This window comes from Nerophis lumbriciformis, linkage group LG20 (genome assembly GCF_033978685.3).
Source record: "Nerophis lumbriciformis linkage group LG20, RoL_Nlum_v2.1, whole genome shotgun sequence".
NCBI lineage: Eukaryota > Metazoa > Chordata > Actinopteri > Syngnathiformes > Syngnathidae > Nerophis > Nerophis lumbriciformis.
In genome coordinates, this window is record NC_084567.2 from 25,821,467 (window position 1) to 25,892,554 (window position 71,088).

At 39.5% G+C, this 71,088-nt stretch overlaps 1 protein-coding gene across 3 annotated transcripts; it reads left to right on the plus strand.

Moving 5' to 3' along the window:
* The first annotated feature begins 2,080 nt into the window (after positions 1-2,080).
* On the plus strand, positions 2,081-58,806 carry ythdc2 (YTH domain containing 2). Of its 3 annotated transcripts, none has more exons than XM_061980689.2 (32): positions 2,081-2,170; positions 2,476-2,546; positions 9,913-10,078; positions 10,152-10,242; positions 11,187-11,377; positions 14,708-14,910; positions 17,341-17,507; positions 20,157-20,259; positions 20,381-20,543; positions 22,101-22,205; positions 22,292-22,446; positions 23,505-23,640; positions 24,293-24,419; positions 24,492-24,557; positions 25,865-26,043; positions 26,292-26,388; positions 29,727-29,814; positions 29,995-30,075; positions 30,168-30,250; positions 31,043-31,148; positions 33,551-33,664; positions 33,726-33,998; positions 34,206-34,332; positions 36,460-36,665; positions 42,947-43,130; positions 47,149-47,240; positions 48,136-48,255; positions 50,102-50,250; positions 55,364-55,472; positions 55,630-55,836; positions 55,900-56,082; positions 58,208-58,806. In XM_061980689.2, exons 3-32 carry the CDS (start codon positions 9,919-9,921, stop codon positions 58,274-58,276), a joined length of 4,134 nt encoding a protein of 1,377 aa, XP_061836673.2. In that variant the 5' UTR covers positions 2,081-2,170; positions 2,476-2,546; positions 9,913-9,918; the 3' UTR covers positions 58,277-58,806. The 3 variants fall into 3 exon arrangements, with proteins under 3 accessions (XP_061836673.2, XP_061836675.2, XP_061836674.2); XM_061980691.2 differs by having other exon boundaries at positions 55,367-55,472; XM_061980690.2 differs by having other exon boundaries at positions 2,090-2,165.
* Positions 58,807-71,088: the final 12,282 nt, after the last annotated feature.

Sequence of the window (71,088 nt, forward strand, 5' to 3'; positions counted from 1 at the left end):
CACAAACAAATAAAACTATTTCAACAGAGTTTAGCGAGGGACGGGGGGCCAACTTCACACAGGTTATAGGGCAGATCTGGGCAAATTAAGGCCCGGGGGCCGCATGCAACCCGTTATCCCGCCCGTTGGGGCGGTATAGCTCGGTTGGTAGAGCGGCCGTGCCAGCAACTTGAGGGTTCGAGGTTTGATCCCCACTTCCGCCATCCTAGTCACTGCCGTTGTGTCCTTGGGCAAGACACTTTACCCAGTGCCACCCACACTGGTTTAAATGTAACTTAGATATTGGGTTTCACTATGTAAAGTGCTTTGAGTCACTAGAGAAAAAGCGCTTTGTAAATATAATTCACTTCAATTCACTTAAGCTTTTCAATCTGGCCCACCGGACATTCCCCCAATTTTTTTTAGATCTTTAAGATGGAAACTGTACCTGCCATTATAATGTGCAGTGATGTTTTTAAATGAGCGTAAGTCTTGAACTATACAAAGTATTTCAATGGTTGGAATCTGCACTTTTGCATGATATACTAGTTACTATGGTAATCTAATTCACAGCAGCTCAGACGAGGCATCAAGCAGTGTGGGTGGGGAGTGTTTCTACAGAATGTTTCCAGAGCGGCCAGCCTGATATGCGGGTGTCAGGGACAGACGCGGAAGCAGCAGATTTTTACAACACAGTTCTAAAGCTTAGTGATATATCAGATTGTAGGCGGGTTTATTTTTACCCTTCGGGTTCATATTTTGCTGTGTTGTATTTTGTTGCGTTTCGCTTGATTGTAAAATATGTCGATCGAGAGGGGGTGTGACGTTCATATGTTGTCAGTATTCAGTGTTTTATCGTTCATAGTTAATATTGTAAATCCCACATTCTTTATTTTCATGTACATTCTGGGTCTCTCATTCAGTAAAACAATTTAAAATCCCAATCTGTTTTTTTAAGGCGGTCTGTCATAACGTTTTTAGCATTCAATCAGACATTATTGTGAAGTTTTGTATTAGTGTTCCTAAAAATAGGTCCCAAGCACAGCTTACATATATATATATATATATACATACAGTATATATATATATATATATATATATATATAGGCAGCACGGTGAAACAGGGGTTATTGCATGTGCCTCAAGGTCCTGAGTAGTCTGAGTTCAATCCCGGGCTCGGGATCTTTCTGTGTGGAGTTTGCATGTTCGCCCCATGACTGCGTGGGTTCCCTCCGCGTACTCCGGCTTCTTCCAACCTCCAAAGACATGCACCTGGGGATAGGTTGATTGGCAACACTAAATTGGCCCTAGTGTGTGAATATGAGTGTGAATGTTGTCTGTCTATCTGTGTTGGCCCTGCGATGAGGTGGCGACTTGTCCAGGGTGTACCCCGCCTTCCGCCCGAATGCAGCTGAGATAGGCTCCAGCACCCCCTGTGACCCCGAAAGGGACAAGCGGTAGAAAATGGATGGACCCCTAAAAGGGACAAGCGGTAGAAAATTGATGGATGGATATATATATATATATATATATATATATATATATATATATATATATATATATATATATATATATATATATATATATATATATACATAAATAGATGGATAGATAAATAGATGGATAGATAGATATATCGACCCCCAAACACATTTTTTTCTCTAAATTTTGCCCCCCCGAGTTAAAATAATTGCCCAGGTCTGTTATAGGGACTGCCTGTATATTTGTTATTGTTGACAAAAGAAGAAACCTGAAACTGTTTCTATTACTACTTATACTCTTTTGGATTGTTTCAATATAAATATTTGCCCCGCGACCCCAAAGGGAATAAGCGGTAGGAAATGGATGGATGGATTATATTTCATAATTTAGATAATTGATAACTAAATACATACTTTCACACGTAATTAATGATATTAAATCTTTTTTTTTTTAAAACATTTATTTCATGATGAATGAATACTTTTTTGTGAAGTTTTTTTAATTTTTTTTTTTTTACACACAATGAATGTACAGTATTCGACCTAATATTTATTTGACCCCCAAAAATCCTCCTGACACTAACATAACCTCCAAGCCAGCAGGGGGCAATAATATACCTCACAGTCAACACCGCCATTATTACGAAGAAGAAGTAGAGGACGAAGAAGAAGTGAAGGAAAAGGCGAAAGGAGAAGAAATTAAATGTCAGGTGATGTTTTAGTAGCGTTGTAAATGTTTATACCTTGTACGAAACACACTGTTAAATGAATGTGGATTAAGCTGTATATACTAGCGAGTTAGCTAAGTTGACTGTGTTCTTAGTGTTGACGGTAAAATGTGTAGAGACTATTAATAAAACTACAATTGAAGCTAATGCCTCTCGTCGTCAATTATTCCCGCTAATGTATGAGTTAAACTTCGTCTATAAAGCATATTACTCAAATAAACAGAGTGGACACTAGAATGTTAAATCACAAACTCCACAAGTATAATGTGTTTTCTTGTCGTTTTTAGATGGTGTGTTGGCTAATGGCACTTTGACGTTCATTTGGAAAATTACTGCAGGAGAACTCTATTAAAAACAGGTAAGACGACACACAGGTAATACAATCTATTTTAAGAATGGTGTATTTCTTATTGTAACCCTTTGAAGTAAGGCTGGGCGATATGGCATTTTATTAATAAGGCGATATTTTTAGGCCATGTCACGATACACGATATATATCTTGATATTTTGCCTTAGCCTTGAATGAACACTTGATGCATATAATCACAGCAGTATAATGATTCTATGTGTCTACATTAAAACATTCTTGTTCATACTGCATTAATATATGCTCATTTTAAACGTTCATGCAGAGAGGGAAACCACAACTAAGTCAATTTACCCAAACTGTATTTATTAAACAGTTATTAAGCAGTGGCACAAACATTCATGTCATTTCAAAACAGAAAGTGCAAGATTGTCAAGAGACATTTTTAAAACAAGCTATAAGTGCACTTTTGTGCATGATGTCACTAAGATGACATCAAAACAACACTAAATTAAAGTGCACTTTTTGTACAGAATGCCACTACAATATTTTTAAAACAAATAAAGTGCACTTTTGGGCATGATGTCACACAAGATATTTTAATAACTGTCAAATAAAAATGAGCTTCATAATAGGAAATCAAATAGTGTATGTCTTTCGCTATGTGGTAGGTTCCTGCGAACGTTATCTCCTTCTGTTGTTGACTATTTGTTTCATACGGTGTTGATGTGGAAATGGTGGCTTGGGCATTTTGTTGGTGTGGCATCGAACGGAGATGTTGACATGCAGAGTTTCAAGCACTCTTCATTCTCTAGCGCAGTGGTTCTCAAATGGGGGTATGTGTACCCCTGGGGGTACTTGAAGGTATGCCAAGGGGTACATGAGATTGTTTTAAAAAGTCTGTCAAAAAGAACTGTGAAAAGAAATGCAACAATGCAATATTCAGATTTTTTGTGGACATGTTCCATAAATATTGATGTTAAAGATTTATTTTTTTGTGAAGAAATGTTTAGAATTAAGTTCATGAATCCATATGGATCTCTATTACAATCCCCAAAGAGGGCACTTTAAGTTGATGATTACTTCTATGTGTAGAAATCTTTATTTATAATTGAATCACTTGTTTATTTTTCAACAAGTTTTTAGGTATTTTTATATCTTTTTTTCCAAATAGTTCAAGAAAGACCACAACAAATGAGCAATATTTTGCACTGTTATACAATTTAATACATCAGAAACTGATGACATAGTGCTGTATTTTACTTCATTATCTCTTTTTTTCAACCAAAAATGCTTTGCTCTGATTAGGGGATACTTGAATTAAAAAAATGTTCACAGGGGGTACATCACTGAAAAAAAGTTGAGAACTACTGCTCTATCGGGTGACTTTTCAAATTATGCTACAAATTAGCAGTAATGCTTTTGCCCCACACTTGACAAATTACGGTTGTCTGTTCCGCCAGACGATGGACCCCGTGCTGTTTTTCTTGGGAAATAATTCTTCCTTCATTTGTTACCAGATTTGCACCCTCTTTCTCTCGTATTACCACTCGCATCACAGCTAACGTTACCCATGCCGCTACCTCTCTGCTCTGCGAGGGCGTATACGTACAGTATGTGTGGCGTATGTAAGAAGGTGCGCTTGTTTTATCTCTCTGAGAAGGAGAGACAAGAAAGAGAGTGAGAAACACCTGTAGTGTAATGCCCGCAGCTAAAAGCAACTGCGTGAGAACGTATACTCCAATATCACGATATAGTCATTTTCTGTATCGCAGAGACAAACCCGCGATATATCGAGTAAATCGATATATCGCCCAGCCCTAATTCTATGTGTACATTAAAACGTTCTTGTTCATACTGCATTAATATATGCTCATTTTAAACTTTCATGCAAGGAGGGAAATCACAACTAAGTCAATTGACCAAAACTGTATTTATTAAACAGTTATTAAGCAGTGGCACAAACATTCATGTCATTTCAAAACAGAAAGTGCAAGATTGTCAGATCCATTTTTTAAACAAGCTACGAGTGCACTTTTGTGCATGATGTCACTAAGATGACATATCAAAACAACACTAAATTAAAGTGCACTTTTTGTACAGAACACCACTACAATATTTTTAAAACAAATAGTGCACTTTTGTGCATGATGTCACACAAGATATTTCAAAAACTGTCAAATAAAAATTAGCTGCATAATAGGAAATCAAATTGTGTATGTCCTTAGCCAATTTTAATTATGCAAATGATTAATCACCTGTGATTAATTATGATTAATCAAAATTTCAAAATGTGTATCATTTTGGTTCTCTTACAAAGAGAGATTGATCTATATTCAGAGGAATATATTACCAAAGACAAAGCTGTCTACATCAGAAAGTAAACTGATGTCACATAAACCGGACATGAAGCAAAGTGAACATTTATTTATTTATCAACAAAAAAACTTTTTAAACTTTTAGAAATTCAAATGGAAAAAAATAAACATTTAAACACTCAAATAAAAATATGGCTCTTAAGTAGGGCTGGGTGATATATTATATTTGTCTCTGTGCAATATGGAAAATGACTATATCGTGATATTCGAGTATACGTTCTCACGCAGTTGCTTTTAGCTGCGGGCATTACACTACAGGCATTTCTCACTCTTTTTTGTCCCTCTTTCTCACAGAGACACAAAAAACAAGCGCACCTTCTTACATACGTCACATACTGTCGCGTCATACGCCCTCGCGGAGAAAAGAGGTAGCAGCATGGGTAAAATTAGCTGTGGTGCGAGTGGTAATACGAGAGAAAGAAGGTGCAAATCTGGTAACAAAGAAGGAATAATTAATTCTTAAGAAAAACAGCACGGGGTCCATCGTCTGGCGGTGGTTTGGCTTCAAGCGGGAAGATGTCGAACAATTATGCGGCAAAAGCGTTACTGCTAATTTGTAGCATCATATGAAAAGTCACCCGCTAGAGAATGAAGAGTGCTTGAAACTCCGCATGTCAACATCTCCGGCCGGTGCCACATCCAACAAAATGCCGAAGCAACCATTTCCAGATCAACACTGTATGAAAAAAACGTCTACAACAGAAGGAGATAACGTCCGCAGTAACCTACTAGTGGGGGCCCTTAGGGAGATTTTAGGGTGTGTTCGTTCACTTTTGTCTAAAATCGCCAAATTTGACACAGGTGTAGCTCAGGGCATACTTAAATGATTTGGCTAGGGCGCCCGCGCCGGTGACCTTTGGGGTCGCCACAGCGGCTGATCCAATATGGCCACCACCTGAACACGCTTTTGCCTCTACATTTGAACCAGATGAGCTACAAATCCAAACTGGGTGTCTATTTCATGTTTTTTGACAATTAGAAATATGATGGAAAAATCATCTTTATGATTGGTGTGTCTGGACACCTAATTAGCATATTTCCAAGATGGCGGCTATATAAAAAGTAGGTGTACCTTAACTTTTGATACTTTTGGCAAACTATTTTAGGTTTTTGAGCATCAGGAACATACTGGAATGATCAGATTTATGATCATTTATTTATTAGAGCACTTTAATTTCCATATTAACAACATAGCCCTTATCAACCAAAATGTATTGCACATATATTTCAACACAGATAGAATGTATCAATCAATCAATCAATGTTTATTTATATAGCCCTAAATCACAAGTGTCTCAAAGGGCTACACAAGCCACAACGACATCCTCGGTACAGAGCCCACATAAGGGCAAGGAAAACTCACCCCAGTGGGACGTCAATGTGAATGACTATGAGAAACCTTGGAGAGGACCGCATATGTGGGCTACAGATATATTTCATTGTAACATTAGTAAAAGTAGAGAAAGTCAGTGTTACCCCCCCCCGTAATTTAGGGTTCTGTTTCAATAGAAACAGAAACCTAAAAGTAGAGAAAGTCAGTGTCCCCCCCCCTGTAATATAGCTTTCTGTTTCAACAGAAACAGAAACCTAAAAGTAGAGAAAGTCAGTGTCCCCCCCCCCTGTAATATAGCTTTCTGTTTCAACAGAAACAGAAACGTATCTTACAGAGAAGGCTCCGACACTATTATCCACACAGTGTGATGATAGTTTGGTCCCTCGACAGGCTACTGTTGTCTCCTGACTTCTCCTGATGTGACAATCATACAGAAGAGCTTATCTATGTACAGTCATTCTACTGCCTAATCTAACACTGTGAAATTCATCAACTTTATTTTCATGTAATGCATTTTTCAGTGTAGCTATTATCAAACAATATGGCCTCCACATCATCTGATAGTAATGGTAGCAGCAGCAGCATCAATTGGGACTTATGTTGTCTCTACCAATTACAGTCTGATGACCCCTTACAAACACCCAAAAGTGAAGGACTTTTGTCGCTAGAAAAGGATCTCAAAGATTTCATTGAAATTGCGAATGCTATACCTTCATGTATAAATGTCACAATTGATCAATTGAATGATGGTTCAGGTACCGCATCAACACTTGTATTAAATAAGGCCAAATACCACAAACGCTGCAGAAGCTACTGTAGTAGTTCTCGTGTTAAAAGGGCTCGAAAGCATGAGGATCATGCTGTCCCCTCCTGATTAAGTCCTAAAAACGGCGTGGGACGGCGTGGCGAAGTTGGTAGAGTGGCCGTGCCAGCAATCGGAGGGTTGCTGGTTACTGGGGTTCAATCCCCACCTTCTACCATCCTAGTCACTTGGGCAAGACACTTCACCCCTTGCTCCTGATGGCTGCTGTTTAGCGCCTTGCATGGCAGCTCCCGCGTGAATGTGTGAATGTGTGTGTGAATGGATGAATGTGGAAATACTGTCAAAGCGCTTTGAGTACCTTGAAGGTAGAAAAGCGCTATACAAGTATAACCCATTTATCATTTACCGGTATCATTTAAAAAGCTCAGATCAAGTCATCCCCAAACTAGTGGTATTCATTGTGTGATATGTGAAGGGGAGGATACGAAAGATCTGCACAAGGCATTAACAAATAATGTTGATTCCAAAATGAAAAGCTGGGCAGAATCTAGTAAAGATTTTAAGCTTCTTGGGAGATTAGTTACTCAAGCATCTGATGTGCACGCAGCAGATGTGTACTATCATACCAAATGTTATCTGAACTTGAGATATGCAGCACAAGTTGCACAACATAAAACATCTTCCAGCATATCAGAAGAAGAAGCGTCTACAGTGAATCCAGGGAAACCTTGGCCCCTCTGACTATAGCGCAAATTGTTGCCCTAGTTGAGGATTCAGATTGCTCCTTCACAATTTCAAATTTAAGGCAACTCTATAGAACCCTTACAAATGAACATGGGCATGTCTGTTATAGTGAACCTCACACAACAAGATTCAAAACACATCTCCTCTCTTTTCTGCCTGACTGCAGTGAACACCAGAAAGGGAGGGAGTACGTACATTGCAAGCAAGCAAAAAGTGGCAGACAGTGTAGCTAGAGGCCATGATTCCAACCAGATTGATCAAGATGAGGCACTTTTGTTGACAAGGGCTGCCTTGGTTTTACACAAGTATTGTTTACAACCAGGACACAAATTTGATGGCACCTTACCTTCCAACTGTCTTACGGTATCTGTTCCTGAACCTTTAAGAGTATTCAATGACATTGTCCTTCAAGGACCAGGACTCCTCAAAGCCATGCACCAACAATGAGGGTCCAGCACACTAACCTGGATGCGCACACTTGGTGCAGCTTTTGTCAAGTAATTGGGGAACAAAAACAACAACAACCCACCCCCCCCCAAAAAAATAAAAACAATTAAAATAATAAATAAATAAATAAAAAAGGGAGAGAAGAAGACAGCCTCCACGTGGCCTCCCCCGCAAGTAGCCAAAGAGTAGTTGCCCTTTAAGCGAAACCAATGTCTTCAAAATGTCACAACCCCCCCCGACATTTCATATAAACATTAGAAAGGAATCATGCATGTTGCATCAGGTTATACTCATAACAATGCCCAAGTTACGTCCAATGTCTTCAGAATAGCAAAGCGCCACATGGAAATATGCAAATTAGGGGTCTAGACACACCCAAAAATAAAAATGAGCATTCAACACATTCCTAATTGTCAAAACACATGAAATAGATACCAAGTTTACATTTGTAGCTTAAATGTTAGAAACAAAAGCTATTACAAGTGGCAGCCATATTTGATTGGCCGCTGTGGCGACCCCAAAGGTCACCGGCGCGGGTGCCCTAGCTAAATCATTTAAGTATGCCCTGAGCTACACCTGTGCCAAATTTGGCGCTTTTAGACAAAAGTGAACGAAAATATACCTTCGCTATGTCTTCACTATACCACATAGCGAAGGACATACACTATTTGATTTCCTATTATGCAGCTCATTTTTATTTGACAGTTATTGAAATATCTTGAGTGACATCATGCACAAAAGTGCACTTTATTTGTTTTAAACTATTGTAGTGGCGTTCTGTACAAAAAGTGCACTTTAATTTAGTGTTGTTTTGATATGTCATCTTAGTGATATCATGCACAAAAGTGCACTAATATCTTGTTTTAAAATGTTTCTGACAATTTTGCACTTTCTGTTTTGAAATGACATGAATGTTTGTGCCACTGCTTAATAACTGTTTAATAAATACAGTTTTGGTCAATTGACTTAGTTGTGATTTCCCTCTCTGCATGAAAGTTTAAAATCAGCATATATTATTGCAGTATGAACAAGAATGTTTTAATGTAGACACATAGAATCATCATACTGCTGTGATTATATGCATCAAGTGTTAATTCAAGGCCAAGGCAAAATATCGAGATGTGTATCGTGACATGGCTTAAAAATATCGAGATATTAATAAAAGGCCATATCGCCCAGCCCTACTCTTAAGAATACAGAACAATATTTAATGTATCTTCTGCCAAGAAAGTATATTGTGTGTCAATTTATTAAATATGTTTTTAAATAATATGTTATGAGCACATAGATAAATACCACAATAATAATAATGATAACCTTGAAAATTTTGGTCACAATAAGTGTGATATGAACTTTTCATATTGTTAAATCCCTAACTGAGAGGTTATAGAACACTGCTGTTCTTTTTTTAATATATAGTTTCTTCTTGGCAGCTGATACTGCAAATTGAATTTTGTGCAAAAAGATGTTGAAGCACTGTGGTCTTAAATACTTGATACTTTGAAACACTCTTAAATAAAGTAGTGAATTTAAAAATACATGCCTTTGGTTTCCTAAATTTTTATTGTGGTATCAAGAGTCGTGGAAAGGTATAGGTCTCAGAATCAACCAGTGCATTGTGACAACCCTAGTGTAACTGTAGAGGAGTGCATTTCATTCGACTATGCTATGCATGATTGTGTTTGGGGAAACTAATATTTTGTGAACACAAGAACCATGTTGTGCGTGCACTAATTTGATGTTGTGTTGCAGTGCACCATGCCAAATTCTCGTGCAGCCCCACAACACCCGGGCAAGAGCTCGGAAAAACCTCAGCGTTCCTCCATCTCGAGTCGCTTCAAAGAAATTCACATCAGTGAAGAAGTCAAAATATCCATCAACCTCTCCCTGGAGAGGTTTCGTTACAGTGAGCAGAAAGGTATACATCAGGGATCGCGTTTGTACATAAAACAGGTGTGTGGTCAAATGTATTATTTTCTGTGAACCGACAGAGATGCAGTTTCCCTCCTCGCTTTCTTCAACTGAGAGGGCTTTCATTCATCGTAAAGCACAGAATCTGGGTTACATTTCAAAAAGCAAAGGGTAAGTAAGCTTCACCCTTACTTTAAGTGTTAAGCTTTAAAGCTTACTGTGTGCTAATGAAGTCAAAAAGGCGAACAGACATACGGACATGTGCACAGTGCTGAGTTCCTTTGACTTTCCCATTGTCGCGTTTGCAACCGAGTCTAATGACTGCATCACATGAGCCCTATTTACATGGGCTCAGAGAAGTCAACAGGTGTCGTCAAACATAATCACTCACATGATGTTAAGAGGCCATGAAGCTAATTTGATTTGATTGTAATTGTTCTACATCACCAAAATTGATAATGTATGTTGCTGTATGTATACTTTTGACCCAGCAGATTTGGTCACATTTTCGGTAGATCCATAATAAATTCATAAAAGAACCAAACTTCATGAATGTTTTTTGTGACAAGCAACTTTGTGCTCCAATCACTCTATCACAAAAAAAATAAGAGTTGTAGAAATTATTGGAAACTCAAGACAGCCATGACATTATGTCCTTCACAAGTGTATGTAAACTTTTGACCAGGGCTGTACATGCACAAACAAGCTGACAGTATGTTGCAATTTCACAATAGCATGTGTGAACTACCCACAATAGCAGCAGCAATGCAATACTTTAACAGTGAGATGTTAGCCGGTAGCTTCTTAACAACACAGCACCAATGATATTCTTAAAACACCATTAAACATTACACAAATACAGTAATGTCTATTAATAGTCTAAATGAGTCTTCTACAATCATCAGAATACTCACAATGTAAAAGACTAGAGCACCGATTGAACGTAGCAGAGAGAAAACAATTTACCACACATTAACAAAAGTCAAAAAGGAAGCGGAAGTGATACTGTCAAAGAAATGCTTCAAAATAAAAGTCTCTGGAAAATGTATATAAACATGGAGAATTCTTAACAAGGTCGCTACACCATATATATAATCATTTATATTTTCTTTCAGGAAAGGATTAAATCGCTTCCTCACCATCAGGAAAAAGAATACTCAAGATGGTCGTCGGTCTACAATGCCCCTGACTCTCTCCCACAATGCTTTACATGCCATCCACAGTCTGATTCAGAGGTTTCCTGTTACCAATAAAGAGTATGAAGATTTGCAGGCCAGCCACAAAAGCAAGCTGGCAGCACAGTCTGGTGAGTTTCACTCATCACGCGGTCAGACAAGAGATTGACGTCTCTCATTTGTTGTCTCTCTCTTATTTGACGGGTAAATCAATTCTCTAGGAGTCAAGGCAATGCATGTGTCTATGTGGCCTGAGGGCATCCAAAATATTTGTTTGTTTTTTGATGATGAGGGATTTCCACTCAGCACTGACTTCTTGATACCAATACCAATACTTCCTGTCGCAGTAAAAATAAGACACATAGACTGTGGTGGTGTACATAAATCATCAGGAAGTCACCTACACAGGCTCGCACAATGGATGCTTTCATGGAGCAGAACAAGGGTCTTGTCCCTCAGAGGTCCTGGTCCATCCTTAGGATCTGTCTTTGAGTTAGATCACCTCGACTTGGTCATTTGATAAGTAGCTCGTCTGTTGAAGAAGTGTGTGAACCCCTGATTTAGACCAATGTACCTCCTCATTTTGCATGTGTCTGAGCAAACACGCAAACCTCCTAAGCATTCCTTGGACCACACTTGAGCAACATTTTTTATTTATTTAGCCTTTGTTTAACCAGGTAAAATCCCATTGAGATCAAAGATCTCTTTTCCAAGGGAGACCTGGCCAAAAGGGCAGCAGCAAGGTTACATTAAAAACAGTAAACAACACAAAACATCAAATTTACAACATTAAAACGTGCTCACATAACACATGTGCACACAGACAAGGTAGACTGCAATCCTTTCACAGAAGCTTTAAACTCATTTAATGTAACAAGGGTTTGAAGTTGAAGATTTGATTGTAGGTTATTCCAAGCCTTCGGTGCTGAAAACCTAAATGTTTTCTTGCCCAGTTCAGTTCTTACTTTGGGGACAACAAATTGCAGAACATTCATTGAACGAAGATTGTGACTTCCTTGTTTATTTGTTAAAAGACAAGATAGATAAGATGGAGTGATACCCAGAATGGTTTTGTAGATCAGACACCTGTCCCAAAGTTGGCATGATTACAAGTTTAATAGCTTATTGTTGAGGTTTTTTTGGGGGGGCCCCCCAAAACCCCTCAGCCTCGGGGCCCCCATGAGGTTAAGGCGACATTAGCCGCAGCGGTGCACAATTGTAATACACTTTTCCACTAATTGTGGCAGTAACAACATTCTCAAACCAACTTTCTGGAGCTCAAGTCATAGAAAAGTTTCTAAAGTGCAAAAAGTATGACTAAAATGCTGAAGCTGTTTTTTCCTTTGTATTTTAATTTTATTGACAGGTTAGGTAAACATATTCATTGATGATTTAGTTGATTTATTTTAGCACAACGTAATTGTATGTAAATGTATTTTTCGTCAGTTATTTATGAGTCCCTTCTTATGCAGTATTTGGTTATTTATTTTTCTAATCAGCCTGACAGAAGCCTAAGGTTTATGTGTTAAATGAATAATATTTTTGATTAATACATGGTTTCATATTATTTGACAATGTTGTAAACTGTAAGTAAGATAGATATAATTATAGATTATGATTCAAATCAAAAGTAATATAATTAAGTCAGTGTTAATATTTGAGTGAGCTGGGGCCCCTCTGTAGTGGAAAAGCAGGGTCTGAGGTCAAAAAGATTTAGAACCCCTGCCCTAAAACATTCAGATTTTGCACAATGAGTATGCAAGACAGTGGCGCAGTGATTAGCGCTTGTGCCGTTCAGCAAGAATGTCCTGGGTTTGATTAGATTCCCTCGCAGTGTTTCTGTGTGGAGTTTGCATGTTTTCCCTGTGACTGCGTGGGTTCTCTTTGAGTACGGTACTCCGGCTTCCTTCCGTCTCCAAAGATAGTTGATTGACAACACTAAATTGGCCCTAGTGTGTGAATGTGAGTGTGAATGGTTGTCTGTCTATCTGTGTTGGCCCTGTGATGAGGTGGCGACTTGTCCTGGGTGTACCCTGCCTTCCCCCCGAGTGCAGCTGGGATAGGCTCCAGCCCCCATGCACCCCCAAAAGGGACAAGCAATAGAAAATGGACAAATGGATGGAGATGTGTGCTGTTGTACGAGCTTAAGATAAAGTATACATTCTTGTGACTTTTTTGCCTGTAAAATATATCATTACACAGTTTTTACAAGCATTTCTGTAATCAACTAACAATTGTTCATGATTAATATGCATAAATTAACATCATTCTTTATAAATAACACTAGAATAAGCATAAATCTGATTATTGAATGTGGATTTACAGTTCACCATATTTAGGGTTAGCAGCGTTTACCTCTCTTAACTTGTAAAACAGCAACAGGCACATAACACACTGTTAATGACATTGATTGGCTATGTGAGATCCAAATCATAGCGTAACAACCTGGCAGTTAGACTTTATGTGTGGTGTTGGAGTTTTCCAACTGTTTGTGTGGCCTTGAACGTGCCACTGGCTGAGTCTAGTGTGTGTGTGTCTGTTGGCGCAAGTAATAGAGCAAGAGCAGTAGCTGTTGAGCTGATATTTTATTTTGGAGTGGTTATGCCTGAAAGTGAACAATTTTGCTAGATGGTACTTTTGTTGCTGTTGTTGTTTTGCCATGGTTGATCAGTTTTGCTCAATAAAGTAATAGTTGATGAACCACCTCGTTGTTCGCCTTAAACAAAACAAATAATTGAAAAACAGTTAGTCATTTATTTTTCTTTTGTGACTCAAAGATTTGCATTGTAAATTGGCACAGAATAAATTATTTGGCAATTTTGTTTAGGTTGGATTTAATTTTATACGCTGCATAGATTTTCCATTCGCAGAGGACACGACAGTAGTCCGCAATTGCGCGTGGTGCTGGATACGAAGGTGTTACACAAGTGTGAGCATCACAATTTGGACTATGGGGAGCTTAGCTTTTTCACTGCCATCACTGCAATGGGAGATAGTCTATCTCTCATAAAACACCGAGCAAAGTTAGAAAAATAACTTTGGGTTACTCAATGTTACCTTGCTTGATAATGAGTGAGGTGTTTTACTGTTGATGCCGTCCTTGCAGGCGCATTGAGAAACTGTCATGAATAATTTGGCGGAAGGGGTCGGGTGTGTTGTAGTATGGGGGTGTGACCTGTCTGTAACACTGACAGACGGTGTGTCATAGTAGCTTCCATAGTGATACACGCCCAAAGTGATATCACATAATAAAACGCCTCAATCTGTTTTTAAAGAACCAAAGTTATGTTGAGCGACCCAAAGTTTCTTTGCAAGCGGAAAGAGTGATGTGCTTGACGGCTTTAATTGGACTGATGGATGCCCAGAACAAGGGAAAAGTCAACGGAAAATTTACAGTCATGCAAATGTTTTTTGGTCATATTTTGATGAAATTGCCTAATAGTCCTCCTATCTTCCATTAGACAACAGCGCTGATACCAACAGGCCAAGTGGATGCCTGAACAGCAGTGTTTTGATGGTACCCCCGAGAAGGAAGCCTTCAGAGTTAGACAGTTTCAGACGCTCTTTACCTGTGCATACACATGAAGGAGAGATAGTCAATCTTATAAGAGAGAACAGAGTGGTGCTGGTCTTAGGAGAAACTGGTTCTGGAAAAACAACCCAGGTAAGATAAGACAAAATATCGATAATCACACCTTCCAGGAATTTGCGATGTTGAGATTGCATTAATTTACAATTGCATTTGTAATTTGCAACGCAAATGCAACCGATTCCTTCGAATTAAGCGCAACTTTGCACCTTTGTCCCATTCTAGCAACTTCCTTGCCAGTTTGGCAACTGTCCAATCAAAACTTGTTTGGTTCTAATGTAGAAAGGCAGGAGAGTAATATCTTAACTCTTTTCTGCTTTGATGGCACAACTCGTATTTATTGGTAGCTCAGACCCTCGGGTTCCTTTTACTGTGCTATGCCTTCTAGGTCATGTAGTAAACATTTAGCAACTCACCTATATTCTCACTTCTTTGTTTACATTGACAATGATTTGGACCTTTGATAATAATCATCATCTCTCATTTACCAACAAAAATCACCGCTATGGAAATGTTCCCTATCTCGAGCAATGTCTAAAATTTTGCAATTTTTTAAGTGTGAAACAAACAATAAGTTTAGAGAATGTGCTTTTTACTGCCATCTAATTGCAGGTTAGGTTGTGTTACTCTGGTTATAAAACAGGTGAGTATTCTAAACTATGCTAACCTGACTCTCGCCAGATCCTTGTAGTTCGCTGAGCTCCACACAAGGATCTGGGACTCAATAGGAGATGTATTTCAGAAGGCGGGGCTTGTAAAAAAATCATTGTATGTGATTGGATAAACCACTTGTCCGTTATCTTGAATGACGTACTACTTCAACCACTAACATCGAAATCAACATGTGACGCTGATGAGAGCGACGCTGGGAAATCCAAAACAGAACAGCCGACAATTGATAACGACAGAGCGAAAAGTTAGAGAACTTTTACTGAAACAACGCAGCAATGTCAGTAAACGATCGATGTCGCAAAACAGTTGCAATAGCAGAATCAATGTCAGCACACGACTCCTCGCTGCGTGCCGCCATTGTTGTTTGAATCAAACAGTCACTTCGGCGAGCCTGATTGGGTTATTATTTTTTGCTATCTTGAAGGAGTTTGCAATGGATCTGGCGAGAGTCAGGTTAAAACTATGCACACATTTGTCTGCAAATAAAGCACATTTTCTTAGATTTGTTGAAATCATTATGTTTTTGCAATTAAGGTAACAAAGAAATTGATAACAAATGTATGTAATCAAAAGTTGGTGCAATGTTGTTGTAAAAAAATTACATCAAACGTTTGAAATCTTGAGAGGACTGAATGATGTGTTCCAAAGTTGACATACACCTGCGTTGGACATGGGTAGCACCATTGGGCTTTTGGGCTTTCTGTATTCCCCTGTAAGTTCTATTTTTGTGTAAATTTATCAGTGTCGTTATATTGTCACTAGGGCTGCACGATTTTGAGAAAAATTTAATTGCGATTTTTCTCTCCAAAATCGCGATTTAATTTGCAATTTTTGTATTTTATACATATAAATGCATAAAACTGCAAAAATAATAATTGAAGGAAGACATGTTACTTTTAGTCTGTCAGTCAACATATTCAGAACAATATGCAATAATCTCCTTTCAAAAATATTTGGCTTTATGCAGACAGACTGAGAGCTTTTGTCTTCATCATGCTCCTAAACTGAAGAAATAACCAATACAAACTATACAGTGAAGGTATTTAAAAAATTTTGCTGGACGATATATTGTCCCACAAAATTTTTGCTGATAAACAATATCATTGTCAGCATAATTTTGTTGCCAAATTAAGCACTAATGTAATCATAATATATAATAATATGAAAGTAACTATTTAAACGGATGTAAACTTTTATTTGTTATTACTGTAGAATTGTTTACCATTGTACTGTATATGAAAGGTAAATACCTTTTATTTATCCTAAATAAATAAATAAGATAAAGAAAAAAAATGCACTCTAATTTCTGTAAGAAAAACATTTAACTAATAAATATTGAACATCCTAAAGTGCATTTTTTTCTTAGTTGGAAAAACGAGGTTGGGCGTTGTCTTTTTTTGTTGTCACCAACATTCTGTTAAAATTGTCAGCAGGTCATTCAAAACTTTTAAACTAACAATTTATGTACCATTCCATGATTTAAAACCAGACTAAGTTTTCCTCAAATTCATTTGGGTTGACACAAAAGCAAAGTGTATAATAAGCAACCTTCTCTTGGACCTATTAATACTCTGCAGAAAGTGCTAGAAAAAGTTATATTCTTTTGTTTGAGACATTGTGTATGATAGATGCGCCCCGTCGTGTTAGTTAAAAGCCACTGCAAATTTGCAGATGTGCAGTATGTTGTGTAATCATTCCACCCTAGCAAAATAAAAGTTAAAATTAATAATTAAAGCTCCAAATGAATGTGCGGTTCATACCTATGAGTGAATTTTAACATCTGATCACATCTCCATGCTCGATGTAAACGCAAAGTCCATGTGTGTTGGTCAGATTCCACAGTTTCTCCTGGATGACCGTTGCAAAAGAGGAGAACCCTGCAGAATTTTCTGTACTCAGCCAAGACGCCTGGCTGCCATCACTGTCGCTGAGAGAGTGGCAGCAGAAATGGGGGAAAGAGTCGGCCATACCGTTGGCTATCAAATCAGACTACAGAGCAGGTAAATTAGGTGTAACTTAATATTTGGATCTTAACGGGAATTCATTCATCCCATTAAGGGGAACCATAGTAGTCATCAGTGTTGGTCATCTTACCTTAAAAAAGTAATAAGTCAGTTACAAATGACTTCTCCCAAAAAGTAATTTGAGTTAGCAACTCAGTTACCTCATTGTAAAAGTAACAAGTTACTCTGCAAAGTGTACGGTATACCGGCACGTAAAAAGTACCGCGCTACTAATGAACTAAAAAAGGTACTATACTGCCATTGAAAAATACCGGTACTTTTGTTTTCAACGATATGAGGCGCGCTGTGGTGACATTGCAGGTTGGAGTCTTGTCATGGAACATTTCCACCACAGATTTTTGGAGGCCATGACTTTTACCTTATGTGTCTTTCTTTAAAGAACGTTATTACAGTTTATTTTCTTTCGCAATATACATTATAATCCAGAAAATTATGTCATCATCCCCAAGCATCCTTTCGGTTGATGGAATAAGAAAAGGGACCAAAATGTCAACGTAAACTTGTGCATTTATCGAAGCTCTAATAACAGCTATCTCTTACTTGACATGCAGCCCCACATCAACAATGACTGTGGAAATTTGCATAGTTTCTTCAGGAAGTCGTCTTCATAAATCTCATTAGAACGGCACCAAAAAGATCCAGCATCATCGCCTTGCCCAATACAGATTTGCGATATATCATGGAGTATGACTTTTATCCAGTCATTCAATAATCCAGGAAGTCTTTTTCTTAGCCCATTGTAACCTTGTTTCTTTTGTTTAGGTGTTAATGACTGCTTTCATTTAGCTTTTCTGTATTTAATCTAATTTTAGTTTTACGGTTTTACAGTTCGGTCACAGATGGTGACTCCATTTTCTGACCATCTCTTTTCAAGACATATTGAGATACATTTTTTGTTGTTACATTTTGACGTTTTCCTTGGTCTACCAGTATGCTTGCCTTTTACAACCTTCTTATGTTGTTTGTACTTAGTCCAGATTTTAGACACAGCTGTCTGTGAACAATCAACATCTTTTGCAACATTGCATGATGATTTACCTTCTTGGGAAAGAAGTTTGATAATCTTTTTTCCATTAACATTTCTTGTGTTGGAGCCATGATTCATGTCAATCCACCTATTGCAACAGCTCTCCAATTGTTAGTCTTTTTAACTGCCGACCAACAATTAGAGGGTGATTGCATATTTTCCTTGGAATTTAGTGATTTTATAATGTTCTCACTCAGGGTTATCTAAAAATGAAACTTACTGTCCACCACAATTGTTTTTCTTAATTTATTTTAGTGTTTCTTACAGCCAGAAAGTTGCCATTTGAAATGACTATAGTTTTGTGTCATGTCTGTTATCTGCTTTTTTTTCTACAAAATTAAACAACTAAATGAGCATCCTGCAACTCTGGTGATTACATATTTTTTTCCAGGGGTTGTAGTTGTTCTCTCCACTGCACCTACCACTGACATGTTTTATGCACATATCAAAGGTTACACATATATTTGGATCTAATAAAAGGTAGTTTGTGATAGGTTGTATTTCTGTATTAGTAAAAATAGACAAATTGACTAAAAGATTTATCAGAAATTCACCCGGTGGAAGTCACAGGCAGAATGTGGCAGTATACTGCATGCAGGTAAAGCTCTCAATTTAACAATCTATGTTCCTACCCTCCCCTATGCTTTACCTGCTTTGGGTAGTGCCTGAAAGGACAAGATCGCGGACTCAAGCGACCAAAATGAGTTTCCTCCCAGGGTGGCTGGTCTTACGCAAAAATATTTTTTACGGTCATATGAACAAATTAGCCCTTGTTTTTTCACTTGATTCATCTATAATCAACATGATTGGTTAATAAGAATCTGCTTTTAATGGCTGTACAAAGAGCCCCCTCATTCATTGCAAGATTGCAGGTTCTTCTTGTCTTCGCTGGGCAAGATTAATCAGCGGCAGCACAATTATTTGTATGGCACAGCTCATAGTGCAGGGGCCTATAATGCTCCCAGATTCTCTTAATCAGGTGCACTGATTGCATCATTAGCATGGTAACAACAGAGAGCTCCGTCTTGGTAGAGTAACAGTCAAATAATTTATTTCTGTCTGCTCTGCGAGGTCCAAACCAAAGCCCTCCTGTTAAAAACTCAAGTTTTGGCCAATCTACTTCCATTCTGTATTTTATGTCATCAAGAAAAAATCTTGGATAATGAACAAGGTTAGGATACTTTTTTTTTTTATCCCACAATAGGGAAATTACATTGTTTCAGTGCAGGTTTTTACATACAGTAAGAGAATAAAAGCTTAATGAAAAACAATAAAATAGTAATAAATACTACATATTGCTCACTAATATGTATAGCTGGAAGATAAAATACAATAAAAAACGCTAACATCCGTATTGCACACTATGAAAAAAAACATCACAGTAATCACATAAGTGCATTGTAAAGTCTTATGGTTCTGGGTAGAAAGGACCTGCGGTATGTGGATATAACAGTCTAATGCTGAAGGAGCTACTCTAGGGCTCCACAGTGTTGTGCATGGGGTGGGATTGGACGTTAAATAAGAATAATCAAAAATAAGTACATTATGCAATCATTTTATTTTTACTTTTTTAATGACTTCTGACCATGAATCTTCAGGGTTTCTCCAAAGACACTGCTGACCTTCTGTACCGTCGGCGTATTCCTCAGGACACTGATGGCAGGAAATATCTGCATGAAAACTGTCACACATGTCATTGTGGTGAGCAATTCATGTACAGTTCTGTGTTCTTAAATATGTTTGACACAGCACTATGTGGAATTGAATATTCTTGTTCCTGCACTTGGCAGTTTTCTGATAAAACCTTTCTTTGTTTTCTAAGGATGAGGTGCATGAACGTGATGGTCTGACAGACTTTCTGCTAACAAAGATGCTTGATGTACTTCAGGAAGTCCCCACATTAAAACTTATTCTTTCTAGTGCTTCACTGGATGTTGACTTATTTCTCAAATACTTTGGCCCCTGGTCCTGCCCCGTTGTTCACCGTGAGTACCATGCTAAATGTGTTGTTGTTTTTATTTCTGTGTTTAACTTCTTGTGACGGACCAAGGCAAGTTGGGTTGAACTAAAAATGGGTTCCATGCTGAAAAATACATGTACCGTTACACCCTTAGTCGGCTCACACGATTTACGATAAAATGATAAGGGAGAAACTTGTCCAGAGTGTACACCACCTTCCGCCCGAATGCTGCTGGGATAGGTTCCAGCAACCCTGAGAGGGACAAGCGGTAGGAAATGGATAGATGAATGATCTCGCTGTTGACATCAAGTGCATCATATCCCGTCTATCAAGTCAGTCTCTCCCACCTAAACCGATATGGTGAGAAAGAGACCACTGACGGTGTAATAAAGTAACAGTAAGAAATACAAGATAATAGTCAATTACATTAGGATCCTGGACAGCCCAGGACACTCCTCCATGAAAAATCCTGCAGAAAATATGTGTAGATAGCTGAACCTTTGAGGTGCCAATCTATAGACTTCAGGATTTGGAGATAATCTGTGAAGAGTGTTGCATAATCCCCCATTTATACGTGTGCAACCATGATGACCAGCTACAACCATCTGTCTGACAGATACTTAATTGACTCAATCAAATACATTTATAACTTTTACTTTTTGTTTTTCTAAATTTTTTCTTTTAATAGTCTTTTATTTCTGTTAATTAAGATAAACCTACCATAAACATTCTGGATTGTTCATATTTTTGTAAGATTTGAATTTAAAAAATCTGCAGGATATCTGACATCTATATCCTCCCAAGAACCGAGGGAATACAAATCTTTTTCTTTTTTTTTATGTGTGATTTTCTGCCTCTTCGGACCTAAAATAACTTGGCCTGGAATTTTTTTTTAAACACTTTTTTTAGCTGTGGTATTTCAAGAAGCCATACTTGTCTTCCTGTACTGCAGAGAACTTTCATGAGAATTGTGCATTGTATTATTAATGTTTCAGTCTGTACAAACAACTAAGACATGTTTTATGTTGCAAGAACACACTAGGAAAGTATGTACTACAATATTTTGTATCCAGTGTTTCGGCCCACTACAAAAAAAATTTGGACTGCCCAAAAGAGCCAGAGAATAAGATGATTGCCGCTGTACGGGTCAGTGTTGCCAATATAGCTATATTGTTGCTATATCTAGTGAGTAATCAGACCCTTCTAGATATACTTTTTCAAGAAAAGTGACTGCTACAAATCTAAAAGTAGGCTTTTGGATAGTCGACATGAACGCACGGTTTATCTGCTGTGGGCCCCTCTCCATTTAAAAGTAGAGCTGTGGAGATGTCATCAATGTGGATTCGTGAGCGTTACCAATCCAGATTTTAGCCCATCACAGCAAGGAAGCAGTATTTGTTATTTGACTTGGTGCTTATTGTTAATTTTAGGTTTAGGTCAAGTTTACTAGTCAATTAAAATGTTTCTTATTTCATGATTCAGCAGTACATATTCAGAAGATTCAGTAAATTACAGTCAAATAATTTGGTATTGATATTTGTTATTCACAATTGATATGACCTATGAGCTATACTTTTTATAGTCAAAGGAAGACAGTTCGAAGTGAATCAACTTTTTCTGGAAGACATTCTGAGGCTGACTGGTTTTAACAAGGAAATGGGGAAATACAAGGAGGAATCCCAGAGAAGTATGCAAATGTATTCAAAGTACTGTGTCTGGATATTTTAACCTTTAACATTGTACTAATCACCTTACTGTCAATTGGACCCTCAGAGGAGGATAAGCAGAAGCTTTTGACAAAGTGGTGTCAAGTAGTGGAGAAGAGTAATGTTGAAGAAGTACAGACCACACACGTGGCGTCCTCTGGCTTAATGGGGAGCAGCAATGTTTTGGACACGGGAGAGGAGGATGGCCCCATCAACACAAAGGTAACCTACCCACCAACACACATCTGCCAAGTACGGTATATATACCGGTATTTATTAAAGGCTGTATATTAGGGATGGCTCACTAACCCTTTGTCATGTCTGATACTGATATAGTAACATTGTATGTCTGCCGAATCGGATACAGTGGTACCTCAGTTTTTGTATGCTCCACATTTCATGTTTTCAACAAAAATGTCTAATCTTTTATGCTGAAAAAGAAGGTTCCTGCAGATAAAAATGTTTTGCCAATCTTTATGGTGACTTTGTACAGTCAAACCTGTCTATAGTTAACACTCAAGGGAAACAAAGAGAGTGGCCGCTATAGACAGGTGGCCACTATACACAGGTTGGCCATCATTTTGAATTTCCGTATTAGTTGACCTTTAAACAAAAACGTATACTGTACATGTACTTGTGCATGTATCCCAAATTGTAGTGAACCGTTTGTAAAATACAGTTTTGCAAGCTTTCTAAGATTAAGGTGTGCTATTGAATGTGAGCCTGTTCATTGTTGCTCATGTGAATAAAATGCTGTTTTCCATTATTGCCAGACTTTTGGGGATTCGTCAACTGCGCAAAACTTAGGGTACCGGTAGCTTAGATGCGACTGCATGGTCTGTCTGCTCGCGACCCCCTGGTTGGGATCCCGTTGCGGTCACCACAAATCCTGCTTAAGAACTTAAATTTCACGAACCGTGATATGGTAAATATTGATGTCTGTGGCCGCTATACCCAGTCAAAAATCTCTTTTGGCATGCAAAATGAGTGGCCGCGTTAAACAGGTGGCTCCTATAGACAAGATATATAACACTACTTTTTTCTGCGGGGGAAATTTCTGTGGCCGCTATCGGCAAGTGACCCTCAAAGACAGGTGGCCGCTAACACCAGTTTGACTGTATTTGAATATTGTGCATAATAATACCAAAGTGGATTTAAATAAAAATTAAAAATAAACTTTTTTTATTTTTATTTTTGCACCAACATTTCTCCAGTGGTGTGTGTTGTATTTATCTTTAGACTTCAATTTGTAACTGCTTTTGTTTTTCCTTCTGGGACAGAATGGGAATGCCTTAGAGAAATTGGAGCCGTGGCTGGTGAAAGAGATGGATGCCTGCATTTCTAACATTTTCGTCAATGAAGACCAAGAAGCTTTTGCTCAGCTTTTCAACCTGATCTTTTATGAAAATGTTAACGGTACGATGATCTGGCCTGTTGCGATTTATTTGAAAACATTATGGTTGGTGGTGTATATATACATTGTATATGTTTGAAGGTCAGTTTTTACATGGATTTCAACTGTTTTGCAATGCATTACATTATGCAGAACTAAAATGATCATATTTAAACTGGAAAAGCATTTGAAGAGGGCAGACCTCTCAATATAAAGAATCCTTTAAAAAAAACAAACTTAAAAGTTGGGCCCTTGTCAGGAAACCAACCGATTTTAAATGAAAGAAAACCAACCGATTTAAATTAAGTCAACAATTCTTCCAAGAAGAGTGGTCAAATTAAATCGAGTAATTGTAGTTTGACGTGAAACTCCCTAAGGGACATTTAACCAAGTACTGTGTTAGTGTTGGTGTATACTTATACTGTATTTCAGTCTGAATATATAGTTTATAGTTTTCACTGTGTGAACTAGTGAAAATCCAAAATAAATTCCAACTACTTGTGCACCCAATTTTGGTTTAAAAAAAAAAAAAGCATAATTGTATTATCATTACACCTTGGAATTTTTTTTTTTAAAGTCAATAAGGGTCGAAAATCGATTGATGACATTCCTCCCTGCGATAACTGTAGTAAAATGTGACCAGTTGTTTCCTCATACTTATTTTCATGTATTTAGTGGACTACATGCACAGTGAAACAGGAGCAACACCGCTGATGGTTAGTGCAGGTCGAGGGTTCCACGCTCAGATGGCACAGTTGCTTAACATGGGGGCTGATGTTAACTTGAAGGCGTCCAATGGATGGTAAGGAATCATACTGCCCTAATTGTAAAATGTTACCTTTTGTAAAATCTAATAATTTTTGTTTTATTATAGGACACCTTTAGACTTTGCGAAACATTTCCAGCAGGCAGAGGCTGTAGATCTTCTCCAGTCCTCAATGTGAGTATTTTGTCCTCTTAGAAACAATTGTGCACACAAGCACAATAAATAGTAACAGTATTAATGTTACTAATTTATTGGTTTAGTCATTTCAATCAAGGAGCTGTAGAGAGTTGACTAACAACAAAACAAACAGCTTGAAACAAAGTAAACACTGTTTAAGAATCAAATTAAGCACTCAACCAGTGGGTCTTCTGCTTGCCCTTAAAAACATGCACAGAGCATGCTTGTCTGATGTCTGCACATTTTTCTTTTTTTGCTGTTTTTAGTGACAGTAAATTTGTTGTGAAACTAGCTTCAGCAAGTTATGCTGCAGTTATGTTTATACAGTATGTAACTGAACCTCAAAGAAAATGGGCATTGTATTGGTATACAATTGCAGATCATCCGCATAAAATTAAAAAGCCATGCCAGAAGATCAAAGTAGCTGACCCAGCAGTGCCAAATAGAGTGATAACAGCAATGGTCCTAAAACAGATAATTGAAGAACTCCATATTTGACAGTAAAGGGTGATGGGAGCAAAGTCGGCTCTCTGTCCCAGAGGCAAAGGTTAAATGCGTCGCCCTCTTGCTTTCGAAGTGCGCTGGCCTCCATATTCACCAACGCTTAAACAAATAGGCCCTTAGAGGGGTCAAAGGTTGCGTCCATGACCCCTATCTTTTGTGGATTGCTCAGATCTGAGAGGTTTAGCCACAAGGCTCTCACCTGAGTCTGCAAGTCACATCACACAGTTACAGCCTTGCACCGCACCTTGGGAGATATGAAATGTGGGTCATTCACCACACAGATCTCATCCTACAGGGTTTGGAGACCATCTTCTTCCACATTTCCTTCAGAATGTCTGCTTGGTACACAGACAGCAGTGTCAGAGCACAGGCAGATGGAGCTCCATATTTATATGACCTCTGGAAGATTGAGGCAATGAAGCAGTCCATTTGGCTTGATTGGAGGAGGCCAAAGGGACTGGCAGTTAGGGTGAAGATGATAGATGGTTTTACTCGTGGGGTTTTGGCCAGCCCCGACTCATTCATTTAGTGAATCTTCTAGCTAAATTTGTTCAATTCCATTATGATTATTGTCATTAGCTCCTGTGCGTTTTCCTCTGAACAAAAGGTATTACTGTCATCTGCAAACAATACTAAGTTATTTTCATTGCTCTACAGATGTCATTTATATATAAAATTAAAAAAATTGGACCCAGTATTGAACTTGTGGTAAACCTCAAACACTATCTACACCTGAAGATGTACACGTGTTGTGTTACTTGGAAAACCCTGAATTGAATATTCTCTTCCATATTTTGCAGTCCCTTGGGAGAGATGCATAGCCGGAATGAGCTTGCTCTGGTTCAGTGTGCCACTGCTGACTTAAAGACTGAAGACCAGGAAGTTCTCACACTGTATCATGACAACTTTGATGATGAGTTTGTGGACGTAAATCTCATCATGGACCTGCTGCATAAAATCTGCTCAACCACAAGTGATGGTATGGCTAATTACTTACCTGTTAACAAACTCTTAAATAAATAATGAAGAAAAGTTCTAAAACCTCAAATATAGAAGAAATAAAGTCTTGGAAAGTCTTGGAGACTTAAATGTTTCCTTAAAATCAGCATTATAATCTTAGACACAATAGATGGACATTGGCCAATAAATCTGATTTGATAAAACACAAAGTAAATGCAAATTAAAAATTGTTGGAATGTAGTTTAATTTTATTTTATGTGTCTTCAGGTGCAATACTTATATTTCTTCCTGGATATAATGAGATCGTGTCACTGAGAGACTGCATCCTCTATGATGACAAGAGATTCTCGGGCTGCCTCAAAAGGTAAAATGTCAAGTTTGTGGTCCATTAGATGTTTTATTTTCTTAATTGTATTGTAATAAAAGTTGTTGTTTAGTATTTGTTATATTGATGTGTTTTTAGTGAAGCCAAGCACTGTTGGATTAAATCAAACAACATTTATTATAACCTAATATATGGTTTGATTTTATAGCAGGTAGGTTTCATCGGATACACACTTACTAAAAATATCTCTGCACTTAAAGGGGAACTTTTGTTTTAATTTTGCCTGTTGTTCACAATTATTATGACAGATGGATATTTTTTTTAATGCATTCTAAATATTAAATAAAACGTAAATAAAAGTCCGCTTACAGCAAAGCCAATGGGATCTCCACTATTCTGCCCATAAAATCTGATAAATAACCATTCAGAAAGCGGGAACAATACTCAATTTACATTTCGTGACTTGAATATTAACTAAGTATTGGTGATAGTATTATTATAAACGCTAACGCAGATTAAGTTTATTGTAGATCATAAATCATGCCTCTCACCTGAAAAATAGGTTGGGACACTTTGACAGCCGTTTCGGACCTGCAACTGGGGAGGACGACACGAAAAGCACTTGTGTAGTTCCAATCATATGCATGTGCATTGGGCAACATGAGGCGAAAAAGAGAAGCCGGAGTTGTGCAGGCATTCATGTTGGAGACATGACGAGTTGACAAACAGTCAGAGGATGCATCTGTTGCGCTTTATAGGTCTGGTAGCACTTTGACAGACCTGCCAAATCTTCCCTTCTACTCTGGATATTTCCATTGACTACCGACACCCCTTCTGAATTAGGTATCACGCGCATCGTGCTATTTTTGTGTGTATTTAACATATTTTAGCTTTTGCCTGGATGTCGAAAGGAGGGCGAGGAGTTGGTCGATCCACAATCAGTTTAATAAACCAAACAAACACGCCAAAGCATCTACAACTGTCTGCCTTAAAGTGCATTCTTTCCCTTCTGCGTTCGCCACACTCATCAAACTACTAGTGAGGACACGTTCAATGACTCTCAAACTGTCACAAAATGGAACTCTAAACCAGGAATGATCAACGGGTATTGTATTAAATTCAAAAATGTCTATGAGAGTGGCGTTTAAAAAAAAAAAGTATGTTTACATAAAACAAATCTAAATTTACCGGTCGATCCACGTTCCTATCCTCACCTATGGTCACAAGCTTTGTGTTTGTGTTGTGTTGTGAGAAGCTCAATTATTCGGGAGGAGCTCAGAGTAAAGCCGCTGCTCCTCCACGTTGAGAGGAGCCAGATGAGGTGGTTCGGGCATCTGGTCAGGATGCCACTCGAATGCCTCCTTAGGGAGGTGTTTAGGTCATATCCAACCAGTAGGAGGCAACGGGGAAGACATATTGGGGGAACGGAAGAAGATGGATGGATGGACATAAAACACATTCACCGCCTGGTATGCGCATTTTGTCCAGCCATAACAAAGGACTGCAGATGACTGGCACATACCACCACTGTTCATCAATATCAGAATCAGAAATAGGATTGCTGACGGGTCTGCCAACGTCCGGCGTCCCTTACAAAAAGGGTGAGATACAGGTAAACAATGGGGGGGGGGGGGTCCAGACTGAGGCCAAGGGAAAAAACAACTCATAGCCATAGCACACATCCCTCTTACATGTGTGTAAGAGGGAAACATCAAAGGACATTACAAGAGCAGAGCTGATGCAACCAGCCACTTCTACATACAGCTATAAATAAAAAGTAAAAGAAACATATACACTGTGATGGCCTCTGCGGTGTTCCACGCCATCGTCTGCTGGGGTGGAGGGAGCATGGCCAGCGACAGGAGCAGACCCAACAAAGCAACCAAAAGAGCCGACTCCACTCTCGGCCGCCCATTAACTCGGCCAGTGTCCAGTCCGCATGGATGAGCGAGGATGCGTCTAAGGAGACTGAGGTCTCCGATACCTGCTCATTCAGCCAAGACACTGTGAAGCCTGTCCGTCCCTGTGCTCAGTGCTAGCTCCGCAGCTCTGTCTCTTCATCGGCATCTCCTCCAGTCTCTCCAAACGGACTCTGGTGTGGCAGAGACCTAGCAACTGGTCTCCATGGCCAAAAGGCTCCCGGGAGGCAGATCCAGAAGTCCACAAAAAAGCACAGCAGAAGTCACGAAAGTGCCACCCCTTGTCACACAGTTCCAAAGGGTCCCGAACCAAACGGCAACACAATATATATATATATATACATATATATATATATATATATCTATAATAACACTGAAAACAAGAGGGAAAAACAAAAGGATGACACAAGAGCACAGAGCTCCTGCCAACAGCAGCCACTACAGAGGCGCCAACTTGAAAAAATTAAAATAAAATAAAAATATTGACATATTAGATGCAAGGACTTGCATGTTATCTTTATAATCAGTGCATAGGAGTTGCGTCACTGATAAACACCTGCTGCAATGCATCTTGAGTCTCATCAGCACAGATCCTTATTTCAATTGATGCTAAGTATTGAGCTTAGATAAAAGTGCATGGAAGGAGATCTATTTGATTGCAGATACCATGTGTTGGCAGCACTATAGCTATACATGACAAAATGTACTAAAATAAAATAATGGTGATGATGGATTATTGGGATATATGGTATTTTAGGGTATCAAAAAGAATGTACAAAGAATCGAACCGAAAACCGTGACTACAAATCGAGATAAGCACTGAATTGTGAAAGTGAACCGTTCCATCCCTAGTTCCGTCTAAAAGCTTTACAACCAACACCTGAATAAGTCACTAAGGGCCACAAGAACAATTTGATGTGGTCACATTGAGGTCTTTGGCATCAAATGGGACCAGAACACTGAAGATAGGTCTTGGAGCAGGGCAATGACCCAAAACATACTTACTTACATAACAGTGGCGGCTGCTGGTCTTTCAAGTAGAGGAAGCTCATTTTAATCTATGCTCTAATCACCATTACAGTCTCTAATAACAGATAAAATAATAAACGTGCTTGATTTTAGAAAGAAAACGTCACTTAGAGAATTGTAAAGTCGTCCACATCAACTTGGAACAACTGAATGAAACTTGACAAATGCTCTGGCAGTGGTTTATATTTCAAGATTGCAGATTCGCTCATTTTGCTGTCGATCAAATAGGGACTCAGTCTCAGACAGATCATCCAATCATTATGCAGAAGCTCAGCGTCCAAAACGTAAAAAAAACCCCACAAATTCAATACCTCATATTATATGACAAATTGTCAAAAACCTCACAGGCCTTTAATTTGTCTATTTGTCCTAATTGAACCCCTAAAACCAAATACATTTTGCACCATATTCTAATTAAATTCTTCTCAGGTACCAAGTGTTCACACTTCATTCAGACATGCCAAGCTTGGACCAGAAAAAAGCCATGAAGACCTCTCCACCTGGCGTTAGGAAGATAGTGAGTCTTTGTTGCCATATTTATAATGAATCAACCACCCTTGTAGTAATTATATGAAGTCAATAAATCATTTTAAAAATATTTACTTCTCCTAATGTTGATCTTGGGAGCCAGTAATTCTCATCTCTCTTTTTGTTTTGCACATTTTTGAGAGTATTTAAGCAAATTTTCCTTTTTCAGATTCTTTCCACGAACATTGCTGAGACGAGTATTACCATCAATGATGTGGTTTTTGTCATTGATTCTGGAAAAGTAAAGGAGGTACAATCACAGTGGAAGAAAATAACAATATTGACAGAAAAACAAATGTCTTGCCCACAATTGCTACTATACAAATTACTTTCCTTTTGTAGAAGTCCTTTGATACCGTCAGTCGTGTATCGATGTTGAAAACCGTCTGGATTTCGAAAGCCAGTGCTCTTCAACGAAAAGGAAGGTAACAGCAGTAATGTTTCTATTCAAAATGTGTTTTTAATCAATCTTGACTGAACTGTCTAATTCAATCAGGCTTTGTGATTTCCAAAACGAGCCGTCTGCATGGGTTGTGGGGGGAAATAACTATTTTAATTCATTCATTTTTAAATTTCTTGCCTCCATGGTGCTAAAACAACACCCAATTAAGAATTTTATAAAGATATGTTCCTTACTATGCTTCTGGTTGCTAACTTGTCTTTTTGATTGATGGATTTGGTTGATGGATCATAATCTTCGCTCCTTACTGCCATTAATCTCTTGCCGGTGTGGTCAGGTTCTTGGTAGTTCAGCAGATCATTTTACATATGCAGTTTAAAGAGCAGGAAGTGTTGAGTGTTCTCTGTTGATCGTTAAAACACTTTGAAAGTAATGCGACCCTTGGTTGAGCCAATCAGCGGCCACAATACTGAACAGTTTGGTTTGGTCTCCCCTAGTGGACAATACTACTTTACTACTATAGTATTGATAATTCGACTTATGTATGCTTGATAATGCTTAATTTAGGCAAAAAATTTAAAATATTCTTCAAAAAAAAGAAAAAAATATGCGATGAATGTGGCGAGAGCACAACTGTATGTAAAAATAAGTCCACATTATGCTTTTCATGTGTTAAGTAAATGTGTCATGTAATTAATGTTTGTCTGTGTGATTTCAACCTCCATTCCTAGGTTACAGTAGCACAGAGAATAATTACGTGTGCAAACACTGTGCTAAGAAAACTAGCAAAGGAACTGATCGTTATGCATCTTCACAGAGCCGGGCGCTGCCAACCAGGGATTTGTTTTCACCTCTTCAGTCAGCTAAGGTTCAGCAACATGCAGGAGTTTCAGGTTCCACAGCTGCTGCGGATGCCTCTGCAGGTACCCATACTCACATTTTAACTTCGCTGAATTATATTCCAGTAACATTTACAAGAGGTTATGTAATTGTTGGAGTTTGTTTCTTTGTACGTCAGTTAGTTAATTAGCAACATAACTTAAAAAGGTTGTGGGCGGGTTTGGATGAAACAATCAGAAAATACCAGAAATGGGATGAGGAACAATTGATTATATTTTGAGGCTGATCTGGATCAATGTCTGGATTCAGCATTGTTCAAAAGGTTTCAGTTCTACATTTTATTGGACATCTCCCTCTCATAATAGTTGTCTTCCTTCATTGCGGGTGGCTTTGCCGCACTTGATAATCAGCTTGGTTTGCTGTCTTTAAGTGTCATGTCAGTGTGTCCTCCATTTACAGATGGCAGCTATCTGATAACAGTGTCTCTTTGTACTCATTAAAATATTTTACTATCATTTGAACACTCATGTTTTGTTCTGAAATGTTTATGCGCCCTTGAGACTGTAAGTTTGTCTCTTTTAATAAAAAGTCAATTACTTAAGTAAAGTACAATTTTTTTTTTATTCGGTAAAGCGAGATGCTGAGCTTTCTGTTCAAATGAATCAGTTTTGATACGTGGTTAAACTGTTTATGTCTTTTGCATAATATTAGTGTTCTTATCCCCATATCGACCACTTTGGATGTGTATTTCATCTAAATTCCTTCTAATTTAGCCAATTTAATACCATTGCTAAAGCTACCGCTGACTATGCATTCACTGATTATCTGTAGTCTGCTGTTACCCGTAACTTCTCTACAGCCGATGGTTCGTTCATTGAACATAGTAATTTGCACTATTTGGCGAAAATTGCCACAAGTTGTGAGCACATTATATATTCACTACGTCACAATGAACTATCAACATATCAAATAAAAAATTAACAACTCCAGCACTCACAAAAAACCCAGGTCGATGTACTGTCTTGTTATAAGGTAAGCTTTGTATTGGTTTTTTTAAGTGAAGTTTTACATTTGAGCTAGGTACTTAAGAAGGACATTAACATTTTAGAATAGGAAAAAGGAGAAATTAAGAGACATAAAAGTCGGAAATATATTGAAAACTGCCATTAAAGGGGTTATTTGCTACCTTTTATGCAGATGCCCAGAAGCCGTTAACTTTCCAGAGTTTTTGTACTTCTCTTTTGGCTTTTAGCACATAACGACTAAACAATGCCTGTGCATACCACATGCACGCGCTTTCGATTTGTTTGTGGTCAGCTAGCAATTTAGCAAAGTTTAGCTATCATCGAATGTATATTCTATTTCAATGACAACATGACTGCACATTGTTTGTTGCTTCTCTTAAGACAGCTGTTGTGTAGGTGCACACACTACCTGCGTATACGTTTGGACGAGACAGCGGTGAATAACAAATATAATCCCCAAATTCCTCGGGCGGAAAAGCAATTTTATTCCATATACTTTCGTATTGTCTGTCTATCTGTGTTGGCCCTGCGAGGAGGTGGCAACTTTTCCAGGGTGTACCCCGCCTTCCGCCCGATTGTAGCTGAGATAGGCTCCAGCGCCCCCCGCGACCCCGAAGGGAATAAGCTGTAGAAAATGGATGGATGGATGGATACTGTCGTCCCTCGCTACATCGTGCTTCAAATATTGCGGCTTCACCACATTGCAGATTTTTGGGTGTTTTTTTTAAAGCATATTCTACAACGTTATTATTGTTATTATTATTATTATTATTATTATTATTATAATTATTTTACTGGATTAAAAGAGTGTAAGGGTGACAAAGTTTTTTCTTGTCTCGAGGGCTCTCATAATGTTAAACATTTAGAAGGTAGCAAATATTTTTTATGCTCTAGTATATTAGATTTATGATTCCTACTTCGCGGAAATGCATTAAACGCGGTCATGTCTGGATAACAGTGATAAACAAGGGACCACTGTAATTAGTAATTGTGAAAAATATAATCACTTAAAAAATATACGGTATGTGGTCTGTTAAACATAAGATAGCCGGTGGTGTTCTTGTTATATTTTCTGGTTTAAAAAATGTTAACTTTAAGCAAGATGCTTACAGCCCCTTTAAAACCATGACCTTGAAATGTCTTACTCTGTCTTTCGTGTAATTTTGTGTCAGACATCCACACTGTCATAATATCCTGATGGCAAAGACTAGTAGGTTTTTTGTCTCTGAAAGTAGTTAACCCAATAAAAGTGTTGGATATCAGGCTTAGTGCAAGTAACATTTTCCGGGTCTATAATTAACTTTTTTGTCCCATAATAGCCCTGGTGTGTGTTTAAAGAGACCTGGTTTGTGTACTTTTTTCAAAGACAGAAATACTTTTTTGCCTTTGCCATTCAAACGTGCAGAGAGTGTGAATTATTGGTTATTTTTAAACTGTGCCATGGTGTGTGTGTTTCTTAGGAATTATGTCTGCAGACCAAACTACTGGCTCCCTGTCCAGTATTGGAATTCTTGTCCAAAGCACCACAACCTCCTCCTTTACATGCTGTAAGGAGTGCTGTGCAGATGCTTAAGGTAACCAGTATTATCAAATGAGACACCCACACATTATGTCAACTACATCTTTTTCATTAAGACAATAGATGCCCTGAACCAAAATGAAGACCTTACTGATCTTGGCTTCCACCTTGCTGATCTACCTGTGGAGCCCCATCTGGGAAAGATGGTGCTGTGTGCAGTGGTCCTTAAATGTCTGGACCCCATCTTGACCATTGCCTGCACGCTGGGCTATCGGGATCCCTTTGTTCTTCCTCCCCAGGGTTCTCAGAAGAAAGCTGCTCTTCAGTGCCGCAAACGTTTTTCTTCCAACACCTTCAGCGACCACATGGCCCTGTTGAGGGCATTCCAGGTAGTTTAAGGGTCCACCTGGTACCCACAAGTCATGAAAGGATTTATGTGTAGAGTAGAGTAAATGTATTATTCCTATACTCCATGTAACCGATCTTGTATTTTCCATTGCGTTTTTTGAGACTCACTCTGGGAGAAAAGAAAATTCAGATATGACATGACTATTTTTTTCAGTTTTGATGTTTTTAAATTTTTTACGTGTTTTTAGGCATGGCAGAAGGCCCGTAGTGAGGGCTGGGAGAGATCATTTTGTGAAAACAACTTTTTATCCCAAGCCACCATGGACATGATTCTTGGAATGAGAACACAGTTGCTAGGACAGCTTCGTGCTATTGGTCAGTATACTTGAATATCACACAAGCATTTTTTTTCAATTCATTCATACTTTGATTAAGTTTGAGGCAGGAGGCAAACTTTTTGTGCTCTTTGGTCAATTTTGATGCATGAAGTATAACATAAATATATACATACTAAATATATGCATATTTATATACAGCCGTGGTCAAAAGTTTACATACACTTGTGAAGGACATAATGTCATGGCTGTCTTCAGTTTCCAATAATTTCTACAACTCTTATTTTTTTGTGTTAGAGTGATTGGAGCTCATACTTGTTTGTCACAAAAAACATTCATGAAGTTTGGTTCTTTTATGAATTTATTATGGGTCTACTGAAAATGTGACCAAATCTGCTGGGTCAAAAGTATACATACAGCAACATACATGATCAATGTTGGTGATGTATAAAAGTTACAATCAAATCAAATTAGCTTCATGGCATGGCCTTTTAACTTCATGTGAGTGATTATGATTGACGACACCTGTTCACTTCTCTAAACCCATTTAAATAGGGTTCATGTGTTGCAGTCATTAGACTCGGTTACAAACGCGACAATGGGAAAGTCAAAGGAACTCAGCACAGATATGACAGATTGAATCATTGACTTGAACAAGTCAGGAAAGTCACTTGGAGCCATTTCAAAGCAGCGTAAGGTCCCGAGAGCAACAGCGCAGACAATTGTTTGTAAGTATAAATTGCATGGCACAGTTTTGTCACTGCCACGATCAGAAAGAAAACGCAAGCTATCACCTGCTGCTAAAAGAAAATTGGTCCGGATGATCAAGAGTCAACCGAGAACCACCAAAAAGTAGGTCTGCAATGAATTGGAAGTTGCTGGAACACAGGTGTCAGTGTCCACATTCAAGCGTGTTTTGCATCGCCATGGACTGAGGGGCTACCATGCAAGAAGGAAGCTCTTTCTCCAGAAGCGACACCTTAATGCTCGTCTATAGTTTGCTGCTGATCCCATTGACAAAGATAAGACCTTCTGGAGGAAAGTATTGTGGTCAGATGAAACAAAAATTGAGCCGTTTGGCCACAATACCCAGCAATATGTTTGGGGGAGAAAAGGTGAGGCCTTTAATCCCAGTAATACCATCCCTACCGTCAAGCATGGCGGTGGTAGTATTATGCTCTGGGCCTGTTTTGCTGCCAATGGAATTGGTGTTTTACAGAGAGTAAATGGGACAATAAAAAAGGAGGACTACCTCCAAATTCTTTAGGACAACCTAAAATCATCAGCCCGGAAGTTGGGTCTTGAGCGCAGCTTGGTGTTCCAACAGGACAATGACCCCAAACACACATCAAAAGTGGTAAAGGAATGGCTAAATCAGGCTGGAATTATGGTTTTAGAATGGCATTCCCAAAGTCCTGACTTAAACCCCATTGAGAACTTGTGAACAATGCTGAAGAAACAAGTCCATGTCAGAAAACCAACAAATTTAGCTGAACTGCACCAGGAGTGGTCAAAAATTCAACCAGAAGCTTGTGTATGGCTACCAAAAGTGCCTTGTTGCAGTGAAACTTGCCAAGGGACATGTAACCAAATATTAACATTGCTGTATGTATACTTTTGACCCAGCAGATTTGGTCACATTTTCAGTAGACCCATAATAAATTCATGAAAGAACCAATGAATGTTTTTTGTGACAAACAAGAATGTGCTCCAATCATTCTTTCACAAAAAAATAAGAGTTGTAGAAATTATTGGAAACTCAAGACAGCCATGACATTATGTTCTTTACAAGTGTATGTAAACTTTTGACCACGACTGTATGTATAAAAATTACATATACATGTATAAATGTGTGTGTGTAAATATATTTTAATAAGTTAGTTTGGTAGACTAATTTAGTTACAGCCTTCAGAGGTGTGTTGATAGAAGAGACCATCCTCTCATTGTAGATGTTGAATTAGATTCTAGGTGCGATTTCAACCATTAGGAGGCTAAAATCTTTATCAATTGTGGGTTGTGCAATCCTGCAGTTACATTTGTAGGCACACTCACCCCCCTCTTGTTGTCAATCGGGCTGGAGCCACATGTTCACTTTTACTTTTCTTATGTCATCCTAAAATATTTTCATTTATTGAGGACAAATTAAATCGGCCTGTTTCTGCTCTAGGTTTTGTTAGAGCCCATGGGGATGGCGATATCCGCAACGTGAACATCAACTCAGAAAACTGGGCTGTGGTGAAGGCAGCCCTGGTTGCTGGCATGTATCCAAATTTAGTTCACATTAACCCTGAGACAAACTTGCCCTCCAGTAACAAGGAGAAGAAAGTCTACTTTCATCCGACATCCATCCTTAGTCACTCCCAGCACAAAGAGGTATGTATAGCACATTTAATTCTGCAGTTCTGGTGGGTCATGAACAGTGTTGGGTTAGTTACTGAAAACCAGTAACTAGTTACAGTTACTAGTTACTTTATTTCAAAAGTAACTCAGTTACTAACTCAGTTACTTACACCAAAAAGTAATGCGTTACTGTGAAAAGTAACTATTTAGTTACTTATTTTTTTCTCCTTTTTTTTTAAGGCTCCCATTAATGCCCTTTTAGCCTTCATTTCAGTACTGTTATTGCACTGGAGAATAATACAATGTGTTGATCAACTTGACATACATTTGCATCACTGAACTCTGCTAAGCAATGTGGTCTACATACAACACACAAAGACAAAAATATGTTTCAAAGGGCCAATTTATTTCAGGCCACAACAAATTGACAAAACTATTTTAAATAGCTGCAACATAACATAGATAAGTAACAAACCGCATAATAACAACATAGCTGTAAAGCTGGCTTCACCCAAGGAAGGCACACATGACATACACAAAGCCTAATCAGGCATTTTTTCTCTCAAGGAATTGTGAAATAAAATCATGTATTCAGGAGATCAACACTGTAGTGAAGCCCAGAAGACTCTACACATTTCCCCAGTTTTAGTTTAGAGATAAGGTAAGATTGGCCTGGCCCACTAGCATTCCTCTTTATGTTTGTGAACTTTATAGTATATACATTTAGAGTGATGTGATAATCAAACACTCTAAAAGTCTAGAATGAAATAGTATATAAGAGAATTGACAGTGTGTACCTTCAATGATGAGCAGAGGCAGAGTTTGGAGTGTTTTCTTTAGCTCGCTTTCCATGTTTATTTACTCACTGTCCAGGTACTTGGAACATGTTTTCCGTGCCATTTGTTGTTTGACGCCGGTATCATGCTAATTAGCTGAAAACGGGTGACTCCACGGTAGAAAAAGCCTGCATGTCTTCTAGCACATACGCTGCAATGGCTCTATCAATGTTGTTCTGGCTAGCATTGCCTCCGTTAAAATCCTTAGGTGGAGGTGAAGTGGCATCGGAGTCTGTGTCTCTCTTTACTAGCTTCGTCAAAGCATGTTGCTTATGTGGCGTGGCGAAGTTGGGAGAGTGGCCGTGCCAGCAATCTGAGGGTTACTGGTTCAATCCCCACCTTCTACCATCCTAGTCACGTCCGTTGTGTCCTTGAGCAAGACACTTCAACCTTGCTCCTGATGGGTCCTGGTTAGTGCCTTGCATGGCAGCTCCCGCCATCAGTGTGTGAATGTGTGTGTAAATGGGTGAATGTGGAAATAGTGTCAAAGCGCTTTGAGTTCCTGAAAAAGGTAGAAAAGCTATACAAGTATAACCCATTTACCATTTATGTAGCTGTTTCAACAGATTTGAATTGCTGTTTTGGGCAGTATTCCCGGGTGCGGTCACTGCTGCTACTCACTGCTCCCCTCACCTCCCAGGGGGTGATCAAGGGTGATGGGTCAAATGCAGAGAATAATTTCACCACACCTAGTGTGTGTGTGACAATCATTGGCACTTTAACTTTAAGTAGATGGGATCTTTGATCCAAGACACAACTTACATTTAACTAAAATGTTCTTTTCTTTGTGCTCGACAAAAGAAAAGTAGTGACAATGTATCCATGTTAAGAAACTCGACTTCTGGCTTCGCCATGATGTCTTTTTAGTTGTTATGAGAGTAGCGTATGTGTGTGTGTGTGGCCCTTTAAGATATGACAGCATGTGAGGTGAGTGACGTCAGTGAGTGAGTGGGCGAGAGAGGTGAGGGAGCGCAACAGTGAGTGAGTGCAGGTGCTCTAGCTTGGTGGATGGCTGCGTGCAAGACACCAATAAAGTCACAAAATTGCAACAAATCGCCGGCCTCGTCATTCACCCTCGAGTCCGGAGCTGTAAAGACCCACTGCCGGGTAAAGTGAAGGTTGTTAGCCCCGAAGTACATAGGCCCTGGAGGAACGTCTCCCCTGCGCTCTGCTCCTCGGTCGAGGAAAGAACGCCTTTTTTTTCCTTGTGAGACAGAAGGACGACACTTCTTCTGTTTCTAGCCGATACTACATTAAAAAATAACGTAAAATAACGCAGTAACGCATCATGTAGTAACGGTAACTGAGTTACTGAATATAAAAAATAACGCGTTAGATTACTAGTTACCGCCGAAACTAACGGCGTTACAGTAACGCGTTACTTAGTAACGCGTTAGTCCCAACACTGGTCATGAAGCAAAAAGTACATGATTTCCCATCATTACATTGTGTATTTGGAAAATAACATAACAAACCTAGAACATCAAGATAACCCTGTACTTTTGTACAGTTTGGGCTGATAATGGATACACGGATACAAAAACATTAACACATGCACATGCACAGTGCAGCCTACTGTATTGCAGTGTATCTCTAATATATGTCATCACATAATTTGCATAATTGGCCATCAAAAGCCTGTGTTTTATGGACAGACAAAAATGAACAAAAAACAGGAAAAGTAAAACAAATATTAAAAATACAAAAATATATATAACAAAATTTTTGATGCCTTTTGACAGGGAAGGGGCGATATGTGCTTTCATGTCAGCCTGTGTCCAGTTAAACCAGAAAAAAAGTATCTTGGATTGTTGCTTGTTGCATTTTTGAAAACAACAATCTATAGGGGTGTGATCAGTCACTCCATATTTATTCATTAGCCAGCAAAAGGCAAGCGCCATCAAGCTCGTGTACTCAGTGCAGTGCACTCAGAGGTTCGCTTTGCTAGTGCAATAAGCGGAGAGGACTTGCCGCTGTCACAATGTGTTGGTGACGAACCACAAGATGCAGAGAAGGCAGGCTTGGTACAGGAAAACATGATTTAATGTCCATGAAATAAAGAAAACACAAACCAGGAAACAGGATGTCAGGAAATCAGGAACTAGAAGACGAGGAACAAAAAGACAGCAAGCTACAAACAGCTACAGAATACAGCTTACCGCTATCGCATACAGCTACACTGACATCGACAAGTCTTAGCGACAATACTCCAGCACTGACTGGAGTGCAAAGCAGGTCTAAATAGCTGGCTGATTGACACCAGGTGTGGCCAGTTGCCAATCAGCCACAGCTGAGGGGACACAGCACTCAGAGAGACAAACAGGAAACTGAACCAAAATAAGAGTGCTGACAGGAAATAAACACAGAGGAAAAACTAAAACTTAACCAAACTGTCAGGAACAAGCCTGACAGCCGCAGCCTCATCTCAGGTTTCTTCTGCCTTGTATTTAATCACAAAACATGCAACTTCAGCAATTTTTATTCTAGAAAATGTAACAGATGCATTTACAACAAAGTTCAATTGACGAGTATTGATATTTATTATATGTTATCATTATTTGTTCTCTTAGTGTTTATGGCTTCCCTGAGATCACTGTTACCCCGGATTTCCACTGGATGCAGAACGGCGCTGCCCTGGCGGCGGACTATTTCAATTTTCATTTTAGTCAATGTGTCAGTTTCCACCGCATCCCCACGCTAAATATACGCAGAGCTTTTTGTTTTGCCAGTCGCCACAAAACAGCGAATACATTTATCTCAAATCTGCTTGTGTGGGACAGGAAGTCATGCAGAAACAAAATATATTATTCGGTTTCCTTTAAAATAAAATACTCTGTTCAAGGCAGATGGTATAGGTGGGTTGCATATGACGTCATATCCGTTTTTCTTCTTAATTCACGCGATGGTCAAGCATCTTGATCGTAGCATTAAAACAAGTGAGTGTAGAGTTTGAGCAGAAAATGCCGAATTGTTGTTCTGTCCTTGGGTGTTCCAATGGTTCAAATAGAGTGCTAGGAAAGAGCTTTCACAGAATCCCGAAAGAAGTGTAATAAAGGTGTAATAAAGTCAGGGGGGAAAACAAAAGTACGTCGAAGGAAATGGCTCTTAAAAATATCACTTTCATCATCTTGTGGAATACAGTCGGACCGCTTGTGTCTGCAGCAATCACTTTGTAAAATGTATGTTTGAACATTTGATATGTTTGAGAAACCTTCTGTGATGCAATCAAGTTTATTTTCTACTCTATATTAGTAGAGTTTGATAGTACAACTAAACGTAAAGAAAGGACAATAGATCGCATTACTTTGTGTTCTTTTGTGGTTGCTATGCCTAAATATAACTATGAAGACCTGCTTGTGCAAATAAACTAACATCATGTTAAGTCTGAGTAATAAATATTGTGATTGATCCAATCCACCGTATTTTTGTTGTCGATTTTCATAGCAGACACTAAGTTTAGTTGTCATCCTCTTTATTCGAGGTGGATGTGTCGATTTTCATAACAGACACTAAGTTTAGTTGTCATCCTCTTTATTCGAGGCGGATGACCGCACTATAGCGTCTTTGGTGATATAACGTTATTTCCCCATTGTGGGAGAAATTTAAAAAACTATGTACTATCCTATTTGTTATCATTAATAAAATATCCTTAATAGTATTAATAAACTACATAAGTAAATATCTCATATCAACGTCATACACTGAATCATGATATCGCTAAACATTGCTGAACAACAGGGATATCTATAGCTAAATAATGACACTTAAATATGAACTTCACACCATAAACACAACTGCAGACATGAATTGTAGATGAGACTAATATTTGTAGCAGAAATTCAACTGCAAACAAACGTAACTTTTTCTCATTAGTGTCACGATCACAGCAGCACGGCACATATATCAATCAAATACATTACTTACCGATGCACGAATACGTCCAACATTGTCTTTTACGAAGGGCATTAAAATGTAAATTATTGAATGACAAGGCGCTTCATATAATATGTTACCTCAAGCGTATTCCTAGCCACGTCATTCTCTGTTACTGATTAGAATATGAAATAACATTTTCCAGTGGCACTTCCGGTGGCTGTGTGGCGGACATCACTAGTACTTGCTTTGCAAAGCAGAAGGTCTTGGGTTCGAATCCCGGTTGTGGTAGAAGTTTTTTTCTTTGTTTTTGTTTAATATGCTAAACTTCAGCATATTAATAAAAAAAAGTGGACTGTTACAAAATCATGATGATTGTCAATGATGTTAGATAATATTACATGTGATAGTTCTACCTCAATAAAAGCTTTTATTATTTATATGGTGCTGGGATACCCAAGATTTCAGCCTTTCAAAGCTTTTCTTGGACAACCAGTTTTTGACCTCGGTATTTGTCAAATCCTAGTTACGGCCTTGGCAGAGACATAATGTGCCTCCAACCTTTTCTTCTATGAGTTTCAAGTGAAGTGAAGTTGTGGCAAGCAGTACCTCTTGGTGATGATAATGGGTTTAAATCATTAACAAAAATGTTTTATTAACAGTGTATAAGTCCACTCCATCCCATTTTAAATATTTTTTTCATGATCGCTTATATATTTGCCTCTAAATATTTCAAAATACGCCCAAATCTGCACGGATTCAGGTAAATAAATAGTAGCCTAATGGGACCCAAGACCATCGCCTGAAACCCAGAAGTGCCCGCATGTGCTCTCTGGGCCCCTTGATTGCAACCCACCTATTTTACACTTTAAAACGTCATAAGGGGAAGCAGGGAGTGAATAAAAGTGTGTGTGTGTGTGTGTGTGTGTGTGTGTGTGTGTGTGTGTGTGTGTGTGTGTGTGTGGGTGTGTGTGTGTGTGTGTGTGGGTGTGGGTGTGGGTGTGGGTGTGTGTGTGTGTGTGTGTGGGTGGGTGGGTGGGTGGGTGAACGACGCTTGCCAGGGTTGTTGTCCCGGTTGTTTTGTTGCTTGCTACAAATGCAAAAATAAAGTTGTCGTTTTTCGAGGCAAAACTGTTGTCTTTTCCACGAGTCAAGTCAGTGCCATTACACATGCCAGCGTGTGGTTATTGATGGATGGCAATGCTCGAGATGTTCTGCGGTTTTGCCGTTCAGCAGCCTGTGCATTTCTCGAATGGCAGGACCGAGTTTATTTGCTTTTGCTTGTCTGGAAGGACAGAATAGACTGTATGTGGTTCGCTTTAATACAACTCCCTTTATCACGTGAATACGTGCGGGTTCGCGAGATCTCGTAAAATTCTGCGCTATTTGACTGCACGGCGGAGCCGCAACAGTGGGCATCGGAACGGCGGTAGGGATGGGCAGATAGCGGAGACTTTCTGGGTGCCACCGTTCAGCAGCCATTATGCATCCAGTGGTAATCCGGGGTTATAATTTCAAATACCGCAACAAAAATGCCGCCAATTATGAGACAAAGCAATCAAGATGTATTAAGAAGTTCAACAACTTTGTTTTTACTTCTTCCAGGATATGTCCTCCAAGTCTTCCCAGGCTCTTCCCACAAACTGGTTGGTCTATGACGAGATGAGCCGAGGCCACAGGATTGCCAGTGTTCGCTGTTGTACTTTAGTGACGTCTATTACTGTAGCCATATTTGGAGGGGGTTCCAGACCTCTCACCTCTGCCAGTCATGAAGCAAGGGTTCAGAAAGGTACTCTCATCTTATCTTAAGCTTCGAAAATACTGTAACTTTTCAAATGTAGCTGTCCGTATTGTTTTTTTATTTTATGCAAGTTGGTGTGCAAACAACTCACATAAAACAGAACCTTTTTTATAGTGTTTTTTCTTATCTCAAAACACCTCTTAAGTTGGGATCCTATTATACAAAACCTACTTTTCTTACCTGCTGATACCTGTTTTTTTGTATTTGGGATCCCACTCAGTCCCGAAAATTGAAAATCAAGGCATGGTGGAGAAGTTACGTCAACTGATATTTCCACTTATGGGTTGGTCTATGGGCCAAACTATATTGATATGAGTTTTGATCCATATCACCCAGCCCTACACAAGTGTTAACGACAGTGCTAACACACTTTAAAGATGTTTTCTGTGTTTGAGCATTGCAGTAGGCCTTATGATGTTCATATGTATGAGTGTTAATATTGACATTGTGATATTTAAGACATTTCATATTGCTACTAATTTATTTCTGTACTATAAAAATATTCTGTGCTGCAATTATTTTCCCCATTTAGTAGCATTGATGCTACTAGTGAAAAAGCTAAGCATACAGCACTGTATTGGTATGGACATCTATCGCGTTGAACTTTACATTATGGTTATAGGTTAACGCTTTTGTTGCCATAAATTTCTTTATGCAGAGTCAACCGTGGCAGACGATCAAGTCTTTGAAACACATACAGTTCACTTCCTATGAAACTGATTTAAAAATGCTCACGATCTACGCGGTTCCAATCACAACTGTGGAGACGATAAAGCGAACCATGACTTTTTACGTGAAAAAAATGGCTTGGGGTCCCACGCTGTCTGACTAACATCAGCCTCTACAGCGGTGTTGTCAAACTCATTTTAGCTCAGGAGCTGCATGGAGGAAAATCTATTCCTACGTGGGCTGGACTACTAAAATCGTAGCATAATATCTTAAAAATTACAACTACGACAACTTGAGTTTGTTTTCTTTGTTTTGCTTTGGCCCAAAATAGAACTAGCACATTTTGAAAATGTACATATCACAAATATTAATCCTCTTGACAAAACACTTCGAGTTAGTTCATAATTCTGAGGAAAAAATTGGTGCAGTTGCAAAAACATCATGAAGAACACAATGAACTTAGACTTCATCTCTGCGTATCTACTAAACCATTATATTGTAAGTCACAGCCTATCTGGGATTGAACAAAATAAAAAACTAAGGTAGAAACTATTCAAGAGGGTTGAGTTACACACCATCACTCTGCATTGATAAAAAAAAAAACTAAAGCTGTGCAATACACGAACAATGTCAAAGACACTGACAGTATTGCAGTAAATCACACACTGTTCACTTGCTTTAAAATTCCACAGAAGACAATAATTTTCACAGAACTATGTCAAGATCCAGTGTCTCATGCAGCGTTTTAAATGGGGTTACCAATTATTTATTTCACTTTTGAAACCTTTTATCTTTCACAAGAAAATCAATGTCAGGTGTCAGATCTTAAGTGGCAGACAATTTCAGGATTATATTCAAGTGCTTATGTGTGAACCTTGAGCATAGCTTTGTTTTATTAATGCTCATTACAGAGAAAACATGCTCACAAAGATGTGTTTTTTCCCATTCACTTCCGTGAATAAATAGGATTATCAATTTTCTTAGAACACTCTGCACTATGCGTCCACTTTTCTCTTTTTTGACAGTGACATTTTGTAGAAATGACGGTGCCAAAGCACAATATGTTCGACACAGAAGACGTTTTATATTGGGTCGGAGGGGAAGAGCCGCTGCCCCGCTTTACTGTGTACCTCTTGTTTGTATACTTGCTCGGCTCTATATGAACCATTTGCTTGCCTAACAGAATTGCTATTGTGACATCCGGTCGACACATTTCGAACAGCAATTTCTTCCCTTTAAAAATACAGCTCATTTTCAGTTAGCAAACTCATAATTAACTCATAATAAACCGGATTAAACCTTTTCAGGCCTGCGGGCCGCATGTTTGACATCCCTGCTGTAGTGTCTGGTAGTAGCCCTTAAGAGCAAGAGAACTGCCCCTTGCCCCCGAGAGCAACTAACCATTCTCAAAATCAAGGCATACCATCTATTGGCATAAAGGACAATTTATGTCATGTCCAATGTTTTTAGAAACCTGTACTTATATTCCACAGCTCTTATATTGTCCTTCTAGCATAAGTAAGAAAACCGTGGTTCAATCCTTCTTTAGCTCTTATTTGAGTCGGTGTGCTGAAGAGAAGAATTCTCTAAAGGAGAAAGTAACGTGTTCTCAAAGAAAGCAACATCACATAAATCCAATATTGTCACATTACTTTGAACTAATCGCTATAAATGTTACAGAATTGCTTTAATAAATCTATACTGCAATTATTTATTATCAAAACATACAAAGCTAATTTGGCTACCCCAACCGTTTTACAAGTCAATTAGGGGGCGCTCCTCATGGAAGTGGCTGGTAAAAGTCCAGTTTCCAGTTATGTTGCACTAAAACAGTGTCATTGTTTTTGTTTTGTATTTGACGAGTTTAAACCTCAGATGCAGAGAGCAGAATGAACAAAATGTATTTAATCTAGTCCACGCACAATGTACAAAACATGATGGGGGGTGGGGGGGGAAACTGAGGATGATGGTACAAAGGGAAAAATTAAACATGTACGGTACATGAAACCTAATAGGAAGCATAATATAAGGCCGAGAGCAACTGGGCTGGAATTAGGAGACTAGAAGCACAACAAGAAGATAAGAGGCAGGGTAGCAAAACAAATAAGTTTACACAGCGAAAAAGGAATACAGAAGAAAGAACCGGTGTCTCCCAGTTGTGCTTCATCAGCTTGAAGGGGAACTGCACTTTTTTGAGAATTTTGCTTGTCTTTCACAATCATAATGAAAGACATGACAAGGAATGGATTTTTTAATGCATTATAGATAGTGTAGATAAAGTCTGCTTACAGCAGAGCCAATGGGAGCTCCTCTATTTTGCCCTTACAATCCAATAAATAACTATTAAAAAAATAACAATACTCCATTTACATTTTGTGATTTGAATATGAACCAAGTATTAGTGATATTGTTATTATAAGCCCCATCATTAAGCGGTGTGCTGCTTTCTCGCTTCCTTGCTCTCTTTAAATGTATTTTATATTGTAAATCATGCATCTCACTTTGACAGAAGAAGTCTGAGTAGGTATTCCGACAAGTTGGTACACTTTGACAGCCATTTAGACCCGAAACTGGCAAGATGACACGAAGAGACGCTTGATCTCTCTTCGCAAGGAATATTAGTCATTCTTCATCTAAATGGGAATTTAAGAACATCCTAGCAGACCTTGTACAGTAAGTGCTGCAATATTAAATGTTATTATAAAAGTGCCTGATACTACATTACATATATACTTACATAATGTATATAAAATCTCAATGGAGGTGTTTGGAAGTTTTTAAGGGCTTTGTAAACGGAATTGAGCAGCTTCAATAGGCTCCATTGTAAGCAATCTTTTGATCGTATTTATTTAATATTATGAATGCAAAAAAAAATTAACATCCATTGTCATGTCTCTCATAATGATCGTGAACAATAGGCAAAATTCCCCCCAAAAAGTGCACTTCCCCTTTACAAAAGCTAACAGCCAATCATCATCCGGTGCTGTTTGTACTCTGCTTAAATTATACTGAAAAATATAAACTATTGCATTTTTGTTTGTTTCACCATAATCGCAACATCACCATGACGTTACTGTAAACCATATTATATTTTGAGTTACCCTGAGATTACCAGCCCTCGTTCTCACAGTAGTGACATAAACAACATATATTGCAGACATCTACAGTATCTTACATGTTATACCCAATACGAATCCAATGTTCAACATGCTAGCACTGACGTCGCAGACAGCAGAGCAGCACAAACACGTGTTTATTAAAGAGCATTCCAGTTGGTTTGTCACAGTTGAATTTGATTCACAAGATCCTGCCTTTTTCCATGCGTTCTTTTTTTCAGATAATCCAGTGTGTGACACGAGTGACAGTGACACAGAGGACATCGCTGAGATGAAAATTGATGAGTGGCTAATCTTTCAAATGGACAATGAGGTGAAAATACAACTGTGATGTTTCAGTTTTCTTCCATCATTGACAACACGTCATATAACACATCAAACTTGTATAACTTGGAGGAAACTGCACACCCCCAATTACACCTACAATATAGACAATTTACACTATACAATGTATATAACATATTTTTATTACATTACACAATGAACATGAACGATTAAGTATCTATAGAAAACCCACAAACGCGTGGGGAGAACATGTACATCCTGTGTAATAAAGTTGTCATTTAATTTATTTCTCAAGTAATCAATGGCGGCCACAGCTTTACACAATAGAAATAATCACAACAACTAAAATAATACTATAAATCGTCCAAAAAGTCAGAGAGAAATTGCAGTAAAATAGAAGAGATCATGGCACGACGAAGTGATGATTCAAACCCAGAACCACAGACATGCTTACCACATATTCTAACATGGTGTCCCTACATCGTTACATCATTACTATTATTTAGTAGATACCATACTGTACCTAATCCGAAGTATTTAATGTGCAGATAGTTCTAAAGAAGCAACATAAAGTTCATCACACTTTTATCAGACTTTGTGCAATAGCTGCATTTCAACCAAAGGGTTTTGATACTTTTTAGTGTTTTGAATAAGTCTTTGAATCGTATAAAAAATTGCAATGAATAAACACTTTCACCTCGTTCTCAGCATACAGAATATTTGAAGAGAGATTGCATCGCTGGTTTTGCTGTCACAATGAATAGGAGTACTATGACCACTTTATTTAGTTTTTTATAAGTTACTTACAAAAGGGATACTGTATTTTTCTATGAATCACTTGCTCCATTGCAAAATGTTGGTTGTCTTATGAATGCAGTGAGTTCTTGCAGGTTGCATAATCTGACTTTGAAATATGCTGTCAGTGGTCAGGTCGTGTGTTTGACTTGAGGCACAAGTGGCATCATCTGTTCATCAAGAGAATTGGTGGCCTTTCCAAATCCTGGTCTCAGCAAGATGAGATGATCATTCAAACCCTGGTTTCTGTAAGTGACATTTATATTTTTGCTGTAGTTTATTTAGGATTTACTTAATTTCACATTAACTGTAACATAAATATTGTACCCTTGCAACACAAGAAATTTCACATATACTGTAACAGAAATATTGTACCCTTGCGACACAAGGTGTAGCAGTGGACCACTGCACTGAAAATGGTCAAAAGTGGGGTTTATGACTGTCCTAATAAACAGTAGAATGCGCTTTTGTTGCAAACCACACCTGAGGCAAACGTCCACTAGTAATACAGAAATGATACAAAACCAAAAACACCATAAAACAAATGCAAAAGAAAAATCCTATGCTTTGACCCCTGCTACTCTTTGTGGGTTCGTTGATGACTGCAGCCCAATGCGCGATGCACACTGCCTGTCACAGACGTGACAACTGTAGACCTGACCTGATGGAGCAGGTGCAGACATGGCCGCCTTTCTACTCTATCTTTTCACCAAATACTGTAGTGTTTTCATCTGTTCTCCTCTGCCGCTTCTACTCCTTGAGGGCATAGTCCACGCCAGGAAGAGCGGTGCGAAGTGGCAGCTTCCATGGCAGTGGGTGTATGCTGCACTCTTTTAGGAAGATATTGAGCTGGTCTTTTAGCCTCTTCTTCTGGCCCCCCAGCCTCTTCCTAACTGCGACTCTCTGCCCACCTTCAAATCTAAACTCAAAACAACTGTTCCGGTCCGCCTACTCCGTCTAACTCACCAAATACCCTTGCCCTATTTTTATTCTATTGTGTTGTTTATTTATATGCCTTGGTTTTATTGTATGTTCTATTGTTGTAAAGCGACCTTGAGTTTCCTGAAAGGCACTATGAAATTAAATGTATTATTATTATTATATGGTGAGTAAGTAGCAGATACCTGCGCACTGAAGTTATTTTAAGTGATGAAGGAGATGCGCTAACTCCAGCATCACTTCTTTGCTGTGAGGAGCTGTTTTCCGATGGCAAGGGAAAAAATCCAGGACGACCGGCAGCTTCACACCGCTGCAGGAGGCTCTAGGGGGCTGCCGGAACTCCAGTCATACGGAGGACCCCCTAAGGTGCACCTCCCAGGACCTGTTTTTCTCTCAGGGTGTGCTCCCCTAGCTTTTGCCATCCTAGACTTACCCACAAGGTAGGGGGACAGTGGTTGGTCAATGCCAGGGCGTGTCCACTCCATGTGGGCCTGTGCATTAGACCTCTGGGGACCACTGCTGCTCCGAGACCCTCTGCAGTTTAGCCTGGGACCGCAAAGTACACAGTTACCGTGTGTGGCAGCGAGGAGGCACTGCAGGGGGCTAGCCCTCTCATAAGAGGGCTAGACCTCTTATGAGCGACTGCACTGACACATCACGTCGACCAATAAATGGTCAAAAGTGGGGTTTATGCGCTATTGTTGCAAACAACACCTGCAGCAAACATCCACTAGTAACACAGAATAGATACAAAACCAAAAACACCATAAAACAAATGCAAAAGAAAAATCCTATGAATGCCAAAAACACACACAAATCTACAAAACAACTCAATTGGAGAAATTCTGTAAGTTCACAGATTAAAACTGAAGTTAACCAAAGTGCCAAGCCTACAGGATAGCAACTTAGATACATGAGATGAGATGATGCCCAGAAAACAGTTGGCAAAATGAAAATGTATATTTGTCATAGTTTTTGCATGTAAAACTTTTTGTCTACTATACTGTAAAATATTACATCTTAAGTCATATTTAATTTAGATTATATGATGTAATTGTTCAACTGAATGCAGGAGTAGTATTATTATTTAGTTTGATTATGAGCATAATGTACACACGGGTACTGTGTTTACAAACTTGAACGTGACGTCTGCAGGTGCTGGCAGCAGAGGAGAAGAAAGCAGGCTTACAGCAGACCACAGGGATAGGCCAACGTCCTCGCCCCCTGTTTACAGAAGAGGGTATCCCGAACTCTGTCAAGAACTCTAGAGGCAGCCCAAAATTTCCTTGCATTGCTGATGACAGGTATAATTTAACACCTGCATGTCACTCAAATGTTTAGTGGTGTGGAAATACCATCTCATTCTTCGTATCAGGAAGTGATGAGAGTATATTGTGAACATATTGGAAAAACTTCAATAAGTATACTGTGTGCACTGTGTACTTTTTCTTGAGTGTGTTAATGTTGTGTTGTACTGTCCCAAATCCATTACTGTCATTGTACACTCACGGAAAGGATGATCGCAATACAGCGAAAACTCGATTCTTGATCTTGAACTGGGTTCGTAAAGAGAAAACTTTATACATTGGTGCTTCAACATATGAGTACTTTTCCTTGCAAGTAATTTGCGATACTGTCTCTCAGCTTTTTGTCATGCTTTAAGTTGCAAGCATACCTTAAGTTATGAGCATTTTCATCACCCGCTGAAGTACAAACCTCATTTCCATATGAGTTGGGAAATTGTGTTAGATGTAAATATAAACGGAATACAATGATTTGCAAATCATTTTCGACCCATATTCAGTTGAATATGCTACAAAGACAACATATTTGATGTTCAAACTGATAAACTTTTTTTTTTTTGCAAATAATCATTAACTTTAGAATTTGATGCCAGCAACACGTGACAAAGAAGTTGGGAAAGGTGGCAATAAATACTGATAAACTTGAGGAATGCTCATCAAACACTTATTTGGAACCCCACAGGTGAACAGGCAAATTGGGAACAGGTGGGTGCCATGATTGGGTATAAAAGTAGATTCCATGAAATGCTCAGTCATTCACAAACAAGAATGGGGCGAGGGTCACCACTTTGTCAACAAATGCGTGAGCAAATTGTTGAACAGTTTAAGAAAAACCTTTCTCAACCAGCTATTGCAAGGAATTTAGGGATTTCACCATCTACGGTCCGTAATATCATCAAAGGGTTCAGAGAATCTGGAGAAATCACTGCTTGTAAGCAGCTAAGCCCGTGACATTCGATCCCTCAGGCTGTACTGCATCAACAAGCGACATCAGTGTGTAAAGTATATCACCACATGGGCTCAGGAACACGTCAGAAACCCACTGTCAGTAACTACAGTTGGTCACTACATCTGTAAGTGCAAGTTAAAACTTTACTATGCAAGGCGAAAACCGTTCATCAACAACACCCAGAAACGCCGTCAGCTTCGCTGGGCCTGAGCTCATCTAAGATGGACTGATACAAAGTGGAAAAGTGTTCTGTGGTCTGACGAGTCCACAATTCAAATTGTTTTTGGAAACTGTGGACGTCGTGTCCTCCGGACCAAAGAGGAAAAGAACCATCCAGATTGTTATAGGCGCAAAGTTGAAAAGTCAGCATCTGTGATGGTATGGGGGTGTATTAGTGCCCAAGACATGGGTAACTTGCACATCTGTGAAGGCACCATTAATGCTGAAAGGTACATACAGGTTTTGGAGCAACATATGTTGCCATCCAAGCAACGTTACCATGGACGCCCCTGCTTATTTCAGCAAGACAATACCAAGCCACGTGTTACATCAACGTGGCTTCATAGTAAAAGAGTGCGGGTACTAGACTGGCCTGCCTGTAGTCCAGACCTGTCTCCCATTGAAAATGTGTGGCGCATTATGAAGCCTAAAATACCACAACGAAGACCCCCGGACTGTAGAACAACTTAAGCTGTACATCAAGCAAGAATGGGAAATAATTCCACCTGAGAAGCTTAAAAATTGTGTCTCCTCAGATCCCAAACGTTTACTGAGTGTTGTTAAAAGGAAAGGCCATGTAACACAGTGGTGAACATGCCCTTTCCCAACTACTTTGGCACGTGTTGCAGCCATGAAATTCTAAGTTAATTATTATATGCAATAAAAAATAAAGTTTATGAGTTTGAACATCAAATATGTTATCTTTGTAGTGCATTCAATTGAATATGGGTTGAAAAGGTTTTGCAAATCATTGTATTCCGTTTATATTTGCATCTAACACAATTTCCCAACTCATATGGAAACAGGGTTTGTAATATTTGTAACAGGTTTGTGGCGTTTGAGCAATAAAAAGTTAATATATTACACCTTGTTCCCGCTGTTTTACACAAGAAACAAGTTTTGATTACAAAGTGTGAGATCAATATCTTGCCCTTCAACTATCGGAACTAAGAAAGTTAGTGCAAAGTCGAGGAAGCGGCTGACCAAATCAGAGGAACAAACCATTAGAAATATAACTTACCTGTTAGCAGCCTACCCGGCAAGTCAAGCCCCGCTGTAGCGTTAGTCTGCATCACACAAGATGCAGCCAGTGTCTGCAGAAAGCCACACACGTCCAATCAACTATTATCCACAAAAGAGAAGCTGCTGATGCTGTGTTCGAAGTGTTGTAGTTTGTTCTGTCAAGTCCTGATTCAACAAATAGGATAATCAAGAATGACCTTAGGTACACGGACATACATATCACTTGTTAAAGCTGACCTCTCCGGTGCGTCACTCAATTATGTCCGTATGGAACTATTGTTACACCAAGGGATTTGGTTTTGCCAGATGTCACGAGAAAAAAAACATGCAACCATATGGAGAGAGAAAGCCAAAAGACACCGCATTAGTCCGGTCCTCAAGGTAAATTATTTCGTAAAACTACAGTAGATGTTTGTAGTAGTACATGCTATTGTAATGTTTTGAAATTATGGTGTTTTGGGAGGGCCAATCTCCCAAAACACCATAACTATTTATTTCATTTAATTTCAATGGGTGGGGCAGTTTGTTGACATGGTCTTCCTCTATTTGTGCTATTTTTTATTTAAATTATTCTGTTTTCACATAATATTTTATCCCCTCAGGGCTACATAGTTTTAGGAGTGACTTAAATGTAGTCCTTCAATAACTTTGCTGATTAATTCTTCCTTTGTGTAATCCCCACAGAAATAGCTTGTTTTTAAGAATATAACGGACACGTACAGTGCATCCGGAAAGTATTCTCAGCGCTTCACTTTTTCCACATTTTATGTTACAGCCTTATTCCAAAATGGAATATATTAATTTTTGCTGTTAAAATTCTAATTTTTTTTTCAATTTTGCAAATGTCTAAAAAAAAAAAAATTACGTGTATTCACAGCCTTTGCTGAATACTTTGTGGATGCACCTTTGGCAGAAATTACTGCCTCAAGTCTGTTTGAATGAGATGCCACAAGCTTGACATACCTATCGTTGGGCAGTTTCGCCCATTCCTTTTTGCAGCACCTCTCAAGCCCCATCTGGTTGGATGGGAAGCATTGGTTTTCATCCAGGATGTCTCTGTGCATTGTTGCATTCATCTTAGTCTAGTCAGCGAGGTGACCAAGAACCCGATGGTGACTCTTTTAGAGCTACAGCATTACTATGTGGAGAGAGGAGAACCTTCCAGAATGACAACCATCTCTGCAGCGATTCACCAATCAGGCCTGTATGGTAGAGTGGCTAGACGGAAGCCATTTCTTTGTAAAACGTTTGCCAAAATGCACCTGAAAGACTCTGACCATGAGAAAAAAAATGCTATGATCCGATGAGACAAAGATTGAACTCTTTGGCGTGAAAGACAGGCATCATGTTTGGAGAAAACCAGACACCGCTCATCATCAGGCCAATATGCAATCCAGACAGTGAAACATGGTGGTGGCAGCATCATGCTGTGAGGATAGATTTCAGCAGCAAAAACTGGGAGATTAGTCAGGATAGAGTGAAAGATGAATGCAGCAATGTACAGAGACATCCTGGATGAAAACCATTGCTTCCCATCCAACCTGATGGAACTTTAAAGGTGCTGCAAAGAGGATACAAATGTCTTCTTTTTTTCTTTTTTTTTTAATTTGCAAAAATGTTTTATAAAATATTTATATTGTTGTTATGGTTGGAACATAACAAAATGTGTAAGATGTAAATTCTTTCCGAATGCACCGTAGAAGGTTTTCTTACTTTCTTAGTTATAAAAACAGCCAATATGTAATACTCCCAAAACGTTTTGACCCGACTGTCTGTCTATCTGTATTTTTTTTTTAATTCTGACTTGGATCCAGATAAAACTTACTAAATGTTAGCTTTTTCGCAAAGAGACAAGACCATTAGGACATAACAAAGAAGTGTGGGTTGAAATAATTTGCCTTTTGCTGAATTTTTACTTTAGATGTAACGATAAAAGGTATTAATTATAAACCGCAAAGTAAAACTCCCAACGGTTAGTATTACAGTTTAAATTAAAAATAATCGCAAAACCGTGTTTGATAACCGGTCTTCGATAAACTCATGGACCAGCTAGCGCTGGCTCACTAGCTAGATAAGTTAAACATATTTAAACACTCAAATACAAAACAAAATGGATGTTAAGATGGCTGAACAATATTTAATGTTTCTTCTTTCAAGTAAGTTAATTGTGTGGTTGTTTTTTAAATGTTTCTTTTTAAATAAAACTTGGTTAAAAGTTTGTGTGAAGAAAGGTACTTTTTTGAGCACATTAACAAAACAGTTGTAATAATAATAACAGTGACAATTTTGGTCACATTCGTGATATGAATATTTCACTTTGTAACATACCTATTTTCTACAAACATTTGCACTTTGGAATACTATTCATGAAAAACAATAGAATGTGATTTAGACCACTACATCACTGAAGGGCACATTTTATAATCTTATCTAACAGAGCTGTATTGCTAATTTGGTTGTATGTTTTAACTGCAATGACAAAGTTTTAGTACTGTGCAAATCTTTCTTCTAGTAAGCTGATAAAAAATGTAATGTGTGCATTTTGTTAGTTGTTGTGGTATGATTCAGGTTAATACTGCCATACTTTTATTTTACAGTGAACCGCAAGTGAGTGTGTGCATGATTTAATGCTGTGTAATTAGACTGTAGTTATGTTGCTTTTTAGTGATAATGATGAATTTGATGAAAAAACAGCACATGTCAACATAAACTTAACATGTTTTAAAGAAATTATGTCTTTGGCTCTCACCTTTTATGTCAACAAAAGCAGTTGGCCATGTAAGTTCACGTCAACTTAAGCGGGCCGGAGCTGCTCCACATAGACGGGTTGTCGACTTGAACGTGTTATACTCTACAGATTGTTTTGGATAATCGTTATTTTCACAACCAGTGTTGTATTTTCCCACATTCTCTTCATTGCAGCAGAACACCAGATGTGTCAGGCTTGTGTCAAAAGAAACCACCTGGCATAGATAACACATCAATGGCCATAAATCAGGAACTTCCCTGTTCCAGCAAGTCTTCTTTTTCCGTGAGTTATTCTGATAACCCATAATGTTCCTTTTCAAGATCCAAACATGTGATTCATTGCTTCAATTAAAGAGCTAATACTTGGTAACTGAAATGTATTTCATTTAAGAATCCAAAATGTATGTGCCTTTCATACAGTATGTTGTTTCTTTTGCCAGTATTGTTCACACCCCGTCATGCCTCAGCCGGCCTTTGCATCAGTGCGTTACTTCATCATGAAAAGCAACACTATGAGAAACATAGACATCTCCCAGCAGAAAGGCATTTGGTCTACCGTACCAAGCAATGAGACTAACCTCACCAAGGCCCTCCAGGACAATGAAGTCATTCTCATCTTTTCTGTTCAAGGCTCTGGACACTTCCAGGTACATTTGTCTTTTTCTAGTGTTGACTCTGTGTACTTTATAACCGTGTTGTATGTTTTCCAGGGCTACGCTCGCATGTCATCGACTGTCAGGCATACAAATAGTCAAGATTGGGGGTTCATGGGATTAGGAGGAGTTTTCAATGTGGAGTGGATCTGCAAGAAAAGTCTACCTTTCCGGAGCACCCAACACATCACCAACTCGCTGACGGACAACAAGAAGGTCCAGATTAGCAGAGATGGTCAGGTGAGTTTGAAAAAGACTACCCAATATTAGAGATGTCCGATAATGGCTTTTTTGCCGATATCCGATATTCCGATATTGTCCAACTCTTAATTAACGATTCCGATATCAACCGATACCGATATATACAGTCGTGGAATTAACACATTATTATGCCTAATTTTGTTGTGATGCCCCGCTGGATGCATTAAACAATGTAACAACATTTTCCAAAATAAATCAACTCAAGTTATGGAAAAAAATGCCAACATGGCACTGCCATGTTTATTATTGAAGTCACAAAGTGCATTATTATTTTTAACATGCCTCAAAACAGCAGCTTGGAATTTGAGACATGCTCTCCTTGAGAGAGCACGAGGAGGTTGAGGTGGACGGGGTTGGGGGGCGGGGTTGAGGTGGGGGGGTTAGGGGGTAGCGGGGAGGGGGTGGGGGGATATTGTAGCGTCCCGGAAGAGTTAGTGCTGCAAGGGGTTCTGGGTATTTGTTCTGTTGTGTTTATGTTGTGTTACGGTGCGGATGTTCTCCCGAAATGTGTTTGTCATTCTTGTTTGGTGTGGGTTCACAGTGTGGCGCATATTTGTAACAGTGTTAAAGTTGTTTATACGGCCACCCTCAGTGTGACCTGTATGGCTGTTGACCAAGTATGACTTGCATTCACTTGTGTGTGTGTGAAAAGCCGTAGATATAATGTGACTGGGCCGGCACGTAAAGGCAGTGCCTTTAAGGTTTATTGGCGCTCTGTACTTCTCCCTACGTCCGTGTACCACTCCGTACAGTGGCGTTTTAAAAAGTCATAAATTTTACTTTTTGAAACCGATACCGATAATTTCCGATATTACATTTTAAAGCATTTATTTAACATTTCTACCCAATATAATTCTTTACACAGCAGATTGAGTAAATGAACAATTATTGATACATCACATGACCCATAATTGTTTTTACTACAAATGTGTGCACACCCATGAACATGAACACCATACTGACTTGACGCCTTAAATTATTTTTTGAAGCGTTCTTTTCCCAGGGTGGAATTATAATACAAAGTACAGTTTACGTGTGTGTTACATTCAAATGCTTGCACCTAATTCTTGTTTTTAAAAATGATAGAAAAGTGGGTATGCTATAAAATCCAGTGTTTCCAATACCATTATATTATGAGGGAACCCTGCCCACCCCTCAAGTTTCTTTTATATTATAATATTACAGCAGGGATGGCAAACATGCGGCTCCAACAAGTTCAATCCGGCTCGCGAGATGAGTTTGCTAAGTGTAAATTTGAGCTGCATTTTTAAATTAAAGAAACTGCTGTTCTAAATGTGTCCACTGGATGCCACAATAGCAATTATGTTAGGCAAGCAAATAGTTATAACAGGGCAAGAGGTATACCAAGCAAGAGGTCCACGGTAAAGCAGGGCTGCGACTCCTTCCCCTCCAACCAACGTAAAACAAACAGGTGTAACCCAACTTAAAATTCTGCATGAGACACTGCACATTGATATCGTTCTGTAAAAATTATTGATTTCAGTGAAAATTTAAAGAAAGTGAACAGTGGAAATGACAAATGAGGTTGTTGATACATAGAAGCGTTTTTTTATGCTTTATTTTGTTTTTTGTTCATCCTAGATGGGCTGTGACTTAAAGGGGGACTGCACTTTTGGGGGGAATTTTGCCTATCGTTCACAATCATTATGAAAGACATGATAGATGGATTTTTTAAAAGCATTCTAAATGTTAAATAAACGTAAATAAAAGTCGGCTTACCAGGTAGCCAATGGGAGCTCCACTATTTTGCCCTTAAAATCTGATAAAGAACCATTCAAAAAGCGCCAACAATACTCAATTTACATGTCGTGATTTAAATATTAACCAAGTATTAGTGATATTGTTATTATAAGCGCTAACACAGACAAATTATTTATAGTTTATGACAGTCACCACCGCTGTGCAAGTGCCTGTGAGCGCAACGCACCGTTTGTTTTGGTTTGTGTCGCCGCAGCCCACAGCTGTTAAGCTACCATTCCACCCTGCAAATAGAAGAGGTCAATAAATAATAATAAGGCTATAATGAATATGAGAGTGCACTTGGTTTCAGATTTTGAGTTTAAATGTTGTTATATTTTTGCAGGAATTAGACACCAAGGCAGGCAGACAACTGCTGTCACTTTGGGAGAGAAACAGCAGCAGTCAACGGTAAACACTTCAAAACCATCATTGGAACACTCTTTGCACTATTACTACCACTTTTACTATTACTTTTACAATCACTGTTTGTCTTTTGTGAAACATATGGTGCATCACTTTTAGGGCAATTTGCTTCCATGGTGTATACTAAAAGTGTCTCATGTGCATTGTACCTTCAACTGGTTTTGTGACGCATTGGAATGTTCAACACTTTATTTTCTCTTTTCGGTTGACTTTCCCAGTATTTCACTAAGTATGCATTCTGTATATGCTAAATTGGCTTGTTTGTAACTAGATGTTCTTAATAATAGTGGAAATGTTGTACATTAGATTCCAATGTGTTGTTTGATACAGTACATGTTGATTTTATAGCCATGTTTTTGACCATACCTATACAATGTGATGACATTTGTTATTCACATTATGTTGAACCAAAGAATGTAACATTTGTGTTATAAAATGCATTTATAAGTTCACAATACTGTGAGTTCTTCTTGAGTATAATAAAGGTAGTCCGACTGCTACATCTGATCTGCCTCATCAGCTTTTGTTTTGCAGCTCATGAATGCTACGATATACAGCAGGGGTGTCAAACGTACGGCCCGAGGGCCGGATCAGGCGCGAGAACAGGTTTTATCCGGCCCGCGGGATGAGTTTGCTAAGTATAAAAATTAACCTGAAATTTTTGAATGAAAAAAACAGCTGTTCTAAATTTGTCCACTGGATGTCACAATAGCAATTACAAACCCCGTTTCCATATGAGTTGGGAAATTGTGTTAGATGTAAATGTAAACGGAATACATCCATCCATCCATCCATTTTCTACCGCTTATTCCCTTTTGGGGTCGCGGGGGGCGCTGGAGCCTATCTCAGCTACAATCGGGCGGAAGGCGGGGTACACCCTGGACAAGTCGCCACCTCATCGCAGGGCCAACACAGATAGACAGACAACATTCACACTCACATTCACACACTAGGGCCAATTTAGTGTTGCCAATCAACTTATCCCCAGGTGCATGTCTTTGGAAGTGGGAGGAAGCCGGATACAATGATTTGCAAATCATTTTCAACCCATATTCAGTTGAATATGCTACAAAGACAACATATTTGATGTTCAAACTGATAAAAAAAATTTTTTTTGCAAATAATCATTAACTTTAGAATTTGATGCCAGCAACACGTGACAAAGAAGTTGGGAAAGGTGGCAATAAATACTGATAAAGTTGAGGAATGCTCATCAAACACTTATTTGGATCATCCCACAGGTGAACAGGCAAATTGGGAACAGGTGGGTGCCATGATTGGGTATAAAAGTAGATTCCATGAAATGCTCAGTCATTCACAAACAAGGATGGAGCGAGGGTCACCACTTTGTCAACAAATGCGTGAGCAAATTGTTGAACAGTTTAAGAAAAACCTTTCTCGACCAGCTATTGCAAGGAATTTAGGGATTTCACCATCTACGGTCCGTAATATCATCAAAGGGTTTAGAGAAACTGGAGAAATCACTGCACGTAAGCAGCTAAGCCCGTGACCTTCGATCCCTCAGGCTGTACTGCATCAACAAGCGACATCAGTGTGTAAAGGATATCACCATATGGGCTCAGGAACACTTCAGAAACCCACTGTCAGTAACTACAGTTGGTCGCTACATCTGTAAGTGCAAGTTAAAACTCTCCTATGCAAGGCGAAAACCGTTTATCAACAACACCCAGAAACTCCGTCGGCTTCGCTGGTCCTGAGCTCATCTAAGATGGACTGATGCAAAGTGGAGAAATGTTCTGTGGTCTGACGAGTCCACATTTCAAATTGTTTTTGGAAACTGTGGACGTCGTGTCCTCCGGACCAAAGAGGAAAAGAACCATCCGGATTGTTATAGGCGCAAAGTTGAAAAGCCAGCATCTGTGATGGTATGAGGGTGTATTAGTGCCCAAGGCATGGGTAACTTACACATCTGTGAAGGCACCATTAATGCTGAAAGATACATACAGGTTTTGGAGCAACATATGTTGCCATCCAAGCAACGTCTTTTAAATGGACGCCCCTTCTTATTTCAGCAAGACAATGCCAAGCCACATTCTGTATGTGTTACAACAGCGTGGCTTCGTAGTAAAAGAGTGCGGGTACTAGACTGGCCTGCCTGTAGTCCAGACCTGTCTCCCATTGAAAATGTGTGGCGCATTATGAAGCCTAAAATACCACAACGGAGATCCCCGGACTGTTGAACAACTTAAGCTGTACATCAAGCAAGAACGGGAAAGAATTCCACCTGAGAAGCTTAAAAAATGTGTCTCCTCAGTTCCCAAACATTTACTGAGTGTTGTTAAAAGGAAAGGCCATGTAACACAGTGGTGAACATGCCCTACTTTGGCACGTGTTGCAGCCATGAAATTCTAAGTTACGGTAATTAATATTTGCAAAAAAAAATAAAGTTTATGAGTTTGAACATCAAATATGTTGTCTTTGTAGTGCATTCAACTGAATATGGGTTGAAAAGGACCTGCAAATCATTGTATTCCGTTTATATTTTTACATCTAACACAATTTCCCAACTCATATGGAAACGGGGTTTGTATATGTATCTTTGTTGATGATGCTACGTATGTACAAAATAAACCACATGGTGTTGGTACATCAGTCGAGGAAAATGATCAAACTACATAAATAACATCCTGTAATTCATTTTGATAGATTGAAAATTAACGCCAATGAGTTGACTGATGAACATTATCACATAATTTATTCAGAAAGTATAGATAACGACAAGTAAAGATAGAACACTATTAACCGCAACATGTAAGTGTAAATAAAAACCCAACAACATTATGATTTGTACATTTTCAGATTGTGCTTGGTCTATTTTTAAACAAAGATCTGAAGTTGTCTTTATTTTTAAGTTATCGTGCTGTGATTTTACCAGTCCGGCCCACTTGGGAGTAGATTTTTCTCCATTTGGTTTTCATGTAAAATGAGTTTGACACCCCTGATATACAGTATGTACTGCTTATTTATTAAAGAATGTAAATATAAGAGTAATCTTTATCAGAGTTGTCTGGCAGGATCCTACTCACTTAGAAGGATTACATCAGAGTCAAGCCTATGGAGGTACACATCATCCCCAGTAAATGACAACATTGGACAGGGAAGGATGTCTTGTTACACAATCAGTCCTCTCCTCAGATGAACTCCTTTATGGAATTTGTGACTGGAGGCACTCAAGAGGAGCTTGTAAATAAATCAAGAGACACCCTCAGATGATTTAATTCAAACTTTGGTTGTGTCAGTGGCTCAAGACTAACATGAGTCCATGTTTGTTGGGGCAGCTGACTTTGCGGTTCAACCAATCAGATTGTTAATTCCACCCTCCACTTCCGTAAAGACTGACTTTAACGGATGGATTGATTTTATGTCACATTCTATTGGATTTATACTTAAACGTCTTTTACTTTGTTGCTTTTCTCAAGCTCGCATGTTAGACCAAAACATTGGTTCCTATCTGATCAGTTCCTATGAAATTACAATGCACAAAATACAAAACATTAAAATACATACAATAAGCTATACTTCCTTCTGTTATGCCAGTAAAGTAAAAATAACATGAAATCATTCAAAATACAATTAATTTAAAGAAATATACATGTCCGAAAATAAATTATAACAAGACTGAAATATATAAATTGTTTGTGAAATTACAGGCAAATGGCTTCAATATAATTATTTAATATACACTCTACAGCAGGGGTCTCCACTCAAACGGGCGGCCCGCAGGCCCATATTTACATTGTTTAATTTGGGCCCCTCACACCTTTTTATAGTTACGGTAAATATATTATGGCAATCTCAAAACCTACGAGAAATTAACTGCAATAATGGTAAAAACACAAAAATTACAGCGAAACAAACAAAAGAGCAACAACCGTTAAACAAGTGGAAAGTGTCTCTGACCATCTTCTGGCCAACTGAATATTGTCAAAATATACACATTTTACATTTGATGACTTAAGACTTACCCTAGCTCAGGCTGGTAGTTAACAAATTTAGTCACCTGGTTAAAATGTGCAGTAAATACTTCCTGTGGCCAAGCTTCAGCCAGAGTCTCCCTCTCTTCTTCGGCCCTTAGCTAAAATGAGTTTGAGAGCCCTGCTCTACAGGGAGCCCCTAAAGTGTAAACCGATAATGTACATATCATATACAACATTGCAGACATTAAACAAAAACAATGAATCCATCAAAATATACAATAAAGTAAACATTTGAAAAATTATTAAACATTTTCAAAATCACTCAAAGTAACAAACAATTGGAGGGTATGTTTAAATGGCCTGTATTTATATAGCGCGTTACTATACCTGGAATGATACCCAAAGCGCTTTACATTATACATCACATTCACCCATTCACACACACATTCACACACTGAAGGCAAAAGCTACCCTGCAAGGGTGAAGCTACCACACAAAGGTTGTGACTAGAATGGCGGAAGTTGGAATCGAACCTGGAACCCTCAAACTGCTGCTCCACCATCTGTGCCACACCACCTCTAAGTATTTTTATACTATATATATATGTATCCAGACTTTAGGGACACCCTCTAGTTCAGTGTTTTTCAACCTTTTTTGTGCCAAGGCACATTTTTTGCGTTGAAAAAAATGCGGAGGCACACCACCAGCAGAAATCATTAAAAAACTAAACTCAGTTGACAGTAAAAAGTCGTTGTCGCAATTGTTGGATATGAATTTAAAGCATAACCAAGCATGCATCAATATAGCTCTTGTCTCAAAGTAGGTGTACTGTCACCACACTCATATCACACCCTGACTTATTTTGACTTTTTTGCTGTTTCCTGTGTGTACTGTTTTACTTCTTGTCTTGCGCTCTTATTTTGGTGTTTTTTTCTCTTTTTTTGGTATTTTCCTGTAGCAGTTTCATGTCTTCCTTTGAGCGATATTTCTCGCATCTACTTTGTTTTAGCAATCAATAATATTTCAGTTGTTTTTATCCTTCTTTGTGCGGACATTGTTGATTGTCACGTCATGTTCAGATGTACAATGTGGACGCCGTCTTTGCTCCACAGTAAGTCTTTGCTGTCGTCCAGCATTCTGTTTTTGTTTACTTTGTAGCCAGTTCAGTTTTAGTTTCGTTTTGCATAGCCATCCCTAAGTTCCACTGCCTTTTCTTAGGGGCACTCACCTTTTGTTTATTTTTGGTTTAAGTATTAGACACCGTGGGGCTGAGGTTGCTGAGGTAGTTAAAAAGCTCCTTGATGGCAAGGCCCCGGGAGTGGATGAGATCCGCCCGGAGTTCCTTAAGGCTCTGGATGCTGTGGGGCTGTCTTGGTTGACAAGACTCTGCAGCATCGCGTGGACATCGGGGGCGGACCTCTGGATTGGCAGACCGGGGTGGTGGTTCCTCTCTTTAAGAAGGGGAACCGGAGGGTGGGTTCTAACTATCGTGGGATCACACTCCTCAGCCTTCCCGGTAAGGTCTATTCTGCTATTCAACCTCGGATTCAGGAGGAACAGTGTGGTTTTCGTCCTGGTCGTGGAACTGTGGACCAGCTCTATACTCTCGGCAGGGTCATTGAGGGTGCATGGGAGTTTGCCCAACCAGTCTACATGTGCTTTGTGGACTTGGAGAAGGCATTCGACCGTGTCCCTTGGGAAGTCCTGTGGGGAGTGCTCAGAGAGTATGGGGTATCGGACTGTCTGATTGTGGCAGTCCGCTCCCTGTATGATCAGTGTCAGAGCTTGGTCGCATTGCCGGCAGTAAGTCAGACACGTTTCCAGTGAGGGTTGGACTCCACCAAGGCTGCCCTTTGTCACCGATTTTGTTCATAACTTTTATGGACAGAATTTCTAGGCGCAGTCAAAGCGTTGAGGGGATCCGGTTTGGTGACTGCAGGATTAGGTCTCTGCTTTTTGCAGATGATGTGGTCCTGATGGCTTCATCTGGCCAGGATCTTCAGCTCTCGCTGGATCGGTTCGCAGCCGAGTGTGAAGCGACTGGGATGAGAAACAGCACCTCCAAGTCCGAGTCCATGGTTCTCGCCCGGAAAAGGGTGGAATGCCATCTTCGGGTTGGGGAGGAGACCCTGCCCCAAGTGGAGGAGTTCAAGTACCTCGTAGTCTTGTTCACGAGTGAGGGAAGAGTGGATCGTGAGATCGACAGGCGGATCGGTGCGGCATCTTCAGTAATGCGGATGCTGTATCGATCCGTTGTGGTGAAGAAGGAGCTGAGCCGGAAGGCAAAGCTCTCAATTTACCGGTCGATCTACGTTCCCATCCTCACCTATGGTCATGAGCTTTGGGTTATGACCGAAAGGACAAGATCACGGGTACAAGCGGCCGAAATGAGTTTCCTCCGCCGGTTGGCAGGGCTCTCCCTTAGAGATAGGGTGAGAAGCTCTGTCATCCGGGGGGAGCTCAAAGTAAAGCCGCTGCTCCTCCACATCGAGAGGAGCCAGATGAGGTGGTTCGGGCATCTGGTCAGGATGCCACCCGATCGCCTCCCTCGGGAGGTGTTTAGGGCACGTCCGACCGGTAGGAGGCCACGGGGTAGACCCTGGACACGTTGGGAAGACCATGTCTCCCGGCTGGCCTGGGAACGCCTCGGGATCCCCCGGGAGGAGCTGGACGAAGTGGCTGAGGAGAGGGAAGTCTGGGCTTCCCTGCTTAGGCTGCTGCCCCCGCGACCCGACCTCGGATAAGCGGAAGACGATGGATGGATGGATGGCATTAGACACCTTTTTACCTGCACACTGCCTACCGCTGTTTCTGACATCTACAAAGCAATTAGCTACCGGCTGCCACCTACTGATATGGAAAAGTATTACACGGTTACTCTGCCGAGCTCTAGACAGCACCGACACTCAACAATAACACATCATTTGCAGACTATAATCACTGGTTTGCAAAAATATTTTTAAACAAAATAGGTTAAATTAGATAATCTCCCACGGCACACCAGACTGTATCTCACGGCACACTAGTGTGCCGCGGCACAGTGGTTGAAAAACACTGCTCTAGTTCAGGGGTCGGCAACCCAAAATGTTCAAAGAACCATACTGGACCAAAAATACAAAAAATAAAATCTGTCATGAGCCGCAAAAAATTAAAAGCCCTATATAAGTCTTATAATGGGTCTTATAGGGTCTGACAACCCTATATTAGCTATACTGCAAGCTCTTATCTGTGAGGCGGGTGCGGTATTTGGATTTGATCTTGTTCATGTTTGAGAATATCTGCTTGCACAGGTACCGTATTTTTCCGACTATAAGTCGCAGTTTTTTTCATAGTTTGGCCGGGGGTGCGACTTATACTCAGGAGCAACTTATGTGTGAAATTATTAACACATTACCGTAAAATATCAAATAATATTATTTAGCTCATTCACGTAAGAGCCTAGACGTATAAGATTTCATTTGATTTAGCGATTAGGAGTGAAAGATTGTTTGGTAAATGTATAGCATGTTCTATATGTTATAGTTATTTGAATGACTCTTACCATAATATGTTACGTTAACATACCAGGCACGTTCTCAGTTGGTTATTTATACCTCATATAACGTACACTTATTCAGCCTGTTGTTCACTATTCTTTATTTATTTTAAATTGCCTTTCAAATGTCTATTCTTGGTGTTGGGTTTTATCAAATAAATTTCCCCAAAAATGCGACTTATATATGTTTTTTTCCTTCTTTATTATGCATTTTCGTACGGTGCGACTTATACTCCAAAAAATACGGTATTTGCTTTGTTTGCAACAGCCACCTGCCTGGCACCACGCCGTGCTAAAAGAAATGTGTGTCGCAGGCTGACGCAAATCTTTGTTTACAGAATCTTCTCCGCGCAGACCGAGACCCGGGACTCTCCGGCAAAGAAAGAGGCGGTGGAGTATGCTTCTTCATCAACAGTAACTGGTGTACAGACCAGATAACCCAACACTGCTCTCCTGCTCTGGAATATATTTTCATTCACTGTAAGCCCTTTTACTCACCGCATGAGATAATTTCATTCATACTGGTGGCTGCCTATATACCGCCCAGCGCGAACGTGCATTACGCTTAGCGCAAGCTTGCAGGCCAGATATTACATGTGGAACGGTCTTTTCCGGACTCTCTTGTTATCGTACTTGGTGACTTTAACAAGGGAAATTTGAGGCAGGAATTACCCAAGTATAGGCAGTATATTAAATGCCCGACCAGAGAGGAGAACACTTTGGATCACTGTTACACTACAGTAAGTAAGGCATACCATGCAGTCCCGCGCGCTGCTATCGGACTATCAGATCACGTGATGGTGCACTTAATCCCTTCATACAGACGGAGACGGAAACTGGCTAAACCTGTTATGAAGACCATTAAGAAGTACACCGCTGAGGCTGTGGGGGAGCTGTGCGCATGTTTGGAGACGACAGACTGGGAGGCAATTGGAGCGGCCACGGGCAATCTGGACGAGAATACGGACACTGTGACCTCATACATTCAGTTCAATTAAGCGCGAATCATTCCAACGTGCAGCCGGGCTTGTTATAACAACGACAAGCCCTGTTTCACACCCAAGCTCCGACAGCTGCGCAAGAAGAAGGAGGCTGCGTGGAAGAGCGGGGACCGGAGTACCTACAGAGAAGCGAAGTACCACTTCAACAGGGAAGTGGAGAAAGCTAAATCTGTGTACTCTAACCGTCTGTAGGAACAGTTCAGCTCCAATGATTCTGCGGCCGTGGGGAGAGGGCTAAGGGCCCTTACAAACTATAAGCCCAAAGTCCCCCAGGCCCTGAGCGAGAGTCTGGTCATTCTCGCTCAGGGCCTCAACACACATTACTGTCGTCACAAACGGCCTTCAGCTCATCAAAGCTCTGCTCCCCCCACCATCACCCTCCCCACCAACGCCAGCATTTCATTAAAGGACTCCAAGGACATCAAAGGACTCCAAGAACATTACAGGACTTCATCAAAGGCCCTCTCCATCCGAGAGGAGGATGTACGCCGGCAGATCTTGAAGCTGAACACGCGGAAGGCCCCCAGGCCGGATGGTGTCTCCCCCTCCACCCTCAGACACTGCGTGGATCACCTGGCTCCTGTCTTCACTGACATTTTTAACACCTCTCTGGAGCTATGCCGCGTGCCGTCCTGCTTCAAGACCTCCACCATTGTCCCTGTCCCCAAGAAACCACGGATCACAGGACTTAATGACTATAGGCCGGTGGCGCTGACGTCTGTGGTCATGAAGTCCTTTGAGCGCTTGGTCCTGCCCCACCTCAAGGACATCACCGCCCCTCTCCTGGACCCACTGCAGTTCGCCAACAGGTCTGTGGATGATGCAGTGAACCTGGCCCTCCACTTCATCCTGGAGCATCTGGACTCCCCAGGAACCTACGCCAGAATCCTGTTTAGGGATTTCAGCTCTGCCTTCAACACAATCCTCCCTGGACTGCAACGAGACCAACTCTACCAGCTCAGCGTGCCCGACTCCCTCTGCAGTTGGATCAATGACTTCCTGACGGATCGAAGACAGCATGTGCGGCTGGGGAAGATTGTCTCGGACAGTCGAACCACGGACACTGGTACTACTCAGGGCTTTGTACTTTCCCGCTGGCTCTCCTCCCTGTATACAAACCGCTGCACCGCCAGTCACCAGTCACCAGTCCGTAAAGCTGCTCAAGTTTGCGGGCGACACTACCCTCATCCGGCTCATCTCGGATGACGACGAGTACGCCTACAGGAGAGAGGTGGACCGGCTGGTGTCCTGGTGCAGCCTCAACAACCTGGAGCTGAACGCCCAGAAAACAGTGGAGATGATCATGGACTTCAGGAAAGTCACAGCTCCACCATCCCCCCTCACCCTGATTGACTCTCCCACCCCCGTCTCTATTGTGGGCTCCGTCCGTTTCTTGGGCACCACCATCACCCAGGACCTCAAGTGGGAGCCGACCATCAGCTCCCTCATCAAGAAGGCCCAGCAGAGGATGTACTTTCGGCAGCAGCTGAGGAAACTTAAGGTGCCGACCGAGATGCTGGTGCAGTTTTACTCAGCCATCATCAAGTCCATCCTGACCTCCTCCATCATCGTGTGGTTCCCCGGCGCCACAGTCCGGGATAAGCATCGACTGCAGCGCATTGTACGTGCTGCTGAGAAGGTGATTGGCTGCAAGCTCCCTTCCCTCCAGGACCTGTTCTCCTCCAGGACCAGGAGGCGTGTGGGTCGGATCACAGCTGACTCTTCTCACCATGGACACAAACTATTCTCCCCTCAGGCAGGAGACTACGGTCCATCCAGACCCACACCTCCCGCCACCTGAACAGTTTTTTCCCCTCGGGCCATCAGGCACATGAACAATAACAAGATCTGATAACTCAGTTACAGCTCATTTTATTACCTATTCTGTGTTATATGTGTTTTATGTTGCACGATTGCACCAAGAAAAATTCCTAATTTGTGAACCAGTTCTCAAACAATGGCAATGAAAAAAAAAAAAAATTCTGATTCTGATTGTGATTCTGAAATGTAATTCTTATTGTACAAATTGTTACATTGGAAAACGTTGGTAAAACGCAGGCTTCTCAGAGGGTGAGATAACACCTGGAGATTACTGGCTTGAAATTACCAAGGGTATAGATGTGTGTGTCCATGTTAAAGGACACGGCAGGCTGTCTTCTTCTAATGGATTTATTACAATCTTCGGCAAGCCGGGTAACGTATGCTGTGGTCTGGAACAATGTGACACACAAAACTATCGGAAATGCAGCCAATAATACATACAGATACAGACGTCATGAGACATGCAAATATAAATTAAAGACACAGATGACACAAGTAAAGAAAATTAAATCAAATCAAATATATCTACAAACCCATCTAAAATGGACTGATGCAAAGTGGAAAAGTGTTCTGTGGTCTGACAAGTCCACATCTCAAATTGCTTTTGGAAACTGTGGACCAAATAGGAAAAGCACCATCCGGATTGTTTTAGGCGCAAAGTTGAAAAGCCAGCATCTGTGATGGTATGGGGGTGTATTAGTACCCAAGGCATGGGTAACTTACACATCTGTGAAGGCACCATTAATGCTGAAAGGTACATACAGGTTTTGGAGCAACATATGTTGCCATCCAAGCAACGTCTTTTAAATGGACGCCCCTGCTTATTTCAGCAAGACAATGCCAAGCCACATTCTGCATGTGTTACAACAGCGTGGCTTCGTAGTAAAAGAGTGCGGGTACTAGACTGGCCTGCCTGTAGTCCAGACCTGTCTCCCATTGAAAATGTGTGGCGCATTATGAAGCCTAAAATACCACAACGGAGACCCCCGGACTGTTGAACAACTTAAGCTGTACATCAAGCAAGAATGGGAAAGAATTCCATGTGAGAAGCTTAAAAAATGTGTCTCCTCAGTTCCCAAACGTTTACTGAGTGTTGTTAAAAGGAAAGGCCATGTAACACAGTGGTAAAAAAATGCCCCTGTGCCAACTTTTTTGCAATGTGTTGCTGCCAATAAAAAGTTAATTATTTGCAAAAATAAATGAAGTTTCTCAGTTCGAACATTAAATATCTTGTCTTTGCAGTTCAATTGAATATAAGTTGAAAAGGATTTGCAAATCATTGCATTCTGTTTTTATTTACCATTTACACAACGTGCCAACTTCACTGGTTTTGGGGTTTATACTTCGACCTACTGTATAGAAAGCATGAAATTATGTTGGGTGCATATACTGTAGGCAGGAGTAGAGATGATGCTCGAAACTGGTTTTCCCGGTTGTTCGATAAGAAAAGAACCGAGTCCTCAGACTCGAACCCCTTTTTGAGAACTGGCACCGGTTATCGAGACCACTATAGTAAAGAAAAATAGTTGGTTCTTTATTCGAATCCCTGGGAACGAATCCCAAATGGGCAATGTTATGCCCATTTGATTGTAGACTCTTACTGACACCTTGTGGCGATATGAAAATACTACGCGTCAATAGTTTGGGCACTTCCGGGTTGACGACATCAGTTAAGTTCATGAGACAATTGAGACGTAGACAAGTTGTGTTAGCTCTTACAAGCCTTGGAAAAGATAAGTCTGTAAGTAAACTGTTTAATTTGTTTATGTAACTCAATATTAAGGTGGAAATTGGTTAAATTTGATAGTAAGATGTTTACTGAAAAACAATTTTTGTGCACTGTTTTAATGGATGTTTTGAGGACTTAAAATGGCTGCCAGTCGTGTATTTCCACCATCGAAATAGTTTCAACACTCAGAAGTATTTGTTTGATGATAGTACTGTATATTTGTGTGAAGCTAATATTTACATATTGTGTATTAAATTTGAGTATGTTAATTGAATCCCATAGCTTATACATTTGTCATTGTGTGTATTTCAGTTTAAAAAAAAAAAAAAATAACAGTCCAGTGCAAGACAAAAGTAAAGATAGGAAAAGACAAAGCAAGATCAACAACAATAAAGAGCCTAAATGGATTAATCTGCTTTGGAACTTTATTAGACGTCTTGGATTGTTTGTTAGCTGTCTGCCTGTGTGTGTAGTTAGTATGTTCCAATAGCAGCAGAAGTGCACTTTTTGGAGAACTGTATTATTTTCAGTTTTGTGCCCAAGGGACTGATTTTATTTAACACTATAGTATTATTTATACACCTATAGTGATCACAGAGACAGGTTGTTATTGTGTTACTGTATATATTTGTTTTTCTGAAAAATCCCACTTAATATACTTTGGGTAACAACAGTCAATATATATATATATATATATATATATATATATTTTTTTTAGGGGGGTAACAGTCAATATTTATTTACTTATTTAATCTTATTTTTTTCTTATCAAATAAA

Excerpts from the sequence above, each read along its gene's own strand:
- ythdc2 (XM_061980689.2), top strand. The coding sequence starts at position 9,919 with ATGCCAAATTCTCGTGCAGCCCCACAACACCCGGGCAAGAGCTCGGAA. Across the intron at positions 26,044-26,291 it reads CTGCTCAACCACAAGTGATG|GTGCAATACTTATATTTCTT; the intron begins GTATGGCTAATT and ends ATGTGTCTTCAG. Across the intron at positions 48,256-50,101 it reads TCATTCAAACCCTGGTTTCT|GTGCTGGCAGCAGAGGAGAA; the intron begins GTAAGTGACATT and ends TGACGTCTGCAG.